This window comes from Euleptes europaea, chromosome 3 (assembly GCF_029931775.1).
Source record: "Euleptes europaea isolate rEulEur1 chromosome 3, rEulEur1.hap1, whole genome shotgun sequence".
In the NCBI taxonomy this organism is placed as follows: domain Eukaryota; kingdom Metazoa; phylum Chordata; class Lepidosauria; order Squamata; family Sphaerodactylidae; genus Euleptes; species Euleptes europaea.
In genome coordinates, this window is record NC_079314.1 from 87,814,626 (window position 1) to 87,876,933 (window position 62,308).

At 44.2% G+C, this 62,308-nt stretch overlaps 4 protein-coding genes across 7 annotated transcripts in view; 3 read left to right on the plus strand and 1 right to left on the minus strand.

Annotated features, from left to right (window-relative positions):
* The window catches only part of POLDIP3 (DNA polymerase delta interacting protein 3), a 14,770-nt gene extending 11,717 nt beyond the window's left edge, over positions 1-3,053 (plus strand). For all 3 annotated transcript variants that reach the window (XM_056847320.1, XM_056847321.1, XM_056847322.1), the window contains 3 exons: positions 718-847; positions 2,002-2,068; positions 2,552-3,053. In XM_056847320.1, coding sequence (XP_056703298.1) covers positions 718-847; positions 2,002-2,068; positions 2,552-2,726 — 372 coding nt within the window. In that variant the 3' untranslated portion in view covers positions 2,727-3,053. The remainder of the gene's footprint in view (positions 1-717; positions 848-2,001; positions 2,069-2,551) is intronic.
* Positions 3,054-7,465: 4,412 nt separating this feature from the next.
* Positions 7,466-13,602, plus strand: RRP7A (ribosomal RNA processing 7 homolog A). Its single transcript, XM_056846542.1, has 7 exons — positions 7,466-7,556; positions 8,924-9,066; positions 10,057-10,182; positions 10,388-10,511; positions 12,026-12,123; positions 12,554-12,752; positions 13,488-13,602. The coding sequence occupies exons 1-7, from the start codon at positions 7,466-7,468 to the stop codon at positions 13,571-13,573; spliced, it is 867 nt and encodes a 288-aa protein (XP_056702520.1). The 3' UTR covers positions 13,574-13,602.
* Positions 13,603-15,243: 1,641 nt separating this feature from the next.
* Positions 15,244-25,932, minus strand: SERHL2 (serine hydrolase like 2). Of its 2 annotated transcripts, XM_056847324.1 has the most exons (12): positions 25,782-25,932; positions 25,578-25,691; positions 23,171-23,212; positions 22,879-22,898; positions 22,062-22,136; positions 20,993-21,076; positions 20,672-20,784; positions 19,517-19,596; positions 18,802-18,836; positions 16,293-16,369; positions 15,860-15,947; positions 15,244-15,409 (listed from the first exon to the last, which is right to left on the minus strand). In XM_056847324.1, the coding sequence occupies exons 1-12, from the start codon at positions 25,927-25,929 to the stop codon at positions 15,290-15,292; spliced, it is 996 nt and encodes a 331-aa protein (XP_056703302.1). In that variant the 5' UTR covers positions 25,930-25,932; the 3' UTR covers positions 15,244-15,289. The 2 variants fall into 2 exon arrangements, with proteins under 2 accessions (XP_056703302.1, XP_056703301.1); XM_056847323.1 differs by lacking the exon at positions 20,993-21,076 and having other exon boundaries at positions 25,782-25,929.
* Positions 25,933-51,135: 25,203 nt separating this feature from the next.
* LOC130475531 (suppressor of cytokine signaling 1-like) lies at positions 51,136-51,883 on the plus strand. Its single transcript, XM_056847326.1, has one exon. The coding sequence runs from the start codon at positions 51,218-51,220 to the stop codon at positions 51,845-51,847; it is 630 nt and encodes a 209-aa protein (XP_056703304.1). The 5' UTR covers positions 51,136-51,217; the 3' UTR covers positions 51,848-51,883.
* Positions 51,884-62,308: the final 10,425 nt, after the last annotated feature.

Here is a 62,308-nt window from a genome sequence, read left to right on the forward strand (position 1 = left end):
ATGCCAAGTCTTTCAAATCTGTAATACTGCTTAGTTTTTTTCAAAAAGGCTTACAGTGGAAGCATTAAAATGCAATAATAATTGTATTAAAACGCTGAAGAATTGGAACTCAAAACAGTAACTAAAACACACTAGGACTAAAATAAAACAGCAGAGACTAAAACAAAACTCAGCCACTAATGACCTAGATCAGGGGTCCCCAACCTTTTTGAGCCAATGGTTTGGTGGGCGCAGACACAAAATGACTGCCACAAATTGGCTGCTACAAGAGGGGTAGTCATCCACAAAATGGATGCCTCATCTTACCTTCATTCGCACAGTGAAGATCCTTTTGCTCTGCTGGCAGCTGCTGCCAAAACAATGTGTTTAAAAAATCTGCACACCCAATCAAATCTTCAGTGGCCAACCAGAAGTCTTGCTGGGCAAAAGTCCCACCTAGCCCTGCCCACTTTCTAAAAACACTTGTCGGGCACCAAGGCATCCACAAGCCCCACGTTCAGATCCCTGGACTAGGTGAATACAACTGTTTTTATGAAACAACAGAGGATTTGTCTGAAGAGAGTGTTCTGCAACAGGTGCATCACGTTAGGAAAAAGACCTTCTCCACAATATCTATATACCTAGCCTCTGCTGGTGGGAGCACTCAGAAGGGCCTATAGTATATATGTCTTAAACATAAGCAATAATAATAAATCCAGGTATTTGCTCTTTCCACAGGAGTTGTTCTGCGTATGTGGTGCCCTGAAGCGAGCCCGTCTAGTGCACCCTGGAATGGCTGAGGTTGTGTTTGTGAAAAAGGAGGATGCCATCACTGCGTATAAGAAATACAACAACAGGTGCTTGGATGGTAAGTGTAGCATTGTGCCCCACCGGAGTCCTTAGATGGTACTGCTGATGTATTAATTATTTGAAAGAACTTGTCAGAACCTGGGAAGAGGGGTCGTAATTTCTTCTGGGAAGGCCCAAAGTCAATTTTTAGAAATTGTTGGGCGCTCAGCACACAGCCACAAAATCTACCCTCTTTGGGAAGGTATCACAGTATTGCCCTTTTTGTGGAAGCCCAATAGTTGAGACTATAAGGACACTTTAGTCAAGACCCATGCCTGGTTACCTGTACATGCGGGAAACCTTTGTTGATCCACTAAAAGGAGAGAGATTCATTATGAGTATGTTTTCTGACAAAAATAATTGGGCTCTAAGAATTGTGTTCTTTGCTAATTTTTATTAAAATGGGGGGGAAAGATGACAAGCCTTGTTGGGGATGGAAAGCAAGCTCTTTAGGCTTGTCTGTTTATGTCTCCTTTTCACTTCAGTCTCAGTATTTTTGTAAGAAAAAACACAACACCTTTCAATAACACAGCAACATTGCTTTGACTTTCAACTTGACTTTGTTCTATTAAGGAATGAAAATAACAATCAGCCCCAAGGAGTAGGCTTTGCAAAGTTCTTGGGCAGGTATCCAGACGCTAACTCTCAAACAGATGGCTAGGTCTCTGCCACGGATATTATGCTTTGCACTGAAATGTAGTCTGGGTTACAGTGTAAATAAACAGTAACGCAAGTAGAAGTCGCAGAACTGAGATGATCTATCAAAATTCATGAAGGAAAATTCTAGTTGAGGGGTATGTTGGGCATCTGAGGATGGGGCAGGAGTTCACTGCTACCTCCCCATCTCTTCCTATTGTGCATTTAATCACCCCCCCCCACCAACTTTGCTTTCTACCTGATTGCTTTCTACCCCCAGCAAGTTGGGTTTTAATTTTAACGACCTTGGAAGGATGGAAGGTTGAATCAACCTTCAGCTGGCTACCTGAAACTGACTTCTGTCGGAATTGAACTCAGGTCATGAGCAGAACTTTGATTGCAGTACTGCAGCTTACCACTCTGCGCCACGGGTCTCCTGTCAATCCTCCTCCACTTTCAGTAGGAGTGATTAAAAGGTGGGTGCAATGCCTCCTTTCTATGGTAGAATATTTAGTTTCTTTTGTTTTCATTCACCAGGGCAACCAATGAAATGCAACCTTCATATGAATGGAAATATCATCACATCTGACCAACCCATCTTGCTGTAAGTATGTTCAAGGAACTATGTTATTTTGCTTGGGAGCATCATAGAATATCTTGTCCTGTAGCAGAATGTCACAGGTTTGTTTAAAAGGGAGATAAGAGCCTCTGTTCATTTTCCTCTTTAAATATCAGGCTTTTGCCGCACAAATTTTGTGCTGCATATGCAGCAGCTGTACTTCTTGCTTAAGATTACATCACATTTCTCCCAGCCTATAATTGCTAGCTTTGATCACCAGAAGGAGAATTTTGGTTCAAAAGTGCAACTGATCCACATTCCACCCTTCAAGTGGAATGAGGTGTTTGAGTTTCCCTGTTCTGCATTATTCTCCCCGTGATGTTGGATAACTTAAGTAGCCTAAAATATACTTTTGGCTTAAGCTAGCTATGCAGTACCGTGGCTGGGAGCCAATGAAAAGCGTAAACTTGAACGCTCATCTCAGTATTTTGTTTTGACATGAAGTCTGATCTTGTTTGTTTCCCATAGTCGATTAAGTGACACCCCCTCAGTGAAGAAAGAAGGTGAACCACGTCGGACAAGTGTAGGAGCCTCCTCAAATCCACCTGCTGAGGTGGACCCTGATACCATCTTGAAGGCACTCTTCAAATCCTCAGGGACCTCCTCTTCTGTGCAGCCTACAGAGTTCAAAATCAAACTTTGAGGAGTGGAAGACAAGAAGTGGACTGGAAAACTCGTTGAGCACGGGAAATAGGGAGACATGTGCAGGAACACAACTGTTACTGCAGTTGACCATACTGAGACCTTTGTTTTTCTACAATTGCTACCTTCCTGTACAATAGTACTGTCCCTAATATATGTGTTCCGTTTTCATAGTTTGAGTTTTTTGTCTGCATATTTCTAAAGGATTAATCTTCCCTTCCTTCAGTGAGAAGTAGAGCACCAAGCGTAGACCATGTAACTCCTTCCTTTGTTTCAATCCTCTAGTAGTCAACCAGGAAAAGTGCATCTGGCAAAAGGGCACAACAAGCATCTTGTTTGGGCTTGCAGCCTTTGAGTGAGAGATGGAGTCCCTTTCCTTTTGACTGGTGATCATTTTCAGCGCAGCAGGGTGTGGGGATGAGACCAGGTGTGGTGCTGGACTTCCACACCCTTAGTAATAGCATTTACAAGTTTTTAAACTATAAAATTACACTCATGCAGCATCCCAAATCAATTAAGGCAGAGAAGAAGGAAGGGGCTGTGCAGGCAGTGGGAGGAATGTACAGGTATGTGAACATAGCATGTTCTACACTTTTATTCTGTGCTCTGGTCATGTTGAACATTTATTAGCAAGAGAAAAAGGGTCCCAACGTTGGAGCGGTCTTCAATCTGAAGATGTCTCAGAACTGCTTTCTCATCCTTTGGATGCATAGGATTTGTTCAGCAGTTAAATATTCCTTTTCACTTTAGATGGCACCACTTTGTGTGTCCTCTCCATCTCAACCATTTGAGCAGGAAAGAAAGTGGCTCTACACCCCAGAAGGAGCAAAGCAACCCACCTCTTTTGCACTGTCCTTTAAAAGCTCTGCAGTCAGTTGAGGTCCTTTTTCTGCTTGCCCAGACAGACCTGTATGTGTGCTTCTCATGGACCTTGCTGGGAGTCTAGAATAAACTTCTAGACCTGTTAGAACTGCTTTCAGGAGCTTCTCTACATCCTATACTACATTCCCTCATTCCACAGTACAGGTTCCTCACTCTGGCTAGAGGTGAGTTCAGTCACAGAAACAGCTTGTACCTCCTGCTGTTGAGAAGTGCTCAGCAGTGAAAATGGCATTAAACACTCCCCTATATTTGGGTCAGACTGTGCTACTGCTGTGGAGCACTATTGCTTATTTCTCTATAGTGGAAAATAGCAAGTGCCACATGCACTTGATATTGAGAGACCTTGCCCAGTTTGGCAGAGAACAGGGAAGGGAGGTAGGGAGTGAAGCAAGTTCCAAGTAAGGAGGATGCACTTCTGTCCATCTAGAATCTTTCACTGACTTGCCAGTCTTCACTGGGAGACATGCACTCCTTTTTGTTAATATCACATTACCTGGTGAAAAAAGGAAATTGTCAACAGTTCAAATAGATGCGCTAATTTAAACTAAAGCCAAGTAAAGAATACTAAAACCTAAATTAGGGTTGGGGGCTTATATCTTTTCCCTTCCAGCTACAAGGCTAGCTTCCTGTTCATCTGTGCTGAAATCCCGTAGTGTGATTAGATCACTTTCACAGCAGAGCCTGCTGCTCTGTGAATTCTTTCTTCTGCTTTTGATCTGTACAATCACTTAGTTTCATCTGGTCCATCTCCCAGCATAAGGGCATGAAAGGAGATTTGTTTCCAGTGCAGTTTACTCATCTGGATTATTCATTTTTGGTCTAATCATAATGTTGCCCTTATCAGGGAGATACTGCTGCTTGTGAACTGCAGATCTGTTGTGCGTGTACAGAATTGCAAGGCCCTGCCCCGGTCACCTGTGTTTCATTAGGAATGGCTAGTTACAGGGGAAGGGAAGGTTGGGGCTGGAGGACACTATGTATTATGTTTCTGAATAAATATTTGTTATACAGAGACAGGATTCTGTGCCACTTCTTTACCCTGCAAGGAAACAAACGTAAATCAATGGAGGAGGGCAGAGAAAGTTTGGATGCCCTTTCTTTAACGCTACCAACAGAATCAAATGGTAACCTTTTTTCTGGACTGTCTCTCTAAAGGCTGCCTCACCAGCTTACATGTTGAAATCCCCTTCCCCAGTGGTGTTCATCCTAGTCTTCTCTGTGACATAGTAGATCCCTGTGTGCAGGTGTGCTTTTTTTCTGGTGATGTCTGAGAAGCTATGAGAAAAGTGTTATCAGAAGTATAAACCAGAATATATGATGTCAATTCTTCCATTACAGGAGGGCACAGTCTATGCCTCTTTTGTCTGAATAGCCCTGTGCTTACCTTGGTAGACACTACTCCCTGATCCTATAAAGGCCCTTATAGGCATTTAAGGCCTGTGAAATCATTTGGTCTGGCCTTTCGTGGGTCCTGGCAGATCTCTAGCTCAGAAGGATATGAGACTGGTGATCCGCCCCCTCCCGCGGATAGGAATAGCATTTATTCAAGGCGGATGTGAGTTTGTTTTGCTGAGCCGGCTGTAGAATCCTGCCCTGACAGTGCGGAGCAGGAGCAACTCCAGCGTGTGGCTGAACGGCTACGCCCTGCTGGTGCAACAGACCATCCTATGCCACCAGGTGAGTGCCCCACCGGTTGGATGCCTGCCTGCTTTCCGCACCGGTGTGGGGGGGGGTCATCTGGTGCAGCTCCCTGCTTAGGGCTTGGTTGGCTAATTTTTAAGTTGATAATTTTGTATGGCCCATGAACGATGTTATAAATATCCAAATGGCCTTTGGCACAAAAAAGGTTCCCCAACCCTGCTATAAAGAGTTGAGTTCATCAAATTTCAGTCCAGCAGCATATAACATTCTGTACCTTCAGAGCAAGAGTTTTCAAGGAAAAATCTGAAACATAATGAGAAATGCCATACCATTTATCGGGTGGATGCTAGTTAGAAAGGCAAACCACTTGCAGTGCAATCCTAAACAGAGTTGCCCCAGGCTAATCCAAGTGGGTTTACACTAGAGTAACCGTGTTTAGGATTGCACTGTCAGTGTTTTTCTCTATGCACTACCTGTTGAGAATCCGTTCAGTCTTCTGACCTTAAGAGTATACCTGCTACCAGAAGGCCCAGAGGAAAGTGACATTTTTTTAAAAAAATTAGTTTCTAAAATTAATTTTTAATTACGGTATTAGCTTTACTCAAAAATACGTCCCCACTGAATTCTATGGAACTTACTTCCAGGTATAGGACTTCTGTCTTAGTGGCAGTAGGACTTTACTGTAAAGCTATGAATAGCACATGCTCAGTCCAAAATAATCCTAATAAATATTCCTGTACAGGCTGGATGACGTTAACATCACACCAGAATCAATGTTCATTTAAGGGAAACAGCTCAGGAAAGTGCATTAATATTCCGTAATATACTTAACAGAAGGAGCACAGTAAGCACCAACAGGAAAGCGTAGTGTGTCAGTGAGAATATTAATACTGCCATTTTAATTTCCTAACAGCACAACCCTAAGAACACTTTCCTGGGAATAAGCCCCATTGAGTAGACTTCAGAAGGCTTCTGAGTAGACCTGTTTAGGATTATGCAGTAAGTGCATCATTTATCTTTACTGCATAACTGTGAGAGAGGCTATAGGTCAGTTAAAATGCCATACATAAATAGCGCTGAAACTCTGGGTTCAGAAATTCCTAGCGATTTGGGGTGGAGCTGGGAGGTTTGGAGAGGAGAGGGGTTTCAGCTGGATTTAATACTGTACAGTCCACCCTCCAAAGCTGCATTTTCTCTAGGGGGAACTGATCTCTGCAGTCTGGGCGTAGTGTTTACAATTAGCACGAAGCATTTCGTTTCTTTCTCAGCATTCGCTTTGAAACGACTGTGCCAGTCAATCCCTTATAATGGTCCAGGTCATCACATTTCAGTCCTGCTGCATAACACCCCGCACCTTCAAAGCAACAAGAGGTGTTTTTTTTCCGTAAGAAAATAATCCGAAATGTAATAGGAAATACCAAATGGGCGATGAGCAGGTACTACTCAAAAAGGGAAGGTAAGTAGGCGGTAAGTAGCCCTGACCTGGATGGCCCAGGCTAGCCTGATCCCGTCAGATCTCAGAGGCTAAGCAGGGTCAGCCCTGGTTAGTATTTGGATGGGAGGCCACCAAGGAAGTCCAGGGTTGCTGTGCAGAGGAAGGCACTGGCAAAACCACCTCTGTTAGTCTCTTGCCATGAAAACCCCCCAAAAAAGGGGTCGCCATAAGTTGGCTGCGACTTGAAGGCACTTTACACACACACACACACACAAGTAGGCGGTCCATGCTGTTCTCTCTGCAACCTCTCGGGGATCCGTTCACCGTTGTTTCCCTCAGAGTGGGGGCTCCAAACCAAAACGCCCAGGAGGGGGAGAGCGGGGCGGGATGGGATGGGGGGGCGAAGGTACATCAAACTTTCACGATATGTCCAAGGTTTAAATCCAAACTGTCGTCTGTCCCCAGTTTATATGCCTGACTTGTTTAAATCCCAAATGCAGTCAGGATTGACCGGGCAGTTTTTAAGACCCCCCCCCCCGCTCCTCCTCCGGGCCTCCGGACGGCCTTTCTTTCCCGCTCCGTTTCCTTCCCCGTCTTCCGGAGTCCGCCCGGAAAACCACAGCCCCCACAATGCTTTGCGGCAGCAGGAACTGGGCGCTGACGGCCTCTCCTCCGAGTCGCTGAAATGGCGGCTTCCAAGAGGAAGCGTGGGGAGCCCGGCGCGCGCGCGGCCCCCGCAGGGTATACGGGTGAGCGTTTGCTTCTCCACGGCTGAGGCGACAATGTCGAGGTTCTTTTTCCCAGGCCTCGCTCAGTTTCCTGCCGTGCCTGTTGCTTTTGACATTGGCAGCCGCCTCTCTTTGCAGGCACTGGGTAGGGGTTTTGCGTTTCCCCCTTTTATGGTGCGGGTCGTAAGAGTTAATCCTCACGTATTTAGTGGACTCGTGATTGCGATACATCGCTTCACGCTGTAGCGGGTGACTCCTCTAAATGCAAGGAGTTTAATTGTATTACACTTACACTTGTAGAAAAGGGCAAGAGTCCAGTACCACCTTAAAGACTAACACAAGTATTTTCTGTGGGTCGCCGTGTTAGTCTGTCTGCAGTAGTAGAAAAGGGCAGGAGTCCAGTAGCACCTTAAAGCCTAACAAAAATGTGTTCTGGCAGGGTATGAGCTTTCAGGAGCCACAGCTCACTTCTTCAGATCTGAAGAAGTGAGCTGTGGCTCACGAAAGCTCATACCCTGCCGGAAAATATTTTTGTTCGTCTTTAAGGTGCTACTGGACTCCTGCCCTTTTCTAAAAATATTTTCTGGTAGTCTTATATTTTTGTGAGTCTTTAAGGTGCTACTGGACTCTTGCCCTATTCTACTACTGCAGACAGGCTAACATGGCTACCCACTGTGAATTACACTTACCCTTGTAAGCCCACACTTGCCTTCTCTCCCTATGTCTGCTGTGTTGCTTGGTCTACTCTGGGCTGGGGTTAAGGGAGCTAATTTAGACTGCCAAATATGTGCATCGGTGAGGAGGACTGAATTCTGTTTTGCCTGACCTCATCGAACTGCAAGCCTGTTTCTCTCTTCTAGCTCTGATGGCAGAAATGTAATAGGGTGGGGAGAAAAGTTTCTGAAGCATCAAAGCATGATTAGGTATGATGGGAGGATTTAGCTCCTCTTACCTGCACAATCTAAGCTTTAGACTGGGGTCCCCTGCCTATTTGAGCCTGCAGGCAGTTTTGGAATTCTAACACAGGGCAGTGGGTGCAACCACAAAACGGCTGCTTCAGAAGGTGGAGTCAACCACAGAATGTCAGGGAGTGAGGTTATGTCTAACGCTAGCATATTTGTTACACTGCCGGACTAGTTTAAAAAAAATAAAAACATTGTTTTAAATTTGTTTAAAATATTTTATAGTGTATATACACAGTCTAATTTTTAGTCTCAGAAAGAAGATCCTTGTGCTGTGGTGGCAGCTGCTGCTTCTGAAGCAGTTTTCCATGAGAAACGCTGTTTATTGGTCTTTTGCCACTGTTCAGGTTCTAGACTGCTTCAGATAATACCCAGGAGCTTTGTAGAGCAAGAGAGAGATAGAAAAGTGCAAGCTAGTAACTTGGGAAAGAAGGCTTACTTGTTAAAATCATTGAGTGATATGGATGCTGTTGGGCCTTATTTTTTTGATGTAGATTAAAGAGTTCTTGTTATGGTCTGTTGCTCACAAAATGTCCCTTGCTTCTTTTAGCTATACCAGTGAAGTTCTCTGAAAAGTATCAGTCTCCTCACTACCTCTATGTGAAGGAGCACAAAGTCAGAGAGGACACAGATCCTAACAGGCCACCAAACCGTACCCTTTTCATCCTCAATGTCCCGCCATATTGCACAAAGGTGAGTTTATATGGAAGAGGGAAGGAGAGAATGACTTTTTCACTTAGAACAGACACACAAACAGTGGTACTTATTTAGGAGCTCTCCAGAAAGATAACGGTCTTGTGAAGAGAGAGAGTGGTTAGCCCATCTATCCTGGCTACTGAATGCACTGCAAGTCTTGGCAAGTTGGCCCCAGGGCAAAAATCAAGGATGGCCTCCTCCACAACCCCTATATTTCCACCCGATCTACTCCTTTCAGCCACTTGGATGGTACTGGCTGTCTCCACAGGTAGGCAAAAGCCCCGCAGCACCCAGTTTTGGAACATGTTCTGGGCAGCATGGGTTTGCTGTTTGTGTTGCTGTTTGCATTTGGGAATTTTTATACTGCCCTGGAATTTTCAGGTTGCGTAATTAAATGCCAAGAAAGTGCCATGCTTACCAAATAAACACCAATCCCCATATTGTGGCCAGCAAGCTTGTTTAACCAGTATAAAACGTAATGGCTGGATTTATCAGTATAGGGTAGGGGAAATCAGCCTTGGGTATTACTTTGTACAATGGGGAATCAATTTTATCAGTTTGCTGTCTTTACTTTCAACTCTAGCTATAGAAGGAAATGCATAGACCTCAATACAACTTTTGATTCACTACTTGAGAATGTCTGCATCAGCTGATTTCTGGGGAAGGAACACTACCTTTTTATAAATGACAGTAGACAGGGAATATGAGTCAACATGATCATGACTCTTCCTGGTTTCCTGTTGTTCAAATATATTGTAGAAGTAGGAGATGGCTGTATAGCTTTGTTGTGAAAGGAAGGGTGCAGAGCATGCTTCTGAAAGTGATTAAGAGAAGACTTTAGCCTGGGATCAGCTGGGAATGTGCCTGATTTCCAAGTATCTTAATTGAGTCCCATGCCAAGAAAGACTGGTAGTCTTATCCTGTCTGCAGGATAATTTTGTACATTTTTTAGTCATTGATTGTGCTGAATTTTTATTTTGCTTGAAGGAATGCTTGTCGAGGCTGTTCTCTGGCTGCTGTTCTGTGCAGTCTGTGGAGATGTGCGAAAAGCCAAGGCTGGGAGAAAAGCCAGAAGCACCTGAGTCCAAGTTCTTCAACACTAAGACATTGTTGGTAAATTGAGATCACTGAGCTTGGTTGGGGGATTGCATGTTGAGAGAGAGTGGTGGGAACATAATGTAAATGAAAGTGTATTGGGGAGTGGGAGCACACTTGAGCTATTGTTTACGTGCTTGGCTAAGCTTTTCATTCTTTGTGATACTTGTGAACGGGCCTGGGTTTTGTTTAGCCTGTACAAAATGCACTTTCTGTTTTCTAGGGATTCAGGGTGGCCTATGTGGTATTCAAGAGTCCAGCTGGTATACAGGCTGCCCGGTCGTTATCAACAAAGGGGCCCCTCGTGATCTCTTCAGTCAATCATCCTGTGCCAACTGGAATTCTCAGTAAGCTAGCCACAGATGCCTAGAACTTCTGTGCCTTCTTGTATTGGCCTGCAGGTGTGCTGATTCAGTTCTTAGAAATCGTTGGACAGTTGGAGGAGATGGGTTCAGTTACTTATTCTGACCTGAGGCTCACTGGGTGACTCTCTCAACCTAGCTTGCCTCGCAGGATAAAATGGATCATGCAACCATATCTGCAGTCCTTGCTGTCAGCTCTGGATCACCAGCTAAATCCCACAAACGAACTCCTAGGCAGGTTTTCCATAGGAAGTTGTTTATTGAGAAAATAAGCACAGTGGTAAGCAGAAAGTGACTTGGAAAAAGGAACGAGTCTAATGGGAAACTACTGAGGATACAGGAAATATATTAGAAAGCAAACTTTCAGAACGGCTCTTGGTTGCCACGGCAACTCAGATAAGCCCCTTCTTCCCAGGGCCCAGTTTCCAGAATAGAACTGAATACAGACAACAATACAGACGATGTACCACAACATAGCGACCTTGGGACTAGCACCTGGCAAGCCCCTGAACAACAGGCCGGTGCCTGACACTTGCTTGCAGGAAGGTTGACCTTGAAATATAACTGATTCTAGTCAAATTGGGTGCTCATCTTTCAATTTTGACAAATTCATTTCTTCATTCTTTCACCTCTAGACATTTCACCATCTATTGCCAGTGCAAATCAGGCTTGCATAACGGTTCTCTCTTATCTCTGCAGTACACTGTCAGACTGTGAAAAAGATAGGAGGGGGTCAACATTAGATTATCCTTCACCCAGTATCTTTGAGGATTAGGTTTCAAACTTCTTACTCTAACATAATTTCATTGTCATACTGCAGTGCTGAGTGGCAAAACAAGGCTGCTCCAAGATGCCTTGTCTGGGCTAAGTGGGGATCTCCTCTTTGTTTGCACTCCTGCTTTTGCAGAGCAATGTGGAAATCTCAGCACTTTAGGAAATGGACCTAGCTGTAGTGATAGGATTGAACTCAATCAGGCAAGGTGGTTTGTGTCCTTTGAATTTCTTATCTGCAGCTTCATGTAGTAAGCAACTTTAAATAGCTACCTGTATATCATTGCCTGAGGCCTGATGCTGGTGGGGCAGAAGAACTTACCCATACAACTTTGCACAGACTCAGCAAAGTTTAAAGTAGGCCCCTGTGCATATAATACTGCTATGCATGCAATGTTAGCCTGCTGGTGCAACTACCCATCCAGACTGTAGGGGTTTCTGATGTTCTAAATTGCCCAAGTATTGTCTGGGTGCTCAGCTGAAACAAGACCCTGGCTCCTGCAAATTGGTGGTTCTTGTCCACCAGCAGGCACAGGCAAGCATTCATATCACAAAAGGTGCAATTTAATTCCTACCAGCAGTAGTCACTGGAGCTTGTTTGTTTGCCCCCTCCACTTGGGTCCATAGTTTAGGTTGTGTGAAGAAAGGCCTCCTGGATTCCCAGTCTTTTCTTTGCATAACTTGCTGAGGACGTTTGTAGTAGTTGCTGATTTTCTTCTTTGTCTCAGAATGGATTGCTGGGTATGCTGCATCAGTTGTGGATCCCGCTGAGTTGAAGAAAGAAGTGGATGCTTTCATGCAAGCCTATGACCAGAAGATTGCTGAGGTAGGGTTTGCTGGAGCTGCAGTTGTGATAACTGTGCCACAGGCTTCCCTTAAACTATGAATGTACTGTAGCGACCTTCCTACCTGTAGGGTAGACATCTATGATTTTGCATGGAGAATCTAGAACTAAGAGGTTTGGAGGATCACATTGATTAATTTACCTGGTTGGTAGCGCAACTCTTGCCTTCCTCAGCAAGCCTTTTTCTGGCCACCTTGCATGGCAAAGGGGCTGGTGCTAGAATTCCTGTACTCCAGCGCTGTGAAATTCAGGTGGAATGCTCTCTGGATTGTAAACAATGTTTCTGGGTTTAGGAGGCAGGTTTAGGAGGCAGTGAAATCCAAATAGCCCCTTTTCCCCCACAACCTGTAGAAGCACTGCTTTTTCTTGCCCAGCCTTCTCGTTTCTTCACTTTTTTCTTTCATTGACACAGGAAGACGCAAAAGCTGAGGATGAAGACGGTGTCCCAGATGAGGAGGGATGGGTGAAGGTGACAAGGAAAGGTCGAAGGCCTGGAGTTCCACGGACAGAGGCATCCAACCTTCGGGCGCTGGAGAGAGAGAAGCGCAAGAGAGCACGCAAGGAGCTCCTCAACTTCTATGCTTGGCAGCATCGTGAAACTAAGAGGGAGCGTGAGTAACTTTTCATGCACCCCAGTTCTGTGGGATTTGGTGCAGATGGAATGCAAGGAGCTGAAGTGTAGAACCTGAGTTACTTTCATAATGTGGCTTTTCCATGTCAGCTTGAAGCTGGCAGAAATGGAAACTGCTGAATAAACAGAGCTCCTATCTTTGCAGGATGCTTCGTAGAAAGGCAGGATTTTTAGCTCTAGCCTCTTGCGTTTCTTGTTTCTCTTTAATTGTGTAAATTTGGGCTTTTGTCTGAAAATTCAGTACAGGATATAGGACTTATGTTGAACATTCATATGGTTAAAACCTAATTCATTATAAATATTCCCCAAATCACGATAATCACTCTCCAAAAGCATGGACTTCTGTGTCACCTGCTGGTGAACAAGTGATAAGCAATGAAGGAGCACAAAAGCACTACCCAAGTCTGGATGTCCGCTTGCCCAGCCTTGGTAGAACCTGCCCTGGATTCATAGTGGGTTTCATTTGAAACTTCATTACAGAAGAAAAAAAAATTGAATCCCTCTGGAGGGCTTGACAGCATTTCTACTAGAGTAATAGAAAGGTTCTACTAGAAAGAATTATTTCAGTACACAGACGTAACATAACACTTGAACATGTTAGGAAGAATACTTTTGGAACAAAGTTGTTTTAACTGCCTGACAGATGAAATCCACAGGGGTGTCATTCACTTTGCCTTCTCCTGTCTGATCCAGTCTCTTTTTTCATGTCTTTCAGACATAGCCCAGCTGAGGAAGAAATTTGAAGAGGACAAACAGAAAATTGCACTCATGCGAGAACAGCGGAAGTTCCGGCCGTACTGAATCTCCAGGTGTTTCCAGAAGGAGAGCCACAATGGGAAGTTCATAGGTGGATTTTCACGGAGCTTTTGGGAAGCCATCGTGAATACCTGCCCATTCCCATCACTGTCTCCAGGACTGTCTGATAAAGTGGGCAGCTCTAGGGTCCAAACATAAAATCATCTTTGCTAACTGCGAAATGCCTGCAGATCACAAATGGGCAACCCTATGATAGCGCTGTGGACCTTGCTTCATGGCTATCCCTGACAAACTTGATGTCACCTAATAGTGTACCATAGTGTTTTTTGAGGCTATTTCGCTGTGAGATAAAACAACTGTACACTTTAAATTGTAAATAAATGTTGTTACAGCCTATAGAGCATTTTTTCTCTCCATCTTCCTTCATCGGTTTCCTGTATATCTGGTTTGCTGGGTAACTTGCGAGTCGATGTACAGTTGTAGTTGTTTTTCTGACTTCTACAAAGCCACCTAAAACAGTTAATATACTACTCTGCTGCCAATTATACTAAATGTTTTGTGTACTATAATGTCATTGCTATGATATTCAGGGAACAATGGTTCTGCTAGGATACATGTTACAATAGTATAATAAGGGGGGATTGGTAGCTGCTGTATAGTAATTTTGACCATGGTTGTTGAGGTCTCCAGAGAGGCGGCACGTACATTTTCTAAATAAAATGTTGCTCCCCCTTCCTACTTCTTGAAAGAGTTACCTGTGCTACTGTGTGATTTGCGGTCCCCCTAAGGAGAGAAAATACAATGCAGAAAGGGGTGAGATGAAGCTTCCTACTGGTAGTTGTTTTTCTCTGAGCAGTTCAAGATAATTACAACACAAGATTTCATCCTTCTAAGATGGGGATGAGTGTTTGTGCACATGCGCACACAATCAGGTAAAATTATCAGCTGGAGGGAAGAATGAATATTCTTGTAGTATTTACTACAGAATTTTGGACCTGACTTAAAAGTAATGGGAGGAAGAGATGCCATCAGCCACTTGCATAATCTTTGTAGACGCTCATGTTGCCGGTATGTGTGTGTTGGGGTAGAGCAGATTGAGCATGATGGCCAAAGATGACCAGCTAATTCTTTTGCTAAATGTTATCTAGGGAGACGCATAAGTTCTCTTTGCAGTAGAAGGCAATACGATTGTGTAGCTGGCAGTAGAAACTGACTCTTCCTCCTGCTTGCCTCTTTTCATTTAACATTAAACAAAACGTGGATGCTATCTCTTCAGTTTCTCATGGCTGAAAGTGTAGACAATAAGTGCCTGCTTTAAAAAAAAACTTAGCAAGAAAGCAATATTCAAAAACAGGCTGTTCTCGTGAATCCAGGAATAAAACATCAGATACTCTGCTCCTGAATGATGCACTTGATGGGATAGACCTACTGATAAAGTAAACCATGTTTAACACTCAACCAGCACTACAAGCTAATACTTATTTTATTAAATACAGCATATGTTGGCCACCCAGCAATGGAGAACAGGCAAAAAGTGTTGCTTCTGCATTAAGGCACATTCTTGGCAACAGTAGGTGTGGCTACATTTCCTCCACAACTTTTACAGACAGCTGTTTCCAGTGCAACCTGGAAGCCCTCTACCCCAAAGGAGGAGTCCTGTAGGACGTTCAGCCACAATGTTGTCCTCCAGCAGCAGTCAGGGATGGCTCTTCCTACAGAAACCATCCACTGGGCAGTCAGCAGGGGAGATGAAGATGCTGGCTACAGACTGGCTTTGAGATTCTCGCCTTTACTTAAGAAGGTGGTGATGATCCCAGCCACAACTTCTGGCTCATTCAGGTGGACAAAGTGATTCCCAGGTACGTCGACATAATGGAAGTGCTAAGGGTGACAGAGAAGACAGTGAGAAATGGTCTGAAACATTCTAATACAGAAACTACCAATATCAAAGGTGGCTGTAAAGAGCGACTTTCAGTGGGTTATGGAATTCTTGACCAGATCTGTGTTCACAAAGGGTTAAACTCAAATACTTATATCATCAACTGTGTTGAATATTTTTGTAACAGTTTACACCGGTGGTTTTACATGTAGCCTGTATTCCAGGCCTAGTGTTTTTTATCATATCTATTGTGTACATTCAATAAATATAACTATTTTATAACACTTCTTGTATATCCACAGCCCTACTCTCAACACTCTCCTCCTTCCCACCTCAGTACATGCATAGCAAGATAAAGGTGTCTTCCTTACTCCAAAATACTAATATGAGAGAAACAGCTGCATATGAGGTCAACTGTAAGTGTCTGGCAAGGGCTAGCCAGCTGTTCTCACCTCTTTTAGGAAGGTCCTGTATGCCTCTTGCAGGGGTTTCACATTGGGCATATCATTAGACTCGGTGGAAAAAATCCCATCTTGTGCTCTGGAAAGAAATACCAACTTTGAAGCTATCTGCATGGGTGGCTTGCATTGTTTTTTTTACATAGCCAAGGACAAGCCAGTCGTGTGAACAGAAGCCATTTCAGGGCAACTGTACTGTGCAGCCATTTAATACATGCCATATATTCTGCACATAAAGGTGTAAGTACCCCAGCAGTGCTCCTTAAAGACTGTGCTTAGCCTAATTCTTGTGGCAGATTAGTGAAGCAATGGCTTTTTTTTCTTAGAATTTTTGCATGAAGTGGGGGGAGAGAAAGGTAGGCTACTGGTTACATCTGTATATCACTCACATGATCATCAGTACTGGTTACATCTGTATATCACTCACATGATCATCAGTACATCAGCCTGGATTTTTCTCAGCATGATCAAAGATTGGTCCAAAGTCAAAAAACTATGATTGTGCTACAAATGAAAATACAAAGTCAGACAGGGTTAGTTATCCAGGTTTTTGCACATATGGAATTGCCCGTGGAACCTGATAATTTACCTGGATTGCTGCAAATTAACTTTTAGTGCTAAATCCTCATAGTTGTGCATAAATGTTTGAAAGCATGCACAGTAGTGTTTGCAAAAAGTCATCAACAACTAATTTCTGGTTATTCTAGGCTTGGCCACAGAGCCTGGTGTCTTAATATATCCCTTCAAGCCTGGGCTTCCATGAAAGAAAGCTAAACTGGGGCAGAGAGAGAGGTGCTATGTTTTGGGGTAAGTCATTTGCCCTGATTTGGCAAGTAAGAGCACACAGGTAGATACACATGTCAAAGAGGCAGCAGGCAAGGAATTCTCTATCCAGAAAGCTCTGTGGTGTGTACTGCTTCTCTCCAGACACCCAAAACTCTGCCAGTGCAGTTACGGGGCGGAGCACTGTAGCCTCCATATGGAGAGCAGCTACAGTGGCCGAACTCCCGAAAACTGGAGGGAGATTTCAGCATTCCCAGCATCTTGCTTGTATGTTCCACCCCTAAAAGATGAAGCAGGAGCAACGGCCCAGCTAAAGACATCTTTCTTGTACTCTAGCCACCTTGAAGATCAATTGAAAGGCAGAGTATACATCTTTAAATGGTTTTTGGTTTAATGTATTCTGTAAGTTTCTTTGGGAATTACTTAGGGCCAAACTACATGTTAGAGAATCCAGTGTTGTGTAGTGGTTAAGAGCAGTGTGCTCTAATCTGGAGAACCGGATTTGATTCCCCACTCCTCCACATGAAGCCTGCTGGGTGACCTTGGGCCAGCCACAGTCCTCTCAGAACTCTCTCAGCCCACGTGGAGGCAGGCAATGGCAAACCACCTCCGAACGTTTCCTGCCTTGAAAACCCTGTGGGGTTGCCATAAGTCAGCTGTGACTTGACAGTGCACACACACACACGCAAACTACATATGTTACATTTTGTAACAGATTGGGCCTGGGTTCACAACGTGCAGCTCCGAAATTTGGCAAATGATGAATCCTCCCCTCCAGATATTTTAGCTTGTGAAACAAGGGTGGGGATGGGAAGGCAGGAGTCCCTCCTCCCTGCATGTCATAATCATAAACCAAACTGAGCCCCTGCAGACTTTAAAAATGTCACAGTGGCTGTGTGCAAAGCAAGTCTGCCTGGGGAACTTGGACCCAACTCATTACAAAATGTAATGTGTCGTTTTGGCCCTTAACCAGTGCAACTATAATTTGTCTTAATTTTTATTGGTATTTACAACTGTTTCTGTTACAATTGTAACACATACAGTGTTATGTATGACTATTTTCATGGGCCTTATTACTTAAAATATTTATATCATTATAAAATCTAACATTAAAGCAAGGGTTCTGGGCAAATCATGGTTGTTTTTAATTTACCAAGATCCAGACTTATTAGTCAAGTCTCCTCTAAAAGACAGGGAATATTGAGAACAGTTGAGAATCAGTTAAAAGAAAAATAAAACAGGGAAATTAGCCTGCTTAAACCTCACTTCAAAAAGGATGTGGACAGAATCGAGAAGGTGCAGAGGAGAGTGATGAGGAAAGGCTGAGGGAGTTGGGAACGTTTAGTCTAGAGAAGGAGGTTGAGGGGAGACATGATTGCTCTGTTTGGCCACTTATGCAGGGTCGATTTTGATGCTTGCTCAAAGCTCTTTTTTTAATGTGACCTTTAAAAAGCCTATTCATGGTCCGACGCAAAAGGAGAAATTCCACGCCCCCCACTCGCCTGCTCCTTCGTTCCTTTGTTTATATAGCCATTAGCATCGCTGGTTGCATAGCTAATGCGCAGCTGTGATTTTGCATGCTTCCTTGAGGGTATTCTTCGCAGTGGAGGCGGAGCAAACAGAAAAGGTCATGTTAAAGGGGCTCTTGTGAAATGCAAAGCAGGTATGCCGGCTTCGCAGTTACTTCCTGAATGACGGTTCAGTGTGCAAAACTAAAAAAAAATATGCGGGGCAATTCAGCCCGGAACACACTGCTAATTACCAAGCATAAACGGCCATAAACTATTTGAAGGCCTGTCACTTAGAGGAGGGCAAGAAGCTGTTCCTGTGGGCAGCAGAGGATAGGACTTGCAATAATGGGTTTAAAATGCAGGTGGAAAGATACCGGCTGGATATTACGAAAAACATTTTTACAGTAAGAGTTGTTCAACATTGGAATCAGCTACCTAGGGAGGTGGTGAGCTCCCCCTTACTGGCAGTCTTTAAACAGAGGCTGGACAAACATTTGTCAGGGATGCTCTAGTCTAGGCTAATCCTGCATTAAGCAAAAGGTTGGAATAAAGGGACTGTATGGCTCCTTCCCACTCTATGATTCTATACCTTTTTGCTGGATAAGCAATAAGGGAATGAAAATACACTACAGCAGAACTTACCAAAGTAACTCTTATATCTCTGTTATAGACCACACCTGAGGGTAAGAGAAGATAAGAGTATATTAGGCGCTGAGGTGAGGACAGCTGTTGCATGCCTGATGCCTCAAGTCAGCAATCTTTTATAACTGTTACAGATCATCATTTTATTTGCAGTCATAGACCATCAAACAAATTGAAGAGTCAAACTACATCAACCTTCAGAACAAATATCAGAACAAAGGCGGCAGTATAATAAAGCCTGTTTGCATAACTGAAAAGATACAATAAAGTTTCTGCAGCCCAAACAGTTGCTGCTGAGAGTCTTTTATTAGAAAGAAGCACATGCAAGATCTCACAATAATGAATAAATATATACAGGAGCACCCTGTGCGATTGTTTCAGTACACTGGCATAAACCTGTGAATGGTTCTCACAAGGATTACTGGAAATTGCTCATTTCTATCCTTTCCCTTTTGGCAGGTTATTTTAGCATCCCACCTACCACTCCAATACACCTTAATCTACATATATAATTTTCTTTTATAAAAGCTACATTTGGTTCCATCACTAAGCCAAATTTGGCTCTAGAGCCGTAGGTTGTAGACCTTGGCTTTATGCAGTCAGGCCATAAGTCCACCCATTGGCAAAAACTTACCAATGCCACCCAAGCAGGAGGATGTCTTAGCTTGCTACCAAACTATTACACAGTGGTCAACTCACTACAATAACGCTTTACCTCCCGGCACTTCAGTTGCCCCCCGCTGCAGCAATATTTTTCCGCTGTCTTCTGTTAGGTTTGGGTTTGCCTTTAACAGCCTAGGGAAACCAGACAATAACATGCAAGGGTTTGTCACTGTAAAAATAGACTGGAAAATATTCTTGGAAATGACCCAGTCTAAATGGTTATCCCACCGTTTATACTTGGGACTGGGTAAGGCTGCAACAAACCACTCTCTGTTCAGGATGGGTGCAAACAACTGGTCATGCTGGCACGCTCCCTTCCCTCCTCTCCTTGTGTGCGGAGCATGACTGCAAACTTACTAGTTTCAGAATCCTTAAATCAGGCCACAGTTTGCAATGACATGCAAATGTGGGTACTTGGTCAAAATGAAGTTTTGGTTCATCCCAGTGATTCTTAATCCAAGATTTAGTTCTGGTTTAAGCAACTCCTTGTTAGTATAGTGGTAAGTATCCCCACCTGTCACATGGGAGACCAGGGTTCGATTCCCCAACGGGGAGAGCTGTTCATGTTGGTAAGCCATTGTGTGAACAGACTGCTGGACTTGATGGACCTTGGTCTGATCCACCATGGCTTTTCTTATGTTCTTAATCATGGCTTGTGGGAAGGAAACAAACTCCAATCTGACTGGTGCCTGCATTTGCACATGGCAACAAATTGAAGCTTGATTAAAGACTTCTGAAATCAGAAATCTTTCAATCATGCTTCACGCATGACAGCATGATGGAGGGGGAGTGCGACAGCACAATAAAAAGCTCTGTTTGTGCCTGCCTCAAAGAGAGCTTTGTCACAACCTCAGAATAAAACGTGATGCTTGTCCATCTTAAATTTCTGTGATCGCCCAGCTACTTGTTTTTTAAATTTAAAACAAAAACCTTTTTAGCCTATTGTCTCCAGCACTAGTCTTTGTAGGGCGGGGGGGACATTACTTGCAAGCATCTGGTTACTTACTTTACAGGTCAATTTCAATCTTCTGTCTACTCCCAGAGGTGCTGCTGTTGTTTTCTCAAGATGGCAAAGCAGCATGCCACTATGGTTGCTTTCTTGTCCAGAGCCAGCCTGCATGTACAGGACACTCACTGCCATGTGCCCCCGTTCCACAAGGACAGAGGATGACAGCTACTGACTCCAGAGTCCAAAAACAGAACTCACCTCTGAAGTGCCTCCTGGGGGCTGCGCACTTGAGCAGAATATTGCTTGTTTGCCTCTAAACTCAGCAGACTCTCAAACAGCTTCCGTTTGGGCCTTAGCAGCCTTTCGTATTCCTGCAAATCAGAAGCAGTCATCTTCTTTCTGTAGCTCCTAACAACCAAAACTTCTCACAGGATACACAGACCACCACCAGCAGGTAGCACCTTCTGAGGTTAAGAGTATACGTTAACAGGACAGGGTAATGGCATGAAATCACAGGATGAAGAAGAAGAGCTGGCAATGGATCCACACCGCTAAATGACACAACACCTTGAGCCTCACCTCTAGTATTGATGGGGCATCTTTAAGGGTGAATGGGGAGCTTGGCTTCTTTTGTTTATTATATCCTGGGCCCCTCTCATCACCCTGCCAACAAGAGAGCCAATGAACAGTCTCAGAGCCTAGCAGTGGTTTTCAATAAGAGGAACTCCTGTCTTGTTGGAAATCTGAACTGCATACATAAGTGAGGCACGTTCCCTTTGGATCAACAAGAAGCAGCATCACAGAGTACAAAGCAATATTAAGAGAATAGGGTTTTTTATTATTGCAATAATTGTAAAATGTGAATGGAACTTCTGAACTCATGTCCCCTCAGTGGCACATGCAATTTCTAACTGTAATAGAAAAGCTGGTTTTCTCACAGGTTTAGAAACTCAAGCTATATAAAAATCCAAAAATGACTCCAAGGTTGTCATATGAGCATCCAGCATTTATCACATCCTCGGAAACAGAAAATGTGTTAGGTGGTGGTGTGGTTTCACACTTGTTGTTAAGGGGAGGATCTGTGGTTCAATGGTAGAGCATCTTCTTTGCATGCAGATAGTCACAGGTTAAATCCCTGGCATCCGTGATTAAAAATATCAGGTAGTAGGTGATGTGAAAGACCTCCACCTGAGACCACAGAGAGCCACTGAAGTCAAAGTAGATAAGGCAGCTTTTAATCGCATAGCACTTTCTTCCAGACGCACAACACCGGTATCACCAATTTATTTATTTATTTCATTTGTACCATGGCTTTCTCCCTAATGGGGACCCAAAGCAGCTTACAGTGTTCCCTCTCCTCCATTTTATCCTCACAACAACCCTGTTAGGCTGAGAGTGTGTGACTGGGTCAAGGTCACGCAGCGAGCTTCCATGGAATGAGTAGGAACTCAAACCCAGGTCTCCCAGAAACTAGTCCAATACCCGTAACTATTGCACTACTATGGTAGTGAACCTACTGTTGCACGGGGGGGGGGGCAAAAGGGCAGATGTGTGGTTGTTTCCCAGCAAACCCATTCCTGACTGACCTTCAGCTTATCCTGCTCTCAAGTGTGTGTAAAGAGAAGAGAAAAGCATTTTAGAATCTGACCTTAGGTGCTGGGAAAAACCCATACGATTCCACTAGGATCAACTTGTCCACCATCTCAGGGAAAATACATGAGAACTAGGAAGACCCAAGAAGAGAAAAGTATTTTAGTTCCGTTATCCCAGGTGCGAATGTTAGTTCTACCATTTTTTGCCTTCAGGCATTTATTATTTCCTTGTGTTCTTCTGCCTACCACATGAGGGCACTGGAGTCTCCTGCCTGTCAGCTAAGATCCTTGTTCCATGCCCTGCTTTGTATGTGCCCACCCACAGAAGTGAGGTAACTGGAAACTAGAGGAAGGGCTTTTCAGTGGTTGTGCCCCATCTATGGAATGTTTCCCCCCTGGAGGTTCACTTGGCCCCCACTCTGCTGTATTTTAGATGTCATGTCAAGGCATTTTTATTTACCCAGGCTTTTGAGATTTTTCATGATTACCTTTTCATTGTTTTATTATCTAACCATTTTAGTATATTACCGTCTGTCTTCTGCATGTACCGGTATATCATTTTGTATTATTTTATTTGACTGGCCTGTTTCACAGCTTTATGCTGATTTTGGTTTTGCTTTTTTCTGCTGCTGAGCTAACATGCTTTTCTTTTCTTTTTTTTGCTGGTTCTGTTCACCTTAATTTATTGTTGCTAGTTGAGGATATTTTTGGCTTAACAGTTGATGGGTTGATATGGTTTTATTTGTTTTGCCACTGCTAAGAGTCAACTTGGGCAGCCTCATTCTTGAATGCTGACAAAGTTAACTACAATCAAATAGTTTAATGGAGAAAAACAGTTTTATATAGGCAACACTTAAAAAAAAAATTACTCACCATTCCTGCCACAGTTCCACCTATATAACAGAAGAGGGAGTGTGGTTTAAATGTACAATATGAACCCAGTACAAAGGAAGAAGTCCTTATCAATAACCCTCCCAAGAGCAGAAGCAGGCTAGTAAATGAGAGAACTCAGCTAGGTTACATGAGGTAAGTCAGTGAATAAGAGAGATGTTTTACACCTCATAAAAATAACTACTACTACAAGGTCAAAAAGTTGGCCTGGAAGTTAATTATTTGCTAGCTTTTGAGGAGAAATAAAACTGCTCTGAGAATAAAGGCCACTTACCTAAACTATGGCCCATGAGGGTAAAGCGACTCCATTTCAATGCTAAAAGGAAAGAAAAAGAAATGAGATTCTTACATGATGCATAGAGGCAGGATTATTTAAACACAGAGTAGCCCATACTGTCCAGACTGTAGAGTGTTCCAAGCAGAGAGTCCCTTTATGTTACTGGAGAGAAACCCTTTAACATGGTATGTCTAACTGAGACCTCTGGAAAAGCAGGAGACTGGCAAAGTGCCGATGAGAAGGAAATGGTTGCTTCTTACTTAGAAAAAGGGCCTTTGGCGAGCTCAGTAAAGGGAAGGGACCCTAGCAGTTTCCTGCAGTTGGTAGCCACCTAAGATACTGTTTTAATCGAACCTTTCTTTGCAAATAAGCACATCCATATTGGACTCGTGGCAAAAGTTAATACTGAAATGTATTTAGCAAAAAATACTTCCCAGAATTGCAGCAGAGACTGTTTTTAAAACTGTTCTTTGGGGCCTACCTGGTGTTAGATTATCCAGCCAGGCCTAGAGTCTAAGTATTTATTTACTTCCTTCATTTACACACTACCCTTACACCCAATGGGGGGACCCAAAATAGCTTATATCATTCTCATCTCCTCTATGTTATCCTCACAACAACCCTGTTGAGATAGCTTAGGCTGGAAATGTTTGACTGACCCAAGGACACCCACAGCAAGCGTCAACTGCTGAGTGGGGATTCAAACCTGTAGTCCTCCACATCTTAGTCTGACACTCAAACCACAGCACCATAATGTAGTATCCGAAGGTTCAGACAGAGGGACTGTTGGTAAGAAGTTCAGGGAGGCAGAATTCAACTTGTTCAGGAAGGGGTTGTACCCCCCTTTGAGGAACAGATGCACAGCTTTGGCTTGCTGCTAGAGCCATCTCTTTAGCTGAACCCTCCGTGGCATCTGTGGCTCAAAAGGCTTCTCACCGTCTTTGCCTGCCCCCTGGATAGCCTTGCCACTGTTATCCATGCTTTGGTGACGTACAGGATAGATTACTGTAATGAGTTCTGCATGGGCAGTCTTTGTTTGGAATCTTAATCTGGTTCAGAATACAGCGGCTATATTGTTGATTGTAACAAACCGGTCTGAAGGTATTTTGCCATAGAATCATAGAGTTGGAAGGGACCACCAGGGTCATCTAGTCCAACCCCCAGCACAATGCAGGAAATTCACAACTACCTCCCCCACACACACCCAGTGACTCCTACTCCATGCCCAGAAGATGGCCAAGGTGCCCTCCCTCTCACCATCAGCTTAAGGTCATAGAATCAGCACTGCTGACAGCTGGCCATCTAGCCTCTTCTTAAAAACCTCCAGGGAAGGAGCGCTTACCACCTCCCGAGGAAGCCTTGTGTTAGAGGATCTGCCACAGGATCCAAGTTTGTTCCCAGATAACTATGACCTTGGCAGCCAACGATTCCAGCATTCTATTTTGTATAGCGCCCAGTCACATGCTTTTGAGAAACTAGCAAACATCATACAGAGGGTTCAGCTTCCCCCAATATGAAGCTAGGCCAGAGCTGGAGTTTGAGGAGGTACGTTTGGGGGGAGTCACTTGGTTGAGAAAATATAAGAAGATGGCAGATGATGGTGAAGAGGTTGGCAGTAAGAGGCTTGGTGCAGTACATTTCATACGGAAGGTTGAGGGCAGTGGGGCACTGCAGGGGGCTGGGCAAGAGGTTGGGCTGCTGAAGGAGCAGCACCAAGACACAGCTCACGCACGCACGCACGGGCCTCTTTCCATCCATCTCTGGTTCTTCCATGGTATGCTGAACAGCTCCCATCTACTCCCCAACCTTTCTTCTCCCTTCTTTCAGCTACTACCATGAAGTTAGAGTGGCCAGACTGCTTTTTATCCCTTATTACCATCGCAAAGGAGGGGGAGATGAGAATGTGAGAAGTGGGTACGAAAGAGAGAAGGATGCAAAGGGTAGGAGCCACCATTAGGGAGAGACCCGTTTTCAGAGGCTTCACTACCCACTTTTGGGTCCCAGCCCACAGGTTGGGAAACACTGCTCTAGAGGACTGCCTTCTTCCGGATGAATCTTCCCAGTTTTCCAGATCTGCTTGGAGCCCCAAATGCAGCTGTCTCCACTTTCATAGGTGATGACCAGGGAAAGGGCCTTCTCTGTACCCCATTGATGGAATGCCTACCCATTATATCTGTCAGGTGTTTTGGTTTGTATAAAGTTTTCAGTTTCAATTAGATTATTATTTGAAGCTGTTTTCTTGTTTCCCCTTCATAGTAGGAACACAAATATTTTAAATCAATCAATCTGGCTTTAATTGATCTGGGACTGTAAGACAATCTGTTTGTGCCCTGGAGCAGGATGGGTACAGAGCACTGAGATGCTCAAACCTGCTATGTGCTACAGATCAGTCCACCATGCTCACCTGCAACTACCCTGTGCACATCTCCCACATAGTCCAAGAAATGATATGGAAACCCAGGTGGCCGGTGGGATGACAGCCCATGTCCCCCAAAATCTACCGTCAAGTAATAACAGTCTGAAAGAAAACAAGGGGAAGAGGAACACGTCACATGCCAGTCCTCACTCCAATATAAAAGAGAATAGCTCTTAATTAATGTAAACCCACCTTTAGGGAGCAAAGGAATTAGCCTGTTGAAAGTGTTTGCATTGTCCAACCAGCCATGCAAACAGAGCACAGGGCGACCCTGTGGTGCTCCCCACGCCTTGGCTGCAATATGACCCCAGGGAACCAAGAACTTGAACTCTGAGATCATGCCTAAAAGGAAAAAAGCAGCACATCACAACTGCCTCCACACCAGGAAATACAATGCACTTGGTAATTATGCAGCACTATGAAGGACAGTTTGCAATTGTTACACTGAGCAAGACCTGAGAAAGGCTGTTAACAATAGGACTTTTGGAGGTCATTATTTCAGAGGGTCACCATAAGTCAGAAGCGACTTCATGGCACTTAACACGCACACAAGGACAGTTTGTAAGTGCCACATAATACTGCATACTCAGAAACCATCATTTGGATCATGTGAAGTAAATTAACTGGACTCAAAACTAATAGAATAAAGAAATCCTCCCCCCACCCTTCCCTTCAAGTCACTAGCACAGATGTATCTGGCACAGCAGTCCATTTCAGCAGAGGTCTTATCCCTTTATCTGGATCTTTATGAGAACAAAGGGAGCAATGAGAAGTTAAGTGACTTTTACCTTTCCCCTCCAATAACACAGTTGCTCTGTAGCTCTGTCCCTCCTCTCAAATAATGTTACAGGCCAAAACTACAGATGCTTTCACACAGCAAATACGCATGGATAGGAGCAACTGCAGAGTTTAGATAACTCCAGTGAGGAAGAATTCTAGAACTGGGACAGATGTTGATTTCTATCATGGCAAGTTCCAGAACAGTAGCTGCTGTTGTGGAAAAACCAAGAGTTCTGGCAAACCTTAAAGACATCAGATTGATTGTGGCACAGGCTTTTGTGGGGTGGAGCCCACCTCAGCCAGTGCAGAAATATATAAATATAGATGTTGGATAAAAGCAATATATATTAACAGTGGGGTCAAAGGCAACGAAATGAAAGGGAAGCAGTTTGTGAGATTTTTCTGCAAGCTCAATTGTGAATGGTAACTGTTCTATCGTATTTTGGTCACGTCATGAGATGACAAGAGTCACTGGAAAAGACAGTCATGCTAGGAAAAGTTGAGGGCAGCAGGAAAAGAGGAAGACCCAACAAGAGATGGATTGACTCAATAAAGGAAGCCACAGCCTTTAATTTGCAAGATCTGCGCAAGGCTGTCAAAGATAGGACATTTTGGAGGACTTTCATTCATAGGGTCGCCATGAGTCGGAAGCGACTTGACGGCACTTAACACACACACACAACTGTTCTTATAGGGCAGCAATAATGGATGATAACACGATCTTTCTACATGTGCCAAGCTAATTTTAAAACCAGCAGCATGACAAGAATCTACTGTGTCTGTTGAGTCTTAATGCCTAGCTTGTTAACGAATTCTATTTCAGTTTCATGCCAGAATCTCCCTTGGGAGTTCTTCTGTTAAAAGGAGGGTGACTTTCAGGCCAGCAGCAGTTTCTGAATGTGGCTTTTTAACATCAGGTACAAGTCAATTTTTTCATTTTTTCCAGTTATATGTGAACAGCATGGTTGGCAGCTGATTGCATATTCCACACTGGAGGATGATCCTGTAAAGTAGCCCGTCATCTGATGGTGAATTTTGCAACAAGTGAATTAATTACGTTTCGGAGGGCGGCCGTATTGGTCTGCAGTAAAACATGAGTCCAGTAGCACTTTAGAAACTAACAAGAGTTTCTAGGGTGTAAGCTTTCTAGAGTCAAAGCTCCCTTCAGGTGAAGGGAGCTCTGACTCTCAGAAGCTTATACCTAAGGTGCTACTGGACTTGAATCTAACCGGCATCTACGGTAAGCAGGATTTGGTCCCCGCTGAGCAAGTGTCTTTGCTTCCTAGTCCATGGCCGGGACGTTGAAAGAAATCCAAACATCCACCCTTGCTGAAGCCACTTCGACCTGCTGTGTGTTGTTAAGCAATATGGGAGATCCACGATAAGCACTCCTACTGCCTGCCTCGCTATCACCAAACTGTTGTTAAAGCACAGCCATTTTCGAAGGCTTTCACGGTCAGAGTTCATTGGTTCTTGTAGGTTATCCGGGCTGTGTGACCGTGGTCTTGGTAATCTCTTTCCTGACGTTTCGCCAGCAGCTGTGGCTGGCATCTTCAGAGGATTAGAGACCCTGTCCTTCAGTGTTGCTCCTCTGAAGATGCCTGCCACAGCTGCTGGCGAAACGTCAGGAAAGAAAATACCAAGACCACGGTCACACAGCCCGGATAACCTACGAGAACCAACAGCCATTTTCGTTTGTAGGTTTAAACCGAACAAGGTTAGAAAGGCGACTTCTTTCTAACCCCAAAGCTCCTGCCCCAGGATTAATTCTTTGCTCAACATTCATAGGAAAACGGAGGAAAGGAAACTTAATAAGCAGGAAAATTCCCAGTGGGTCGCCGTGTTAGTCTGTCTGCAGTAGCAGAAAAGGACAAGAGTCCAGGAGCACCTTAAAGACTCACAACAATGTTTTCTGGCAGGGTAGGAGCTTTCGTGAGCCACAGCTCCCTTCTTCAGATACTTACCTGAAGAAGGGAGCTGTGGCTCACGAAAGCTCCTACCCTGCCAGAAAACACTTTCGTTAGTCTTTAAGGTGCTCCTGGACTCTTGCTCTTTTCTAATAAGCAGGAGGCTCCGTTCTTTGGAGCAGAAACCCGCAGAAGGGAGAGAAGCGATCTGCCGCCTCGAAGGCCCCCCGGCTGGCAGCCCGAGCCGACGACGCCCGCTGCCTCGGATGCCCCACGACCCAGGCGCCTGCATAAGATCGCGGCCTGAAAGCGGGAGGCGCCAGACCTGCTGCAGCTACTGCAAGAACCGGCCCGGCCTCCGAGCTCACGCGTGCAAACTGCTCCAAGAAACGCAGTTAGTTCCTTCCTTCCCCCCCCACCCCCATCGGCAATCGCCGGAAGCCTAGGAGGCCCCCGCTCCCCCTTGCGCCGGGAGTGACTCTGCCCCTCTTAAAGGGGACCGGCAGCCCCTCACCCACCTCGGACTGCTGTGCAACGCGGTGAGCCTGCAGGAACGGAGGAAAGGAGTTGTAACCGGGACGCCCGGCCTTCGTCACGTGCCGCAGAGGCGTGGAAAGGCATCGGCTTTGAGAGGCGATACGGCAAAGAGCGCCATGGGGTCAAATGGCCATCCACTGTTTGGGCGGGTAGAGTCCTCCTGGGCAATCTTCCTTGCAGCAGCCTCGCAGGGACAGAGTAGAAAAGGGCAAGAGCCCAGGAGCACCTTCGAGACTAACAACAATATTTTCTGGCAGGGCGTGAGCTTTCGTGAGCCACAGCTCACTTCTTCGGATACAGCTAGAATGTGAATCCATCGGTCTTTAAGTAGAGGAGAGTGAATTCGGACAAGCATTCGTATGTCAATGTTAACAGTATGTAAATATGGATAGCAGGCGTGATGGGATTGGGTGTGGTGTGCAGAAGAGTCTGTGATGTCCAGGGGAGAGATGGGTGTGGAGAAATCAGCATTGTGTCAGGCTGTTATCTTGGTTTCGATGTTGCCTCTGTTCCTTTGCTGAACCGTACAGACTTCAAGGACGGCTCCACATACCAAAGCCTGGGAACGCTACTCCTGGGAAAGTGTGCTCTGTTTATGCTTTGTAATCTCCCGCCGTTTTCAGGCTTTATATTGCCAACTAACTAGCAAGACACTCATAGCTGTCATCTTATCCTCAATGCACTGTATTGCCTATTTGACCAGTAAAAGCCATCTGCTTGGATTCTAAATGTCTCTGTGGTGATTTCTGGTTCTTTGGGTCAAGAGCTCACACATTGGTAATGAGCCATGAATGCAAGGTGACACGGTGACATAGTTCATTACTATTCCATTCCCCCCCCAAATTTTTTTTACTAATTTTCTCTTCATCGCCGTCCCCCAGCAATAAATCTAGAGTTGTGCGGGTATTGCAGGTTGTCCTGTTGTCGTTTTCTCAAGGGAGCTCTCCTTACAATTTTCCAGTATTCAAAATGTACTCCTTTGTTGTTATTTTTTGTGTCAAGTTACAGCTGACTAATGGCAACCCCCATAGGGTTTTCAAGGCAAGAGACGTTCAGACGTGGTTTGCCGTTGCCTGCCTCCGCGTCACAACCGTGGTATTCCCTGGAGATCTCCCATCCAAATGCGAGCCAGGGTCAGGGTTGAGAGTGTGTGGCTGGCACAAGGTCACCCAGCAAGCCGACCCTGCTTAGCTTCTGAGAGCTGATGACATCAGGCTAGCCTGGGGCTCCCTAGGTCAGAGAAAACGCTTCCCCTGCCCTTTCAGGTACACCAGCCATTGCCCCAGGGAATGGTTGGCAGCACTTGCCTTGCCATGCCATTTTGTGATTTGTTATGTTTGTAGAAATTTTTTTTGCAGAAGCTGATCGTTCCCCTGATGCATCCTTGAAAGGACACTCCCATTAGTCCTTTCAAAAAGGCCAATAGCTGCAAAACTACCCTTTCAACCTACCCTATACTGTGTGTGTGTTAAGTGCCGTCAAGTTGCTTCCGATTCATGGCGACCCTATGAATGAAAGTCCTCCACCCTATACTACCCCACCATTTTGTAAACTTTTGCGAAACACTCATTTTTGAAGTCCCCTTTTCAAAGATTAGGTAATGCTTCTTTCCTGAGCTTAAAGAAGTGGCAGCTGTGATGAATACGGCCACCCTTCATTGGAATCTGCATCCCTTGCATGGGAGGTGGTAGTGCATCGCTGGTGCTAAACTGAGCTTAGCAAAGGAATAGCACTAATGATGTGCTCCCCCCATTCCCGTAGAGTCCAATGAGCAATGAGGGCAGGAGGTTGGTTTGATTACAGCTTGCTTTATTGGCCAAGAAGTCATAACTGGGTGAGCCAGGATCCAGACAAACAGCTCTGCAGTCCGGTCACACCGAGGCAGGGCTAATGCAAGAGGTTTTATAGACGTTTGACATTCCAATACGGCAATGATACATTTTCTTAACATCCGATGTTAGCTTGTCAATGCAACGTCATTAGTTTCTACAGCGCCTGCGTGAGCCTCGCTACATTAATGAATGGAGCCTATCTTATTGAGCAGTTCAGAGTGTTCCCTTGCAGGGTGAAGCGAAAGTATCAAAAAGGAGGAATAGGTGGGAGGGAGGCTGTTGGAGTGTTCCCTTATGTGAGAGGAAAGTTTCCAGCCTTTGGAATGTGTGTGTGTGTGCGTTTTTTGGTGCAAACTACCGTAGTTACTTGCTGAAGGGGAGGGAGAGCGGGCTGTTATACAGCGAAGGGGGAAGGGTTACTGAGAAGCGGCTTCTGTGGTTTTGCTTGTAAGCAGCTACACACGTGTAGCTTGTGTGTATGCGATGCAGGTATGATTACTTAGGCACAACATTTTCAAAGATTAGGTAATGCTTCTTCCCTGAGCTTAAAGAAGTGGCAGCTGTGATGAATATGGCCACCCTTCATTGGACTCTGCATCCCTTGCATGGGAGGTGGTAGTGCATCGCCGGTGCTAAACTGAGCTTAGCAAAGGAACAGCACTACTGGGAGTCTGGGCTTTCCCCCCTCATCTGGAAAGGCCTGAGAATTCTCATCTCATAGGCCCAGATTTAACACACTGTCCACTGTGAAATATTGCCCTTCTGATTACTTTTTTAAAATTTGATTTGTTTTATACCCCACCCTCCCCTGGCAAAGTTAGACGACTAACAACAGCGTGTGTGTGTGTGTGTGTGTATATATATATATATAGAGAGAGAGAGAGAGATGCAGGCAGGGGATGATAATAAAGGCCACAATCTTTGATCAGACAAGCAATCAACGATATCACCACCATGGGGCTCTGATGATTTTTTCGGAAAGACTGCAGCAAAGTCAGCTGCTGTGCTGTGTGGTTGGGAAAGTTTCGATTTTTCTTCTGTTGCCCATATGGCAGCCATTTTCCCTGCCCATATCCTCACAGTGGCCATTTCCTCCCCCCATCACTAGGAGGCTTTTTTAAAAAAATCAGCAATTGCATATTGTCATGTCATTATAACAATAAAAAAATCTGTACCAGGTTCTCTGAATTCTCAGCTTTCTTTTTTTTAAAAAAAGGTAGGTCTCTAGTTTCTTTCATTGTGGAGATGTAAGGGGAAGGTATATCTACCTTTCCCCTTATGTCTCCACAATGAAAAGGCCTACAGAACCTAATACCCAGTTACATCATTATAACAATGTAATGATATTTAATTTCTGATTAAAAACACCTGAAAAGACTTGATACCAATCTGGGGATGGCCTCTTCCAGGTGACTTTGGTGGGGAAATCTGCCATGTGGAAGCTCTGTTGCTGCTGTGCTGTTTCAGCAGCTGCACCAGCAGTGAGGAAACTACACAGGCCTGTCCCTATGTGGAAAATGCCAGAGTGTTCAAAGGTATGCTGTGATTCTTCTAGACTGGTACCATCAACGGCCCTGCTGTTCTGAATTGCATAGCTTGCCTGTAATGAGACAGAAAAGTTTCTTGGGCAAAAGCACAAAGATTTTAACCACCCAAAAGGGACAAGCAGGACATCAGAAATAAGATTTAGACATCTGCAAGATCAATGGATGGTTGAGCCAATCAGTACCTTGAATTCTAATCTACTTTACTGGGTTGTTGTGACAAAATAGGCAAGCTCAGTGTATGTTATCCTGTGCTTCCTAAAAGATGCGGATGTGACCAGTCTGTCTATAAAAGACAAACATTCTGGCCTAAGTTTGATGGGGTAATGGTTAGAACTGGGGTATGAGCCACACTGGGTGGCTTTGGGCCAGTCACTTTCACAACTTAACCTACCTCATAGAGTTGTTGTGAGGGTGAAATGCTAGGGAGAACCCTGTATGCTGCCCTGAACTTAACAGACAGAGAGGATAGGGCTCTGTAACGCAGAGTGGGTTTGATTCTCAGTTTGAAATTGGCAGACCCAGGAAATGGGCTTGCCTTTTGCATGCTCAAAGGCATCCGTTTCAATTCTTCTGTATAAGTGAATTGCTTCCATTCACTGTTCTGGGGGGAAATACAGCAATACAGTTTGAAACACTACAGAGGTAAGGATAAAATCTCTCCTCCACCCTGGATATTGGGTGGCCCAGGCCAGTGGAGATTCTGCGGTATGCGCGTGCGCATGCATGCACTGCATTCAGGGGTCACAGAGATATCCTGTAACCCATCCATTTGTTTATATATGCACATATGTACATTGATACGTTGTCAGAGAGAGAGCATTTGGTTAATAAAATGATTGCAGCTACTAGTTCAAAATGTGAAACACAGCAGCCCCTGGTGGCCACTATGGATAACTTCAAAATAGCAACCACAGTATGGGTGGCAGATCTTAATTATGAAGTAAAAATGGTGGAGAACAGCAGGAGTCACTAGAGATTCCCATCAGTCTTGGCAGGCTCCAGTAATGAAGTAATAGGCTCCATTACCAGCAAAAGCCACGTACCATTCAAATATTTTACTGAACGAGTGCTGTCACCTTTCTTTCTGTGCTTTTATCAGTGGTCACAAACTGGAATTCAGACGATCCCATCAGTCTTCTGTATGCCAGAAAGAGATCCATCTGTTGAATTCTCACTTGTCACACAGTTGTTAATGCACAGGAGCCCTGCCAGGAGGCAAACCTAAATATAACTGTTGTTTCCCATGTTTTTATCCCACTAATAAAATAAAAGCTATCCCACAACTTTAGAGAGGAACAAAAGAAGAACCATGCTGGATCACACCAAAGACCTATCAAGTCAAGCATTATGTCCCCACAAGTGGCCAACCAGCTGCCTCTAGGAAGCCTACAAGCAGGATGACTGCAACCACGTCCTCTCACGCATGCTCCACAATGACTGATATTAAGAGGCATACTGCTTCTGGTACTGGAGTAGGTATCCATCATGGCTAGTAGCCATTGATAGCCCCATTTTTATGAGTTTGTCCACTCCACTTTAAAACCTTCCAATGTGGCAGTCATCACCACATCATGCTCCACAATTTAACTATTTGTTGTATGAAGAAGTACTTCCTTTGGTCTGTCCTGAATCTCCTACCCTTCAGCTTCAGTGGATGATACCAAGAGAAAGGGAGAAAAACCCTCTGTCCACTAACTCCACAACAAGCATAATTTTAGAGATCTCTATCATGTCTCCCCTTTCCCCCAAGCTAATGCCGTAAGCATTTAACTGATCCTTATAAGGCTCCTGATCATTTTGGTTGCTCGTTTCTGCACCTTTTCAAGCACTACAATAACCCTCTTTCAGTTGCAGTGACCAGAACTGTACAAAGTATCCCAAGTGTGGTCTGACAATAGATTTTGATAAGGGAAGTATAATAGCAGCAGTTTTATTCTCAAGTGGGGAACTGGCAAGGACTTTCAGGAGTCGCTTCATTTCCCCCTGTGCCCCCTTCCCCATACTTTGTCTTCTTTCTCTCCTACTGACAGCCCCATATCTTCTCCCCTTTCCCTACTTCCTTCTCTCCTTCCCACTCACTAAGCAACTAACGAAGCTTTCTTTTCTCTACCTCCTCAGTCTTCAGTTTTATTTATTTACATTTATATCCCACCTTTCTCCCTAATAGGAACCCAGTGCAGCTTACATAATTCGCCTTTTCTCCATTTTATACTCTCAACAATCCTGTGAGGTAGATTAGGCTGAGCAATAGTGGCTGGCCCCAGGTCACTCAGCAAGTTTCCATTGGCAGAGTAGGATTTGAACCTGGATCTCTCAGATCCCAGTCTGACACTTAATACCTCCATAGTACACTCTGTCTCAGCTTTCCTTCCTTTCCTCTCCTGGCAGCTGCTCCCTGGAAACAGTGTGGTCAGGTTGCAAAAGTTGTGCTGTAGCTCAGGTGAGCTATCTGATTGGCCACTGCTGGATCTGGCCAAGTTATGCAAGTTGTGTGGAGGCTGCTGCTGGGCCCAGGTGAGCTGTGTGTTATCAAGTGGTAGTCGCCACTGCATCTGGGTGTGTTGTACAAACTGCATATTAGAAAGCTGTCAGGAAATTGCTGTTGGCCCTGATGAGCATTCCCTCCAGACTAGGAGGGAGGGGAGTAAGGAGGGAGGGGAGTAGGGATGGACTGGCAGGCCAAAATAGTTTTGGCAAGGGCCCTCCCCCTGCCTTTTACTGACAGAAACCAAGATTTGAAGACTGGCAATATTGTAGTGCCTAACAACCCCTATCCTAACATGTGGCTTCCAAGTGACTGAGTGAGTATCACTGCCTTAGGGTAAAGTTGTAAATAGCATACACCTCTCAGTTCAAAATAATCCTAACAAATGATTATTCCTGTACAAACTGGATGATCTAAGCATCATGTCATTGCCAAAGAATCAATGTACACTGAAGAGAAAGGGCTTAGAAATGTGAATGTTATAATATACTTAACAAATGGAGCATAGTATTACCGGTAAGTACCAAGAGGAAATGAGGTGTATCTTTCAGTGAGTATTTAGGAATTTTAATTTCCTAAGTGTATTACCTAATTTCAAAACTGAGGGAGAAGCTCAGTGCATGTGCCATGTATGACTAAGGTTGGGGGCTCAATCCCTATCTCCAGTTAAAAGATCACAAATGGCAAGGTTGGAACAGACCTTTGCTGCAAATTTGAGATAGCTGCTACTGATGAGAATGAAGATACATAAACTAGGTGGACCATGGGTCTGACTTAGTATAAATCAACTTCATAAACTCATACATTGTTAATAGAGTGTCTTTGTTTGCATAATTATTCTTCTATTATTTTGTTCATATAGAAATAATCAAATATGATTTAACTCCTCAAGATATATCAGCACCCAATAGCCAGGAACATATAGGCTGGTGTGAGGCAATGGCCATCTAAAGCTCCCAAGTCTTTTTAGTGCTGCTGTTGAAGGTCTCATTTGATAGTGGTGAGACCATTGTAGTAGTGATGGGGGGTGGTGAGAGCCCAGGAAGAGGAAACACTACTGCAGGTGCCTGGGCAACCAAGGTAACTACAGCTGGCTTCCAGCCCAGCTGACTACTGCTTTGGGGGTCCTGAGTCAGTCACTTACTAAGGGGTGACCCCAAAGGGGGATTGCACTTTGGGTTACATTTTGGGTTGCTAGAGGCCATGGCTGTGGTATTACATTGAGCATTTTAGGAAGCAATTGGGCTAGGCAGCTAGGGAATTTATAATTTTGAACTGGCCAATAGAGTGTGGATCAAAGTGTCAGCACAATGGGGCTGGGGACAGATAGCCTGGTAGAAGTCCCAGGTTTTCAGAAAAATACAACACATTAAACAAACAAACGTGTTGAGTTAGAAAACCCCCAAAATCATAGAAGTAAATGCCTGTTTTTTAAAGAAAAGTGTACCACTGAGATCTCCTGAGATCTTGGTGGCCAAATGGTGGCAACTCACATCGCAATCAACATTGTTGAGGATTCCAAACTTCAGTTAGTTTTGGTGGGGGGAGAGCCAAAAAAGTCAAATACAGGAGAGGAGCAGAAAAGGTTTAAGGGGCAATCTGAAGATGGTGGAGGGGATCAGAAAGTGAGTGGCAGAGGCTACCTAAGGGAGAAACAGGAAAAGGTAGGTAGGTAGGTAGGTAGGTAGGAGGGAGGGAGGGAGGGAGGGAAAGGGGAGAGGCTGCAGGCACTGCTGAGGGAGGCAAAGAGGAATAGCAAGAAAGAGAGAGGGAGTGGGAAAATGACCCCCCCACACACACACACGTCCTTTGGGGTCCTCCACTTGTAAATATATAATTAACGTTTGTTTAGTTGTATACACTTATTTGTATATAGTTTAGCTGTTTTTGTCATGATGGGGCAGGGGCATGCATGTGTCTGAGTGGGCATTTCCTCACTTCTTTCCCCAAGCCCATCAGTCTTTGGATCACCACCACGTAGGTCCTAGTTTAGGTGCTAAACTGAGTTTAACCTGTTTCATTTACCAGTAGTTTGGGACACCAGTAAACGACTCTCTGTTCATGTGTAGAGCGCAGAGGCCCTCAACTCCCACTCTCCTCTCTCTTGTGTGGGTGAACAAGCAGCCAGGCATGTAGGTGAGGCACTTTGATCAAACTGCTTTCTTAAAAAGAGAAAGAACTTTATTCACTACAGTACGGCTTTACAAACTAGAGCACAGTACATAGGGGATAGGGATAGCAAAACACAAAGAAAAAGAAAGTAAAACGCTAGTTAGTCTAACTGTAGAGTCACAAATGATATCAGCATCCTGCTGGAACTGAGGAACTAGAGGCTGATGTTACTCTGTCCCTCCCTCTCTCCTGGTCCATGCTTGAACACACAGCTTGAACACACAGCGTTGTTCCCAGGGCAACTGTCTCGTTGCCTGAGCTGGTAGAGATGGTCTTGGGGGTGATATTGAAGACTCCTAAGCTGGATGTTTTGGGGGACTTCAACATCCACACCAAGCTGTGTGGGATATCATTCCACTTGTACAGTCTGAAGATGTAGGCAGGATTCTTGGAGGTTTAAGACCTATTACCCTCGCCCCTCCTGGCTGCTTAAATCTATCAGGGGAGAGCTGATAGACTGGGTCTGGGTGACAGTAAATGCCACCTAGAAAGGGGGTGGGTGGTGGGCCCTGTCTTGAAGCAGGCAGTAGTTCATCCACTTCTTTAAAAAACCGACTCTAGACCCAGCAGAGTTGAATAACTACTACTTAGTCTGCACTGTACTGAGCAAGACCCATGTTGGTCATCCTGTAACTCTAAGAAGCCTCGGTTCAACATGTGGTTTCTGTCTACAATGACATTAGTCCCACATCTACAACTTGGGTAGCGGAGAGAGTGCTGCACAGACTTTGCCAGCATAAATCAGCCATCACTTTCCTGGAAAGCATGTGTCAGAGTTCCCTAATGAACTGACTCGGTCCTAGAGAAGGAGGTGCCTAAGAACAGCTTCTCTGAAAGGCCCACTAAGCTGCTTCCTGGCAAGAGTAAAATTATCTCAACCTTTCACTTTCCAGCATCTTAAACAGTGAGAAAGGAAGCTGTTAAGAGAAGGATGTGGGGGAAAAACATGCAGTTGCTAAAAAGACCTGCAGTTTAAAAAAGAAAAGATGCCAGGTATTTAGAGACATTACAATTTAAAAAAATTACTTTATCCCAAATAATATGTACTTAGGGAATTCTGCCAGTATTCTTTTGGTGTGTTTTGGTTTAGTATCACCGTTACTATGTTCTTTACAATGTTCATGAAGTCTCAAGATTCTAGCAGTAATTGCAGAAGTGAGGGGAAAGCTTGTACAAGTTCAGAAGTGTTTTGAACATTGTTACTGCAGCAGGTTTTTGCACGGGAAATCAGTTTACCTGTTCATCCAGTGATTGGCTAAAGTAAAAAAGTGTTTAGAGCAGTTGTGTATGTTCTTCTTTTTAGTCTGTATTGCAATGTTTATTATTGTAACCGGTGCTTTAATAGCGGCCTATAGATGCAGCTTCTCCCATCAAGGCAAGCAAGAGAAGCTTCATCTGCCAACCTCTTCCTGTCCCAGTACAATGTAGGTATAGGTCATTTATTTGGGTGATGAGTAAATCACAATAGGGGAAATGACCAACACAGAAAGAAAAGAAGCAGCAACTGTTATGCGCATTATACATGCATTTATTTAAAGCATTTACATCCCTTCTTTTTGCTCTAAGTCTTCAAGGAGGCTTACAAATATGAAATAACCATACCTCCCTTGTTCAGTGAGTGTGTAACTCAGACCCATTACATTTAAATGGTTAAAAGCTGCAGAATGTGTGGATTCTAATTGGTTGTCTCATCTTCAGTAAATATAACAATGCCTAGTTGATTAATCTGTGGGCTAATTTTAAAATGTAAAAACAAACTCAAATTGTTGTTTCCTTCTAAAAATGTGGGGTTTTTTTTGTTCCCTTCTAAAAGTGGGTTTTTTTTAGTACAATTAAATTCTTACACTTTCTTCAATATCTCAGATATTTTGGAGCTATGCACTGCACCACCCAGCCCAGTATTAAACTCCCATTCAGCCTGAAGCCCATTTTGGAAAGTTGCTCTCTTCCTAACCCATCTCACAAGATTGTTGTGAGGACAGAACAGTGCTGGGGATATCACTTTCCCCCCTGAAATTCGTTGGAAGAAAGAAAAAATATGAAACAACAAATAAATGAAAGTGGGTTTTTTTAGTCAGGAGTTTGGGATTCCTGAAGGACACTGCCTCTGTGCAAACCACTATGTAATGCAAATGCCAATTATCAGCTGCTGCGGTGAGAATTCCAGTAGTTCCCCTCGCTTGATCTCTGGTCCATATTTTCACATCCTTCCTCCAGTGCTTTTGCATACATGTGCAGTTTGGTGTAGTGGTTTGGAGGGGTGGACTCTGATCTGGAGAACTGGGTTTGATTCCCCACTCTTCCACCCGTGCGGAGGGGGCGGGAGGCTAATCTGGTGAACTGGATTGGTTCTCCCACTCCTACACATGAAGCCAGCTGTGTGACCTGGGGCTAGTCACACACTCTTAGCCCCACCTCAAAGGGTGTCTGCTGTGGGGAGGGGAAGGGAAGGTGATTGTAAGCCGGTTTGCTTCTACCTTAAGTGGCAGAGAAAGGAGGCATGTAAAAACCAACTCTTCTTCTTCTTCTGGCGTGTCACAGACCGGGGCAAGGGAAGGATGGGTATCACCCCCCCCCGCCTCGTTTCTGATCAGGGACGGCACTTGGGAGAGGTCCCTTAGGTAGTCATTCCTGGAACCAAGCAGGGAGGTCTCCAGGCTTCCTCCGAGCAGCACAAGACGGAGCCAGAGGTGCCAGCAGCGGCTGGGGAGGGAAGTCCCCGCAGCTTGCTCTCGAGGTGGGTGCCCCGCACGTCGGGAGCCGCAGCTGCGCGTTGCCGTCGCGGGAAGAACCCCTTGGGCTTTGCAGCGCGAGCCCCACAGCTGGCCGGGGGCCGGGCTCGGAACCACTGCGAGAGGGAAACCGCTTTTGTTCCGTGGCAAAAAGGCGGCGCCGAGGTGCACTTTTGGGTTGCAGGCCGAGCAAGGAGGCCGGCGGCGTGCGCGCCCTCCCCACGCTTGAATGCGGGGAGCCGGCCCTTGCCCGGCCGCTGCAAACTTCCTCGGCGCGCCGGACGCTGCAAAACCAGCGCGGGGCGAGGCTCGCCTCGCCTTGGCCACGCGGCGCCCTCCGGGAGTAAGTACGCCGCATTTTCTTCTCCAAGCAGCGTTTTTATCAAGGGGGGGGGGGGCTGGGTCGCTTGATAGGGTTACTACGGCCGGAGGGAAAGGGGGGGCGCCTCTCCGGGCGCAAATGCACGAAAGCCGGGAGGGGGCGCCGGGCCTTTCCTGCTGTGACTCCGGCAGCGGGTTGCTTTCCGACCGGCGCAGAGCCCCTCTTCCTCGGGGGGCGGGGGGGAGCATTTATCCATGGAAGGTTTTGCCTTGGAGTTGCCACTCTTTAGATGCACTTTCCCCCCCATCCGTATTCTCAAATTGCCTCTGCTGAGCCAGCGGCCGTGCCGGTTTCGATGGGGGTGGCGGAGCCGTCTAGGCAGCCTGGAAGCGCGCGGGAGGAGCGGCCGCATCTGGCTTCGATTAGCCGGGGGTGGCGGCTGCGAGCCGCTCCGGCCCCGAATGGAAGGAGAGCTCAAAACTCCCCCCCTCCTCCTCCTCCTCCTCCCACGAGGAAAGATGCGCTCTGCCCGCCTCGAGCGGGTTCTTTGAGTCACTGAAGGAAACAGGAGTAGAAAAGGGCAAGAGTCCAGTAGCACCTTAAAGACTAACAAAAATATTTTCTGGCAGGGTAGGAGCTTTCGGCTCACGAAAGCTCCTACCCTCCCAGAAAATATTTTTGTTAGTCTTTAAGGTGCTACTGGACTCTTGCCCTTTTCTACTCCTGCAGGCAGACTAGTGAGCTATGGCTCACGAAAGCTCACACCCTGCCAGAAAACATTTTTGTTAGTCTTTAAGGTGCTACTGGACTCTTGCCCTTTTCTACTTCCATAGACAATCGAAGTGAGCTGTGGCTCACGAAAGCTCCTACCCTCCCAGAAAATATTTTTGTTAGTCTTTAAGGTGTTACTGGACTCCTGCCCTTTTCTACTCCTGCAGACAGACTAGTGAGCTGTGGCTCACGAAAGCTCACACCCTGCCAGAACACATTTTTGTTAGTCTTTCAGGTGCTACTGGACTCTTGCCCTTTTCTACTGCAGACAGACTAACACGGCGACCCACTGGGAATTATCTTGAAGGAAACAGAGGCAGACCTCAAGGCGGCGCCTGGAGATGGAGGCCGTTTGGGCACGGGAGGGTTTCGCCTTGGATCTGCCGCACTTTAGATGCGCCTTTTCCCCATCCGGATTCTCAGAACTCAACCAGAAGCCCCCCGTGCAGAGTTTTGAGAACTCGGGTGGGGAAAAGGTGCATCTAGAGAGCGGCGAACCCAAGGCGAAAACTTCCCATGCATAAATGGCCAAAGAGAATACTGTAAAAACAGCCTTTTAGACGCAATTCTGGGGTTCGGGTTGGGAGAACTGTCCCAATGAAGCTTTTAAAACTCGAACCTGGCGAAAGATCTGCCACTTGAATGGTCTTTTTACAGCCCTTTTTACATCCCTGTTCGCTATGGAATAGTCCTTCCTTTGAAAGAGACATCGTGCTGCTGACTAATGCAAAATGGTTAATAGCTAAGCTTGATAAACCTGAAAGGTGTGACACGAGTTGAAGCTTCACTGGTTTGACAGCTTGTCCCCCAGTTTATGACTGTTAAATGCTGCTGGGCCCATTTAGGTTCTTGGCAAACACTCTCTTGAAGTTCCTTTTCAGAGTTTGGCTCCTCTTGCTACCCTCATTTTAAACATGTAATTTGCTTCTGTTGAAGCCACCAGCAGCTACTTGGCAGTTGGCTAGGTCTCTTAGCATCCCACTTTTCAGCTGTTAGGGCATCTGAAAAACTGTGGGTGCTGTAACATGGGCAGCAAATAGAAGTTCCGATAACATTATGGACGACCGAAAAGTCTAGATTAGTAACGCTACTTCTGTTTAGCATGATTCCAGGTGTGGGTTTGTGTTGATTGCATTGTCTCCTGACAGAATCTAATCAGGACGCTTGTACATATGCTGAGTAATGCACTTTCAATCCACTTTCAAAGCACTTTTGCAATTATTTGCAAGTGGATTTTGCCATTTCACTAAGTAAAATCCAGTTGCAAAGCGCAATGAAAGTTATTGTTGACTGGCAATAGTCTTAGGAATTGAAGCAAAGGGTAAATGATGACATGGAACATTCTTTATTTCATATGAGCATGCTGACATTTCAATATGTCAAAAATATCTAATTGACTTTTTAAAGATGGGTTATATTTTTAGGATCTTTTTGTTATGTCAGCAGTTCCCAAATAGAATTTTGGTCATATAGGTAAGCCATAAGGGATGTTGTTTGTGGGACATTAAGGATGCCTTCTTTCAGGTTGCTTCCACTCAGAGGGCTGAAACAATCTGCAGAAGCTGCATCAGGCAGAGTGGGAATTATGTATGCATACATCTCTGCTGCACTCACAGCTGTTGGGGAAGGGGCCGTGGCTAAATAGTAGAGCTCTTCTCGGCATGCAGGTCTTGAGTTCAGTCCCTGGCATCTCCAATCAAAATGGTCATGTAGTCGGTGATGTGAAAGACCCTCCACTTGATACCTTGGAGAGTCACTGCCTGTCAGAGTAAACAATACTGACCTTGATGAGACTGATGGTCTAATTCAGTATATGGCAGCTTCATGTGCTCCTACTTCTCCCCCTTTCATCTTTCACATCTGTGTAAAAGAACACCTGATGGTGATTTTGGTGCTCCTCCCTGTGATCCCTCTTTGGGAGCCAGCATGGTGTAGTGGTTAAGAGCAGTGGTTTGGAGCAATGGACTCTGATCTGGAGAACTGGGTTTGATTCCCCACTCCTCCACATGAGCAGTGGATGCAGATCTGGTAAACTTGATTTGTTTCCCCTCTCCTACACACAAAGTCAGTTGGGTGACCTTGGGCTAATCACAGCTCTCTCTGAGCTCTCTCAGCTCCGCCTACCTCACAGGGTGTCTGTTGTGGTAAGGAGAAGGGAAGGTGATTATAAACTGGGTTGATTCTTCCTTAAGTGGTAGAGAAAGTTGCCATATAAAAACCAACTCTTCTTCTTCTTCCTCTCCCTTTTCTTTTCCCTGCCAAGATACACCATAATGCTACAGCATAGCTCAGATGGGGGGGGGGGGAGGCCCTTTCAAGGGCTGAAGGGTGTGTGCAGAGTTGAACTCTTCATTTTGAAGGCAGCTCTACCCACCTCCCCATACTGGCTGCAGGTGGGACATCCAGATTGGTGCTCCGCCTGCAGCCACCCCACAGTTCCCCTTTGAGTCAGATAAAAGTAGGCTTGCTTTTGATCCAGATCAAAGGGGCAAAATACAGGAGCCAGGTGGGTCATGCCTGGCATCCTCTGGATGCACCCAAATACTGGGGTGGGGGGCTATGTGGGGAACAGTCCCTGTGTGGAAGCTGCCTCAGTGAGTGTTGGGACCAGATGCCCAACAGACTGAGGAGAGGGTGTTATGTCTGAATTTGAATTCTGAGTCAATTAGCGAAATGTACAATCAATGTTTATCTGCATTTCAAAAAATGACATCACATGGAATGCCTTCTGTTCACACTATACTGGCTTGAAAGCTGTGCCTTGTAAGAAAATGTACAGCTATAGCCTGTCCTTAGCCATTTTCACCACCTGTTCGTACAAAGTAAACTGTAGCTGTGGCACTTCAAACTTTGTATAGTTCATTTGAAGTATATTAAGGTGACAATGCAGTCCATGATGGGTGTGAGCCAAGCTTAATGAAAAACTCTCAAAATAAATCAATCTATTCTACCTTTATCTTTGTTGATGAGTGGCCCAGAAATTTGCAGGCTGCCTTGTAACTGCACACAAAGTAATGGTTTCAGAGGCTTTTCTGTAGCACGATAGGACCCTATGGATGGTATCAATCTTTGTGATAAAGCCACCTGCCATTAAATAAAACTGTGTGTGGTTTTCTTTTGCTACTTGGTTAATTTTGTTTGGATTTTGGTATTGGTTATGGCTTTACATTATGCTGTAAGCTGCCTTATGTATGTTTTCAAAGTGTGAGATATAAATATTTTAAGTTACTAAATAAAAACGGACATGTCATGTTCTGTATTTTCAGAACCGAGTCTGATGCCGGTTCCAAAGTGTTCCTGCACCTCTATTTCAGAACCATTTTAGAGCAAAAAAATTAGAGATCCTTAATTCCTGTCTGTGTGAACTGATGACTATGTGCAGTTTTATTTACAAAAATTAAAGGTAGAAAATGACCTAATTTTTTTGGGGGGGGGGGGCTTATTTCAGCCCATGGGATTCTATTTGTTTTCTTTAAAGCACAGATGACCCTGCTGGGAGACTGGGTTGATTATGTAGGAGAGCCTCAAAATAACGAAGATACGATCCTTCAGTGTTACTTCATGCTTATGATCAAATGCTTCCAGAAATGAAAAATATGAAAGAAAATATTCATTTGCTTTAAAATCATGTAGTTCTCTGTACACCATAATTAAATACTTGTAAAGGTAGCATATATTTGTAGATTTTAAAGAATCTCTTTGTTAAGTGTCAAAATATCACACACTTTGGTGGGGGGATCCTTCATGATAGATTGGTAAATTTCTTCAACCTGAGTATTCATTTTGTGGTAAATATGAAAAAGTATTTTAACAGGAAGAACCTCTGATAATATTTGCAACATCATACTTCCAAGAACTTCAAGCATATTTGGTAATGCATATTTTTCTCCTGGTGTCTCTTATGTTTTTGATATTTGCAAAAACAAAACAAAAACCACAGGTTGTTTTATTTAAGTGCTTAAAAATTGCTAGCAAAGCTTCTTTATCTTTAATACACTTGCACTTTTGACCTAATCGTTGCATTTGAAGATGCCTTTAAGATACCACAAATTTGTTGATTCTAAAAATGACCAGATCTCTTTTTTTTGGCCAAAATGCTGAAGTGTAAAATTGTACTTAAAATCTTGATAACGCCCATCATTATACTTTTAAGTTCATGAACTTAAAATAACTGTTTCTGTTTTCTTGGTCTCTCTTTTGACTTCCATAGCTTCATAATAGAAGTATCCAGTTGGGGGGAAACAGATGGAGTTGCAAAGGCTATTTTTGCATTTTTGCAAATTACCCTGGTCTAGTTACTTCTTGTTTGCAACTTAGTTACTTCACAGTGCAATCCTACGCAGACTTCATTAGGCGTAGAACGGTGTAACTTTGCTTAGGATCAAACTTTGCCTCCAGGCATAGTCTTTGTAGCTTTTTGCTCTTGAATTATTTCATCACTCTTCCTGTTTGAGGTAAACAGGGGACATGATGCAGGTCTCTCTTACTGAACAGGTGACTACATTGAGCAGATAGAAGCATACAGTAGCACGTGTGTAACTCACTACACTGGACATGGATCTTCAGGTTGAGGCCATTATTCTGTACATAATTGTGGGGTGAAAATACTCTTTCACCCATTGCTTAGAAATGTCTAGAAATTTTGCTTCTGTACGCACCACAGTAGCATTCCTATAAAATTGTGCTTCTTCTAATGATGTGCATAAAGCCACTAGTCTAATCTTAACCTGAATAGCAACCATTTAATGTTACGTTATTAGTAGCATTCCTCTCCCGCAGATGCCAAATTTAATTGTATAGCAGCATTACTAATGAGCTAGCTTTTTTCCTTTTGGGGCTATCTCTTATATTACGACTAACATTTAAAAATACTGCTTTTAATATACTCTAGGGCAAATGGTATAAGAAGCAGGGGGGTTGTCCTTGGAGATTTGTTCTACTGAGATAGTTGACCTGTTTAAGTAAATGAAACCTCTGTCTGCTTTTATAGCAGATATGATGCATGTTTCATTTTGCTCTCAGCATTATACACTCAGTATCATTTCCTGTGTTAGAAGTCTGGTAGACTCAGCTTGTTTATTGTGATTTGATTACTCTTCTGGGGAAAACATCTGTATCTGTTTGGTTCTGCATAGAGTATTAAGTTAATAATTGCTTTGCTTGATCATGTTGTAGGTCTCCAAGTCCACCACTCAAACCAGTGGCCAACCAGATGTTTGAGGGAAGTCCACAAGCAATGCAGGCTGGACACAGCTATCTCCTGCTGTGTGTTTCTGGCATTTGGGAGTCAGAAATGTACTAGTTCTGAACAGATGCGACAGCATCCCCAATAAGTTTTGGTAAGAATATATTTTCTTGTTACATATGTCTTACGTGTACTATGATATTAGTCTTCTGTGATGGGCTTTTGGGCTTTTTGTAATGCTATAATTCTTACACAGAAACAAATACTGTAAAATGAATTTTAAAATCCCACAGGATGGTGAAAACTTCAGATGTTATTGGATGCCCCTGAAGCAACTATGAGATACTTTGGAACTAACCATAAGCATTGTTGGTTCATGTCAGAGCAATGAAAGCAGCTGCATAAAATATAATTCCTTGACTGCTGCAGTTTGGAAAGTGTTGCTGAAAGGATTGGAATGGACTGCAGCTGAACCTCTGATATTTTTGGCATATTGCATACACAACATTTTCCATCCCACAGCAAACTCAGAAAATACAAGTGGTCATGGCATGTGGAATAGATCAAGTAAGGTCCTGGGTTTGCCATCCTTGATTGCAGGGATAGGAGCGGTCAGCTTCTGTTGGAATTTGCAACAGCCATGCTGATAAGATTGAGATCCTTCTCTTTTTTCCTCCCCCTCCCCTTTCCCCAGTCTCTTTGCAAAAAAAGCCCTGAGTGGGTCAGGAGTGACAGCGTATCTAGAGCTGTGAGGTAGCGCTTAATGTGTATCTGCAGTGATTCTACAGTGATCTGATTCTCACATTAAATTTGTCATTCGGAAATATTTGCTAGAATTATAAGGACCATACCTTGGTGCAAGAGACATACTTTTTGGGGAGAAGCCCCTTGAATATAGATTCCAGTTGAAAGGTCATTGAATGGTATGTGATTTCTTGTATATACGAAGTAGTTCGTATGATGCAAATAAGAGGCTCGGTGCTTTGAAACAGGTGCCGGACCTTAATCCTCAAATGTGTGTGTGTGTGTGTTAAGTGCCGTCAAGTCGCTTCCGACTCATGGCGACCCTATGAATGAAAGTCCTCCAAAATGTCCTATCTTTGACAGCCCTGCTCAGATCCTGCAAATTGAAGGCCATAGCTTCCTTTATTGAGTCCATCCATCTCTTGTTGGGTCTTCCTCTTTTCCTGCTGCCCTCAACTTTTCCTAGCATGACTGTCTTTTCCAGTGACTCTTGTCGACTCGTGACGTGACCAAAATACGACAGCCTCAGTTTAGTCAGTTTAGCTTCTAGGGTCAGTTCAGGCTTGATTTGATCTATAACCCACTGATTTGTTTTTTTGGCAGTCCACAAATACTATAAGGAAATGTTGATTTCCATCCCCACACACACACCCTCACACACATACTGTAGTCTTTTCTAGCTTGAAATCTAATGCAGTCTGTGAGCAAGTTTTACATTATTGAGAAATACTAAAGGGATGCTTGACAATATGGAACAAATCATAATATCCCAACCCAAAACAGCAATGGAGTCCCAATTCTTTATTTGGAAATTATTCTTTGCTGTATTTTTTACAGGAGAACTTGGCTATGAACTTTTTCAATTATATAGCACAATCCAGGAACGTTAGAACAATAGACCAGACAAGTTTAGGCTTATCCTAACACTGCTATACAATTCTGGGATGATTTGCCAGTGCCTGGGAATGTCAGGAAGCAGCAGTGTCAGGAAGTAGCAGCTATGTGTAGTTTGGCTCATTAAGAGGCTGGCTGACCAGAGGATTATACTTAACTCATACAGTTTAGTTTAATACAGTGCATTCCTGACTTGACGCATAGCTGATCTTCCCAAAGTCTCTCTGATACTCCTGAGGGAAAAGCATAGAGGCATCCAAAAAAAGCAAAACTGCTTTCTAGGCTAAGTGACAGCAGCTGTCTTTTTACAAAACTTGTCCATGATGGTGCACAAAGGGACAGTAAGTAACAGAACATCTCAGAGGGCTTGGTTTTTGTGGTGAATTAAATTTCTGGGGGAGCAGTACAAAACTATGCAGTGTTTTTGCACACAGACAAAGTAGTCTGGTTCAAGTTGTGGCTTCGTTCTATTTTTTTTTTTTAACATATGTTTGCATTGTGTCTGCATGTCTCCAACTCTTATCAAGCAGCAACTGAAGGTATGAACAGTACAATCAACCAGGGTAAAATTATGAAAGGCTTAGAGAGGAAAAATGGAACTTGGTGTGTAAGCAAAAAAGCAAGACAAGGATAAGATCAGGAGTCATAATTACGGCAGAAAGCTGGCAGGAGATTGGGCAATTTATATTAGCAAAACAAAGTACATTTCTCGGAATTTTCCAGTGGAATTTGCATAGTGAAAAACCCCCACAAGAGTTTGATTCTAGACTTTCCCAAATATTAGAAGGAATTAAGTTACAGCTACATATTTATGTTGTGGATTGGTGGGGGAGATATATTTAGGCATGGAGGGCCAGATTAGTGTCTCCTGTCTGTGATGTTTTTGTAATACAGGTTTGGTTTGTGTGAATGTTGTGTGTGGTGTCTGTTAGAAGTGCCTGACACACTAATTATGTTGATGACACATGTAACCTTGTTAATGTTGTGTTTGAACTCTCTGCCTGAAGCAATGCTCAAGAGCTAACTTAATCAGAGACGGTGGTAGAGAAACCACCCTTGAGAAACAATGAACCCAAAACAGCCATTTACTGGAACAGGAAAAATGTTTGCTGGACTGTGAAACCATTGGGAAACAACGAGCACACCCTCTGGCTGAATGGGGCGGGGGGCAGGCAGAGAGAACAGAAGAGCCACCTACCTAATAAAAGCAAAGAATGCTATTCTAGGGAAGGCCTTGGGAACATGGCTTGCCTATTTCAAAACTAGATCTTCTGGAAGGGCTTCTGAAAAGCAAATGAAACATGGGTGAGTTACTATTATAGAAAGCCTGTACCATTGTTTCTTGGTGATTTTAGTTTTTCTTAGTGTCTGCTGTTATAATTTACTGTTTAGTGTTATAATGTACTTTTCTGAACTTTTATTTTGCAACCTGATACCTTGTTATATGAGATGGTGTATATGGTTTTGCAGTGGGGCTATTGCAGGGTGCTTTAGAAATGATCATCTATTACCATTGTTCATACACTTCTTAATATACCTTGTAAGATCCAATGGTGAAATACTTGCTTACTTAGCCGCTTAAAATGGAGTTCAAGAAGAGTGAATATATCTCATGTATGATGTTAAATTTTCATCAGGTCTGGTCTTAGGTTTGGGGATATTTTCATTACGTATTTGTATATTTAAAATACGTTCATTACCTTAACTGAGTCCCTCCTCAGTAATGCAGGGTAGAAATGGTAATAATTGAGAGAAATGTTTTCTCAGCAATCTTTAAGTTTGGCTGCTTCCACACTGAGGGTTTTTTCCCCACCTTGGTTTTCAAACTGGAGCACTTTGTGCAAGAGGTTTCACACAACGTTGCATTGTAATTGTCCTGTTTCCAGGCTTTCTCCAGCCTCATTATGTTCATTCCCAAACCTCCTTTACTTCAATCTTATTGTAAGAACACCATCCTAATGCATAAGCACTAGGGTTGACAACCTCCAGGTAGTAGCTGGAGATCTCCTGCTATTACAACTGATCTCCAGCCGATAGAGGTCAGTTCCCCTGGAGAAAATAGCTGCTTTGGCAATTGGACTTTATGGCATCGAAGCCCCTCCCCTCCCCAAACCCCGCCCTCCTCAGGCTCCGCCCCAAAAACCTCCCGCTGGTTACTAAGAGGGACCTGGCAACCCTAATGAGCACACTGCCTGGAAGGAATGGTGCATATTTTCCTGCCCTGCTACATTCACGCCATTGCTTTGCCATCAGCCCCTCTTCAGCACCATTTTGCCAGCATTTTTTTCTGCTGCGCTCCCAGAGAGCCATTGGAGATTTAAAAAAACATGTGGAGTCACTGTAAGTCGCCTGCAACTGGATGGCAACCCAAAAAATTGCTATAGCACTATAACTATATTTTCATATGGTGCTGTTTAGGCGCCATTAAAATTTGAACAGATAAGTAACAATAAACTATAGCGCTAGATAATTATAGCACTATAAAACAGTCTATCACCGCTTATCTATTTCAAAGATTGATAGATTTGTTTATAGTACATATATGAGGAAAAGAACAAAAAAAGGAGGTGACAAGTCTCCACCGCAGCCATGACGGCCACATTCTCAACAGCCAAGGTGAAACTGCTGCAGAGCATATGTGGAAGGGGGAAGTTGGAGGAAAATGTGCAGAAAACTCCTGTGGGTGGAAGCTGCATTGCCTGCCAATGCTCATGCCTCTGCATTTGCAGTGGGGATGAAAGCAACACGGAGAATCCTTGCTGTTCGACTTTTGTTCTTTTTGCTCTTTGTTCTTTTACTGACTGTTAGTCTTCAAGAAGGAACTCCCATCGGTTGGAGTGCAGCCCCTTCCAAATGTAACTGAAGGGGTTTGCTTTATTATAGTGGCCTGGTGTGGCTGGTCCAGAATGTTCACAAGGCATGAACTAGACATTTAAGTTTTGCAGCCAATTTAGAAATTGGGAGCGCTCACAGCAGAATCATTCCAAGCTGTGAACCCTAGAAGACATCCCAGCGCAAAAGGGCCATGAGCTTGATAGGTGGCCTTATGTGGCTTGCTCATCTCTTCCTCTCTGCAATATGGTAATAATAATACTGTACTTTGTTCAAATGCTAAGATTTATTCGTATTACTATTATTTCTGGCTTCTAAGTCTTGCTAAGTCTTACTGTCAACACACATTTATGGTTTTCTGCAAAATATTTCCCCCCACAAAATCAAATCTGAGTTTCTCCAGATTCTAAAAGCGTGGAGTAAAGAATAACAGCACAATGGGTTGGATCCAGACTAAATTTTCCATTCACACAAGGTACTGTTAGTGGAGCAAAACTTTCCAGGCTCCCCCCCTCCTGCTGGAGCCCACTGATTCCCGCAAAGTGCTGCTCCTGGGGGACAGGGGACCCCCTAGAACAGCATAAGAGGCAAATTGGGGGCTCTGCAGCAGGAAGGTGGAAATTACCCCTTCTCTTCTGTTAGTGGAAAATTTAGTCTGGATCCAACCCAATAGCTCTCCCCAGTTTCTCATGGTTACAAATGTATTTAGCACGTGCAGGTTTTAGCTGCCCCATTTTTCTTTGCTATGCATCTTTCCATAAAGCAAATTACCCCTCTTATTCATTTTTTTCCCTCTAGGGCTGAGTGGCAAGAGAACAATGTAAAAAAACAAAAAAAGCACCTTCCTGGGATCCCTGCTCCTGTGAGAAATGATTGGAGGAAGGACAGATGAACAAACTCAGTGACTCTCCCTCTTCACAGATTCAGCATCGGCACAATCCTCGCACAACAGCGTCAACACGATTGCTGACTCACTACCGTGTCTTTCATGATGGTGAATGGGAAATAGTGGAACGATCACTCACCCTTCTGCAGGCCAGTGGATTTTACTGGGGTCCTTTATCTGTGCATGAGGCACATGCTAGACTGCTGCAAGAGCCGGTGGGCACCTATCTGTTGAGAGACAGTTCTCAGGGAAATTGCCTTTTCAGCCTCAGCGTTCGCATGCCATCTGGGCCAGTCAGCCTTCGGATCTCTTTCCAGAAGGGCTACTTCTGGCTGAAGGACTGGTTTTCAGATTGCGTGGTGAGGCTGCTGGAACTGGTAGTTGCAGGAACGAGGGCCAAACCCCTTCATTGTGATGAAATGGGAGACGTTCCTCTGGTGTTTTCTGAACCCCTCTGCAGGGAGCGCAGAATTGTACCTAAACTCCAGGAGCTTTGCCAGCAGGTCCTGTTTGCTTCCAGCGGGCCTGGGGACAGCAGTTCTTGGAGTCTTCCACCTAGCTGCCAAAAGGGGAACACCAGCCTGTGTATGGCAGTTAAAAATATGGACATGTCTATAGAGTCGGTACATTAACTGAATAGGCCTTTGTTTTCATAGCTGCTGTTTTAATCAGCTGTCCAGGGGAAATGTCTTTTACAGGGTAGTGGTAAACATCCCATCCCTCTGGAACATCCCATCTGTACCTCCTAACTGCAGGCAATCTCCTTACTTTGGCATCTCATTCCAACTGGAAACTGGATGCAGGGGTTGTATCCAGAATTATTTGTTGATGTTACACTAAACAAGAACAAAAGTATAGCTCTGTGAGAGTGTTCTAGAAAATACAGTCTGCCTTGATGAAATACCTCCATTTCAGAGATGGATGTGGTGTCGAATGCTGGTCTCTGGAACAGAAAAGAGGCTTCTAGTGAGTATGAATGGGAGGGACTTTGACCTTCAGGCTTCCTTCTGATCAGTTTCCAAGAGATTTAGTTATGACCTTTGAGAAAGATGTAACCTTTCTCTCCAATAAATGTATTAAATAATAAGGCTTCACTCGTTTCTGCATCTCGTTTGCTAGATACTGAATGGTATGCAATGTCTGAAATACATAACACTGCCTTGGTATAACACATGTACAATACAGGTACCAGGTTAATTTACTACTTCTTGAGTCTTTTCTCTTTATATATCTTGTATCTCCCCAGATTCTCTTGATTCACTAGGTTCTGTTACTTCTGTAATCTGTATAGAGGACTCCTCCTCAGTGAGATCAGGATAAGAAGAACTGCTTCAATGTGTTTCCCCACCTTTGGAGTTTGCAGCTTTCTGTGTTAAGGTCCTGGCTTTAAGACTGCCTTTGTCCTGTGCTGGAGGAGATGTGGGCTTGAGACCACTGGATATTTTATGGGAAGGGCATATGCTCTGTTGTAGAATACACAATTTGCAGTCAAAAGGTCCCTGGCATATTCAATGAAAAGATCTTTAACAGCAGGTGCTGGAAAACACATTTTCCTGCAAGGAAGCCATAGCCAGAGAATACAATATGGACTTAGGCCTTTGGTCCATCTGACTCTGCAAATTCAGAGTGAAAGGGATGGTTGAGGATTTCCTTTCTTTCAGGATTACTACAAGTCATTGTTAGAAACTTTTTTACATGTGCCACTTTTGCTCAGTAATAGAATTCTTTTCTAAGTTAGTTAATCTTCAATTTAGTAAAGTAGCATTTTCACAAACTCAAATTGGTATAATTTATTGATCTCTCAAGTTTTTGTGTGTAGCCCACACAACAACTTTGGACAGTTCCATTAATGTATGTGTGTGTGAGGGGGTTGAGTGCATGTGTATGGATGTAACAATTTTGGAAACTTCATTGTTTTATACTGTTGATCTATGCACATTGATTAAAATGAATATTGCTGTGTTTGAAATGCTCATACCTACCGTAGGAGAAAGGGGCACAACAGGACATGGGAAATGTCTAGGTATCCTGAGGAAAGGTTTAGAGCACAAAAGAGGCTCAAAAAGTAGGTTTGATTCCAGCTGAATAATTTGTTCCAAACGTGAACCTCTATTGTACTGCAGCAAATTATATAACACTAGTAGACAAAGCAAATTCATTTTCCAAATAAAATCATGTTTTTAAAAAAGACCGTTCAGTAAATCCCAGAGAAGTTGTTTTGCCTGGGAAAAGTCATTCTGAGCATGCGAGAGTGCTGCAATACTTATAGGGAAATGAACTTTGCACATGTAAAGTGTTTTGAGCCTTGCTTTGTTATTAAGAAATGGCCTGTTAAGGTGGGAGAGTACTTTAAATAACTTAACAGTATATTGGCTCATTCATTCTCAGTTTATTCAGTTTCCCTTATAGGGTTGCTATAATGCTAGAATTTTTAAAAGTCTGGGTAAGGTGTAGGAATGGAGCCCAAGGCAGTGCCTGATAAGGCAGTGAGCAGAATGAGAGTGGCCATTTTTTGTGTGGTAGAGCTTCTTTTTGGGATGCAGAAGGTCCCAGGTTCCATCAGTTAAAATAGGGTTGGCAGACTCCAGTTGGGGCCTGGAGATTTCCTGCTTTTACAACTGATATCCAGATTACAGAGATCAGTTCCCCTGGAGAAAATGGCTGGTTTGGAGGGTGGACTCTATAGCATTGTATCATGCTGGAGTCCCTACCCAAACCCTGCCCTTTAGGCTCCACCCCCAAAATCTCCAGATATTTCCCAACGCAGAGCTGGCAATCCTAAATTAAAAGGATCTTGTTGTAGGTGGTTATGAAAGATGGCTACCTGCGACTCTGGATAGCCATTGCCAGCCTGAGTAGACAATATTGACTTGGATGGACAAATGGTCTGATTCAGTATAAGCCAGCTTCATATGTTCATGTATGTTCATACCTCACAGCAAATACTTTGTTCATATAAGTGTATGACTATTCCATGTGCTTTCAAGTTGCCTACACTAACAATAAATTTATACATAGTATCAGTATACATAAACTTAACAAAATCCATCCTACCAGCTGTGCCAATGTCAGAAACCACCAAGAAGGGAATGCTGGGAATTATGGAATCTCCATGAAGAAGTATTGAGCAATAGGGGCTAGAGAAAGGAAGGGAGTTAAGTGAGATTATGTGAAAAATCTGGCTGGATGGATTCATATCCCATCTTTCTACTAAGTAAAATTGATAAATGGTAGACAAGGCTTAATACAACAGTAATATTACAAGCAACATAAACACCACACCAAAATAATTTAGTGGGGCAGCAACATCAGACAGTGATAAAACAATGCAAGTTTAAAGCCATAACATATTTAATTCCACCCTTCCTCCAGAGAGCTGAGGGACATGTACTTGGTTTAAATAATGGATCTATGGTAAAGCTGTTCTGTGTGTCATACATTATTTTTTCTGGTTTTAATCCTTTAGTGTTCACCAACACCCCAATAGCTTTGCTTTCGTTTAAATTTCAAAGTAGGGCAGACTCTAACCACATTTAAGCTCTTTGGATTCTGGGTAATTATGATCACTATCTATTCCTAGAAAAGACTTAGAAACACATTCTATGGTCAAATAGAGAAAATAATGAGTAATAGCAGAGAAAGGGGAAGAGGCTGCAGTGAATGGTAGTACACTATAGATCTTAGGTGATTTAAAGAGCCTTTACATACAGGATTTTGTGAGGCACATTATGTCAAATTGATAATCTTGGTAATCTAATATCCTGTCTCAAATAGCAAGCAGGTAATGAAGCATTAACAACAAAAATACAAATAAAATTGCCTTTCTGCTGTCAGCAGTTTAGGTAGTGCCCAGTTTTCATGTTATATTTTTGTACAAATATCTTCTACCATGTAAATATTTCATCACGATACACATTTTGGAAAGTGGCTGCAGGGAGAAAAATAGTCCTAAAAAGAGTTACACCCTTCTAATCCCACTGACTTTTGTTTAGAAAAGTATAACTGTTCAGAATTGCAGTATTAATCACAGATCATTTGCTAGATTAGTAAGGTTGCCAACCTCCAGGTAGCAGCTGGAGATCTCCTGGTATTACAACTGATCTCCAGCCGATAGAGATCAGTTCACCAGGAGAAAACAGCCACTTTGGCAATTGGACTCTATGGCATTGAAGTCCCTCCCCAAACCCTGCCCTCCTCAGGCTCTGCCCCAAAAACCTCCCGCCGGTGGAAAAAAGGGACCTGGCAACCGTATAGATGAGGCCAGACCTCCTTAGGCTCTTAGGTCAAATCCTGGATCCACAGACAGGGAGATGGTAAATACAAGGTCCTTTAGCCCCTTTCTTGGGTAGAGGACGTTTCAGTTGCAAGTAAAAAGTTCCAGTTTCAGTTACCGCCGTTTTTGGTTAGAAAGATTTACGTCTGATACCTTAGAGATCTAATGTGGCATATCAGTGCCTTTGAGTGAAAACATCTATTTGTGATCCTTTTAATATAAGTATCCCATATAATGTGGGGATTGATGATTACATATGTGGTACTGTGTCTAATAGATATCAATGGTGAAGCCTGTGATGGCTAGGAAAGAAAATGGCAGTAATATTCTTCAACATTCTGGTACAGAATGGAGGGAGAGGCTATTTTGAGTGAGTGAGCTAGGGAGGGGCTGTAGCCCAGTGGAAGAACATCTGCTTTGGCATGCAAAAGTTCCCAGGCTAAATCCCTGGCATCTCCAGCTACAAAAAAGGATCAGGTGGTAGGTGATGTGAAAGACCTCTGTCTGAGACCCTGCAGAGCTACTGCTGGTCTGAGGAGACAATACTGATGTTGATGGACCAATAGCCTGATTCAGTAGAAGGCAGTTTCATGTTGTGTTCAAGTATATATGTGTTGTGTGTGGCTGTGTGTGTGGTGCGGCCCTTCCTTTGCAATGACTGTTGCAAAGACTGACTATCATGTCCTCCACTAGATGGGTTTTATCACTTCACTGTAGGCAGTGTATGCAGAAAGGAGTGGGGGAGAGAAGAAATAGGTCCCACTACTGTATTTTTAGCTATTGCACTGTTTTAGATAAATGCCACTGAATTTTCAATGCCGAGGGGCCCCCAGATTTATAGACACTTTCTAATATACTTAAAAGAGAAATAGCAGATTGGTGTATAGCACCACCTTGTGAATCCAAAGTGAATTTCACATCATCCTGTGGAGGTTCTTAGTTCTTGTCCCTGTCTTGGTGGGACAGAGGATGCTTCAGTTCCTGGTGTAGTGCTTTATTATTAAACACAGGCAGTAGAGGTTGGTGCTGAAAAAAAGTTTTTGAGTTATTTCTGCTTTCTAAGACTTTTTTGCCATAAGCAAATGTGACAGTTTGAGGTTTGGTCTCACACTGAATTTGATTTTAAACTCTCCTATTGTAATCTAATCTTGAATGTTCTGGACAGGCTTCAGTAGATAGTTGCCCTTACAAAATAACATGAACTGCTTTTCATAAACTAGAAGACAGAGAAATAAACACTAAGTTAGTGCCACTGTGAAGACTAGCAACGTTTTATTCTAGCATAAACCTTTGTGGACTAGACCTCCTTTATTCAGGCAAACTGTAGTGGATTCTTGCTAGACGGACATTTGTATATGTGGTATAAACAAGTACTAAACAACAGGGTCAAGAGGCCATCACATTTAGTTTGAACTAGGATACATTTAACTATGAACTGGATATGTTTCCCCACTCCTACCCACGAAGCCAGCTGGGTGACCTAGGGCTAGTCACACTCTCAACCCCACCTACCTCACAGGGTGTCTATTGTGAGGAGGGGAAGGGAAGGCGATTGTAAGCCAGTTTGATTCTGCCTTAAGTGGTAGAGAAAGTCGGCATATAAAAACCAACTCTTCTTCTTCTTCTATGTAAAATTCAAATGTAAATCAAGGAAGTACAGATAGGCGTTCTCAATGGCTTGATGTGTAACAAGCATGTGTGAAAATCATCCAGGGGACACTTGTGGATAGAAACTCCTTTGGGTGGCCAGGATTATTCAGATAATTTATATTTTATTACTGTAGTGTAAATATGTTAGTTTTTGTTACATTCTTCCTAAAGTGAGAAGTCCCAGGGCAACACTACTGTATTAAGGATATTTTGGATAAGAAAGCTCTAAAAGGTTTAGGGAATGTAATGTTTGCTTTATTTACAATCATGCAAGCAAAACATTAGTAGAGGTAAACCAGCAGAAGATTTCCCTTGAGAGTAACTCATGGAAGTCTTCAAATCTGCCCCCCTTCCAACTTCTACAAAATCCTGCTACAAAATCTCAGCTTGCTTTGCCTGCATGTCTTCCAAACTGTGAACAGCTGTTTTTCGCTTTCACCAGGAGTTCAGAAAGTATAAGACTTGAGAAACATATTCTCACTTATATGGGTGTAGAGTAAAAACTAGGGTTGTTAATCTCAAGGTGGGGCCCCAGGGATCTTCTGGAATTACAACTGATCTCTAGATGACAGAGATCAGTTTCCCTTGAGAAAATGGCTGCTTTGGAAGGTAGACTCTAGGGCATTCTATCTCACTGCACTCCCCAGTGTCCACCCCCCCCACCAAATCTCCAGGTATTTCCCAACCTGGAGTTGGCAACCCTAGTGGGAACTCTTCTGGAAAGGAGAGGAAAAATTATTTTCTGGGGAGAAAAAAATACTTTTTAACAGTTCGGGGAGATAAAAAATGGGGGGGGCAGAGAGGCAAACACTGAGGGAAGAAGAAAGCACTTTGGGAGTAGAGGTGAAAAGGTATAGGAAAGATAAAATATTTGCACTTCAATAGAAAAACTGGGTGTGGCCATATAGACCTCAGGAGCATGCTGGAAATGCAGTCTTGCATGCTCCATATGTCCAAAGGCTGTGTGAATGGGAGGTTATGGTTGTCAACACAGGTTGGGAAATTTCTAGAGATTTGACATCAGTGCCTGAGGAGAGTTTGGGGAGGAGATAGAGCTAAGGGGGGATGTGATGACATACAGTCTGTCCCCTGAAGCTGCCACTTCCTCCAGAGCACCTGAACTTTGTAGACTCGAGATCAGTTGTAATTCTGAGAGAATTCCAGGCCACACATGGAGGTTAGTAATGCTAGTGAGTGATAAGAGGACATGCTCTCGCTCCCTTGTAACTTGGCAGTAACTGAAATATTGTATTTAAAACTAGAGAGTTTTAGCACCTCTACTAGTCAGCAGGAAACCTAGGAAGATACACTTGAGACCATTCTTAGCAAAAGAATCATAGCAGATTTCTGGGCTGAAAAGCCAGCTTCCCGAAGCCCAAGGAGGGCCTGGGCTAGCAGCAGCTGTGTTCAGTGTGCTCTAACAGTGTTTATGAGAAACCAGAGAGAGAGAAAGTCCACGAGAATCGAGTAACTCTCACAGAACTGGATATCCCATAGCTATGAAGAAAGACGTTTGCATAAATATATCCTTAAGCAAGGTCTTCCACACTTTAGTTTCCCTTCTCCCCACATGGTAGTGGACTTACTGTAGACCAGTTTCTTGGGCCTCCCCAAATGTCCTCATTCTTTCACACCCACCAGAGGCCTTCCTTTGGACTCTTCCAGCTCAGAAACCTAGGAAACTTGGGAGATGGAAGCAAATGTGGTTTTATCAAGTTGGAGGGGTGAGTTGATGGACCAGCCCAGGACCTATAGAACAGAAAGAGTGTGGTTGAACAGTAAACTAGGACAATGGGAAAACAGCATTTAGGGTTGTCAATCTCCATGTGGGGCCTGGAGATCTTTCGGAATTACAACTGATCTCCAGTTGACAGAGATCAGTTCCCCTGAAGAAAATGGCTGTTTTGGAAGCTGGACTTGTGCGGCACTATACCCTGCTGAGATCTCTTCCCTGCTCAAACTCTCCCCTCCCCAGGCTTCGCTCCCAAATCTCCAGGGATTTCCCAACCCAGAGTCGGCAACCCTATCCCCACTTATCTTATTACGTGAGATTTGCCGAAAACAGCCACAACTAATTTTGAGTGAAGTGTGATATTCTGCATACTGCCAATGATTGTATCAAAGGCTGAAAGAAGTTTTAGCAAGCTGGTTCTTATCAAGAACTGCAGGCATTCTGCTATGGGGTATGAGTGATTGAACCATTTAGCTGTTTTGTTAATCAAGTGTGAACTTGCAAGATAAATTGACTTTGGGAAGATAATTCATGATTACAGTAGTTTAGGACTAACCAAACTGTTACAAAATAGTCAGCAAGCTTTGTAGGACTCTTCAGGCAGGATGTTATGCTCAACCAGTGTGGGGAGGAGGAAGGGATAGAATGGAGTGGTTGGGAGCATGGTAGAAAAAACCCTGGTGTGGGCAAAGATGTAATTACAGAATTGTAGAAAATGTAAATTCAGAATTAAAATTAAACTGTTTCGTTTATGACTCATGAAATTGGGATGGGCTTGTGGTATGTGTGTGGGAAGGGGCTCATGTTACAAGTTTATACTTGCCCCCCCAGTGGGCCCTGGTGGTCTTGTCATTGCAATTTAGCTTAAATTGAAGGAAATAGGGAAGTGGGAAAAGACACAACAGGAGGTGGGTGGGTCTGGGAGCTCATCACATATACTTATCTGTCTGAGTTATAATTCCCCAGCAAGCATTTTTATCCCACATATTTAAAATTTTTTTGAATAAACATCTAAGTCAACCTCATTAGGGTGTGTTAGGCCATGTATGCATGATTGTTTCCTCACAGTCACCCCGCCGACTACTTTGGGGCTTTGCTTTGATTATGCTTGCATTTTCCAGCCATCAGAGGTCACCTCGCTGTCCCCATGTGTTTCTGCACATTTTGTCTGTTTTCTGGATGCGTGTGTAGCCAGCATCCAGAAAACAAGGGGGAAATGCGTGGGGAGAGTGAGGTGACCTCTAGTGGTTGGGGGGGAAAAATGCAATCATAATCAATAGGGTTGCCAACCTCCAGGTACTAGCTGGAGATTTCTTGCTATTACAACTGATCTCCAGCTGATAGAGATCAGTTCACCTGGAGCAAATGGATGCTTCGGCCATTGGACTCTACGGCATTAAAGTCCCTTCCCTCCCCAAACCACACCTTCCTCAGGCTCTGGCCCAAAAACCTCCTGCCAGAGGCAAAGAGGGACCTGGGAACCCTACTAATCAAAGCAAAGCACCAAAGTAGTCAGCGGCGTGACCGCGAGGAAACAGCCATGCATAAATGGCCTTTCAGTAGGATGGGTAATTGGGGCGATGTTTGAGCTAGCTAAAAACATATTTTGAAAACGTCAGTAAAACATTTTAACTAATTAAAAATGATGATTTGTGATGTCAGTTTACATGATTCTTCTGCTATCTGGGTCCAAGGTGCTACTTCTGCTACCAGGGTGAAGAGGTGCTATCTCTGGACCCAACTTTGGACATGACAGGTTGGCACAGCAGGAACCTTGACCCAGCCCCGGCTGTTGTGGGGGATCACAGTGTTTTAAAGTTTTGCATAGAAACATCATATAGCAGACTTGTTCACACTTTTTTCCTTTCTCCTCTGTAAAAAAAATCTTGTTGACTGAGAATCCACTTCATGTATCTGATGAAGTGGATTCAAGCCCATGAAAGTTTATGCTACAGTAAATTTGTTAGTCTGTAAAGTGCCACAATATACTCACCAAGCCAGCAACCCTAACCATTAGCTCCCATTGATGAAACATCTTGGAGTATTAACTGGCAATCTGCCTAACAAATCAATGGTTGGCAAGCAGCCCTAACACCTTAATAAAACGATGTTGCTTGTCCAAGCCTGCAAGAAGCAAATAGTAATATGTTATTTCCATGGTAATACTTCCAGAGGGGTATTCATGTTATTCTGTTTCAGCAAAAACAGGAGTCTTGTGGCACCATAAAGACTAGTCTTTCAGGTGCCACAAAACTCTTGTTAATAAATGAGGACCTTTTAATAATGCCTTATCCTGAAATAAGGGTGCCTTTCTTCAGGTAATGTTAACATTCTCTCTAGTATCAGAGGAGCATGCCTATTATTTTGGGTGCGGTGGAACACAGGCAGGATGGTGCTGCTGCACTCGTCTTGTTAGTGGCTTCCTAGAGCAGGGGTGGGGAACCTCAGGCCCGGGGGCCGTATGCGGCCTCCGAGGACATTTTTTGTGGCCCTTGGGAGCTCCGGGGCCCTGCTGCAGAGGCGGGGCGCAGGGCGGCCCTCCCAGAGGGTGCTTACAGTGGTGCTGCGGTGCCCTTTGGATCTCCTCTCACCAACTGTCGGCTGTTGAGCAGCGAGAGGGAGGGGGAAAGAGGCTGGTGGCTCCCGGCGGCAGAGCATGCATGCAGGAACCAATTGGGCTTCGGGGGGGGCCTTTTGTGGACTCTGGGGAGGAAAGGGCATGGAGACTGGGGCCCAGTCGCGCGGGGCTCTGTGCGCCGCCGTGTGTGTTTGTGGGCAGGGGAGGCTGGGGCCCGGTTGCGTGAGGCCAGTGTGTGTGTGTGTGTGGGGGGGGAAGGCTTTTCTCTCTTCCTCTTTTTCTTTCACTCTTTCTCCTTTCTCTCCCTCTTTTTCTGTCTCTTTCTTTGTCTCCCTCCGTCCTTTTCTTTGTCTCCCTTCATCCTTTTCTTTCTTTCTCCCTCTCTCTCCATTTCTTTCTCCCTTTCTCTCCCTTCCTCCCTTTTCCTCTTTCTCTGTTTTCCTTCCTCCCTTGCCGATCGACTGTGGGTTGTGCCCCCATGGCACCTCGTTTGCTCGGGCGCACTGCTGGCTGCCCTTCCGCCTGGGAGTGGAGAGTGGGGGCACCCTTCAGGCCTTCTCTGTGTGGCCTCCCATGGGGTTGCCAACCTCCAGGTGGTGGCTGGAGACCTGGCAACCCTAGCCTCTTCCCCCCCCACCGGGAGATCTACACCTGGTATGGCCCCTGAATGATGTCATAAATGTGCAAATGGCCCTTGGCAGGAAAAAGGTTCCCCACGCCTGTCCTAGAGGCACCTGGTTGGCCACTGTGTGAACAGACTGCTGGACTTGATAGGCCTTGGTCTGATCCAGCAGGGCCTTTCTTATGTTCTTAACATAATGTACCGGCTCCATATATCTTTTCGTAGAATCACAGTCAGC

Coding starts and splice junctions, on each gene's coding strand:
- RRP7A (XM_056846542.1), top strand. CDS start 7,466: ATGTCGAGGTTCTTTTTCCCAGGCCTCGCTCAGTTTCCTGCCGTGCCT. Junction 7,557..8,923: donor CCTCTCTTTGCAGGCACTGG/GTAGGGGTTTTG, acceptor TGCTTCTTTTAG/CTATACCAGTGAAGTTCTCT. Junction 12,124..12,553: donor ATGACCAGAAGATTGCTGAG/GTAGGGTTTGCT, acceptor TCATTGACACAG/GAAGACGCAAAAGCTGAGGA.
- SERHL2 (XM_056847324.1), bottom strand. CDS start 25,929: ATGATCTCAGAGTTCAAGTTCTTGGTTCCCTGGGGTCATATTGCAGCC. Junction 23,213..25,577: donor TGTGCACAGGGTAGTTGCAG/GTGAGCATGGTG, acceptor CTTTCCTTTTAG/CATTGAAATGGAGTCGCTTT. Junction 16,370..18,801: donor GAGATATAAGAGTTACTTTG/GTAAGTTCTGCT, acceptor TTTCATTTGTAG/CACAATCATAGTTTTTTGAC.
- LOC130475531 (XM_056847326.1), top strand. CDS start 51,218: ATGAACAAACTCAGTGACTCTCCCTCTTCACAGATTCAGCATCGGCAC.